Raw genomic sequence first — 68,246 nt, forward strand, 5'->3', positions numbered from 1 at the left:
GCCTGCACCCCTCACCCCTGCCATCCCCTCCCCCCAGCAGACCCCAGCCCCGTGCTTGTCCCAGACCACGGCTCCCTCAGCTGTGGCCATGGGCGAGTGCCCCGCTGCAGGGGTACCCCCCCATCCTCCCCCCATCCCGCCCTGGGAGGTGGAGCCCGTGCCCCCCCTGCCCTGGAGCGGGTACTCCCATGGGACTGCAGCCCCCACAGGGCCGGTGCCAGGTTGGTGGTGCCGGCGCGGCCACGACGCAGGCAGGGCAGAGGCGAGGGGCCGGGGCACAGGCTGGGGAACAGCTTCGTGTTGTTGACCTCGTGGGCGTACAGCACCCGCTCGCACCCCCGCGCCCACCACCTCCAGTAACACAGGGGGCGGGAGCGACGCATGCAACGGGTCCCGTGCCGCGCCGGTGGCACCCGCGGCAACTTGGGCTGCGGGCAGGGTGGCCGGGCAGCTCGGGGCTTGCCCCCATGCGCTCCCCGCCAGCGGCCATCCCTGTGCTCCAGAGCCACGCCGGGTGGAAGTGGTACGATGGTCCAGGGCAGCGCGGGTGGGAGCACTGGCTCGCGGCGCTCGTGGTGCAAACCACACTCTCCACTTTGCTCCAACAAAGCGTAAGCAAGCGAACGGGCGGCGAGGGCTGCGCGGCGGGCAGCGCACTTGGGTGCGCGTTTAGGATCTGTAGTCCTTCTTGCTGTAGGGTTTGTTGCCCAGGATGCTATCGATCTCGTGGATGATGGAAGACGACAGCTTCGGAAGGACCTGTGGGGGACGGGGGCCGCTGCTGGGAGTTGGGATCATGCTACTGGTGCATGTGGGAGGATGCAGCCGCCGGCGCCACGCAGCCATGCTGCGCTCACCGCCTCCACCCCGCCACCTTGATGCTATGAGCCCCAGCCTGCCGGCTGAGTAACCCAGTTACGGAAAACCTGGGTCAGGCTCATCCCCTGCCTTCTCAGCCCAGCGAAGCCTCATCTCTGCTGCTCGGTTTCAGATCAAGCAAAGCCCCTAATTTTTGTTTGGAGCCAGGTTTGGAACCTCCTTCTCCTACCTGGTGCATTGCAGCAGTGAGCACTGCAGCGCTGGGCATTGCAGGAGCACATGTTGCAGGAACATGCATTGCAGCACTGCTGCAGCAATGCATGCACGGGCACGTGCTGCCCCGTTAAAGCCCCACGAGCGGGGTCTGCTCCCTTCCCCGCAGTAAAGCCTCCCCTGGCACATGCTGCCGGCATGCCAGTGAGGCAGGGAGTACTGACCTGTATTGCTCCAATGTTCTCCATCAGCTGGTCGGCGTTGGAGGCACCCAGCAAGACGGAGCTGACGCCCTCGTTGCGCAGGCACCAGGCTGCGGCAGGAGGGAGAGCAGAGCCTGAGCATGGCCTGGCCACCCCTGGCGTCCCCCCGGCCCTCCCCGCATCCCCAGCCCCTTACCGATGGCGAGCTGGGGCAGGGTGCAGCCCAGGCGCTCGGCGATGGCCTGCAGCTCCTTCAGCTTTGCCTGCTGCCGCCGGCCCTCCTCACTCAGGATCTTGTCCTTCAGCCACTGGTATCCCTGGGGGGCAGGAGGGGCCGTCACGGTGGAACTGAGGTGTACCAGGACCTTGCACAGGCAAGGCATCCCCAAACCCCCTGGGCTGTGGCTGCTGGACCTCCTGCTCCCACAGGGACCTTTTGATACCCCTGGCCCTGTGCCCCCCACTCTGCCCATCCTGTTGTGCCCCCCGCCCCGGCTCCAGCCAGGCTCACCTTCAGTGAGGCGCGCGAGTAGGGGGGGATCCCCCCGTCGTACTTCCCTGAGACAATGCCGCAAGCCAGTGGGGACCAGGTCATGGCTCCAACACCTGGGGACGGAGCAGAGCAGGGGGTGACACTGCCAGCCCACAGCTCCCCCGGGGACAGCGGCACAGGGGCTGCGCCATGCCCTGCCAGGCTCTGGTGGGCACCATACTTTGGGGGGGCTGCAGCGGGACCCCTGCTGCCGTACCTATCTTGTGGAAGAGCTCAGGGAGCTGCACCTCTACCTTCTCCCGCTGGAACATGTGGTACTCGGCCTGCTCGCAGATCGGTGGGATGAGGTTGAACTGCCGGGCCACCGAGTATGCCTCCTGCCAAAGAGCCGGGACTCTCAGTGCCCCGCTGCCCATGCCGAACCCCCTGCTGACCCCCACCCTGATGCCCCCAGCTGAGCCCTGAGCAGCCACCCCAAAAAATAATGAAGGCTCAAGTGCATCTGCAAGCGCTTGGCTCCTGAGAGCTGCTGTCTAATTAAATTAGTGTCACCAGTGGCACTGGGGCTGCTCCACCACAGCCGCCCCTGGCCCCCTGGGCCCCCTACCATGATCTCCATGGAGCTCCAGCGCGAGGTCCCCCAGTACATGGCCATCCCCTGGTTGATGACGTGGGTCATGGCTCGCACCGTCTCTGCCGGAGGGAAGGGGAGAGCGGCAGGCGGGCGTTAGCAGGGTGCTGTGCTGGCAGAAGGGGGCTCACGCCGCACCGACAGCTGACGAGCATCCCGCTCCCCAACACCGAGGCGGGAGCTGGGTTGTGTCTGGAAGATGCTTTCAGAGGAGCAGGATGGGGACCGAGGGAGCAGCTGCTCAGGATTTGCCAGGGACCACGGCCGACCCTGACGTGCCGCTGGTGATGCCAGGACTCTCCCAGCATGGAGAGCTGCCCGGGGGTCCTGGCACCGGTCCCATGCCCCGCAGGGTACCAGCACCAGCACCACGCTTGGCACCGCTGCCAGGGGAGGGACCTGAAGCATCACCCACGCACCAAGACCCAGGAGAAGGAGAGAAGCCCGGATCCCGTGCAGGGGCGTGGGGGTCTCTGGGGGTAGCCGGCCCTGAGCCATGCAGGCTGGGGCCAAGCCAAGGCACGCTCCTGCAGCCAAAGGCGGGCAGCGGGGAGAGCGAGGGGCGCGAGGTTTGCCTGGCCGGCACCAGAGTACGCACCCCGGCATGCTCGCAGCCACCCCGGCGAGGAGGGACCCTGCCGCGGTCCCCGGCATGGCTGCAAAGGGTGCCCCGTGACAGGGACCCTGGGCAGGCTGGGGAGCCTCGTTGCTTTTTTCCCTTCTAACTGCAAGATGGGGCTGGTGGTGGTGAGCTGCTGCTGTCTGTGCATTTTATGGCAGGGTTTGCTTGGGGCGGGGGGGATGGGGATGGGAATCACAAAGGAGTGGGGGTTCTGCCCCAGGAAATGCCGCTGGGACACAGGCAGCGGCCGGCGGGCAGAGTGCGGGCAGGGAGTACCTTCTACGATGAAAGTCCTGGACTTGGAGGAACTAAATGGGACCCCTGGTGATAAAAGAGAGATTTAGAGAGAGTGGAGTCGGCCGCTGCCGGGACGGGGGCAGCGACCTGCTGCCGCGCCACCAACCCGCCCCCGCCGCAGCCCGAGGCGGGTCCTGGCGCCGGGCTGGGGTGGCAGAGCCTTAACCGTGGCACGGGCTGACCGAGGCGGCAGAGGAGCGGTTTCTGCTCGGGAAGGGAAGATGCCCTTGAAATAAAAGCCTGGTGCAAACCAACCGCGACAGCGATGAAAGGCAGCGGGGAGGAGCGTGGCACCGTGGATGGCACCCACCTTCCATCGGCGTGTTGGGGTCAGGCCGGTTGGCAAACACCACGTCCACATACTCCAGCTGCAGCCGCTCCAGCGATGCCTTCAGACCTGCCGCAGCCACGGGACCGTCAGGCACGCCGGGCCCTGTGCTGCCAGCTGGTGAGGCAGCCGGTGCGGGCACAGCCTGGCGCCGAGGCTGGCAGCGCCCAGCGAGCATCCCTACCTTCTATGATGTGTTTTCGGGACAAGCCCCTCTCTGTCTCAGCCCTGGAAAAGGAAAGGTGAGTGAGAGCCTGGCACGCTCCGGCTGCTCTGCCGCAGGGTGGGCACGCTACCTACTTTCCTCCCCAGAAGATTTTGGTGGTGATGACCAGGCTGGACCGTCTGTGGGGAGAAAGAGAGAGTCACTGGGGGCAGCACCCACAAAGCCCTGCCTGCTCCCTGCCCGCACGCATTGATGCCATGGGCTGCCCTGCCACCTTTCCCCAGCCCATCGCCACGGCAGTGACGGCTTTGCCGCACAGGAATGAAGTCCAGCTTACCTCCACCCTTTCTTCTTGATGATGTTCCCCAGCACCACCTCAGCCCTACAAGGGAAGGGGACATCAGCTGCTGCTGCCCTGGCTGCTGCGATGCCTCCGGGCCACCGTGGCCCGGGAGCAGCCACTGCTCACCATGCTGCGCCACCGACGGCCATGGGCAGCATGGGACTGCCCAAGCCATCACCTGCGCCGAGCAAGTGCTCGCAGACCCAGCCTGGCAGCCGCTTTCAGCCGGCAAAGCCAGGAGACCCCACGCCGCCGCAGCTGAGACGTGCTGGAGGCTGGGGCGCAGGGTGAGGCCCCCTGTGCCGTTGCCGAAGCAGGGTACCTACTTGCCGGCAGCGTAGACTTCTGCTGTGTCAAAGAGATTAATGCCGTTGTCGTAGGCTAAAGTCATCAGCTGCTCCGCCATCTGCGAGAGGAGAGCGGGGAGGGTTGGCAGAGGGTTGGCCAAGGGCTGGAGCGCAGAGCTGTGCGCTCAGGAGCGCTGGTGAGTGCCGGCACACCGCATGCACTGAGACCAGCGCCTGTGGCTCTGCTGGCCCAACCTGTTCCCTGTTTTGCTTGGGAACGGCTGGGGAGGGATGGGGCGAAGGGGCGCAGTCCTTACCTCATCTGTGATTTGCCCTCCAAAAGTCACCCACGTCCCTGCAGAGGAGAGAGGGTGCAGGCATGGTGAACGCGGTGAGCACAGTGAGCACGGCGAACATCGAACGCCACTGCCCCCAGTCCCTGGCCCCCCACCCCAGCTCCCCTGGCATGCAGTGCCCACAGTTGGCCCCACTGCATGCGGCACGGTGCTCCCAGCACAGCCTGGTCGCTTTCTATTCATGTCAGAGGAGAAAAAGAGAAAATAATTTGACAACTTCTGGGCCGCATCTCAAAACCGCCGCTGGGCCAGAGCACAACCCTTTCCTTCCCTTCACAAAGCATCACTGGAGCAGGCGAGCGCTGCTCTCGCCAGGGAGGGCCAGCAGCGACTGCGGGATAGGGGGATGCCAAGGGGCTGCGGCAAACCCTGGCACTTACCCAGGCCCAGGCAGGACACGCGCAGCCCAGACTTCCCGAGGTTCCTGGAAGACAGACACCTATTAGGAAAGCCACCAGAAAGCCCCAAAACGCCATCTCATGCACCCGCGTGCCACCAAGCGCACCGTCCGCATGGGCTGGGAGGCATGATGGCAGTCCCTGGTCCCCATCCCTGCCCGGGGTGGTCCTGCAGTGAGGGTCCCCCAACAACTGGTTAAAAAGCCAACCCAGGCCAGGCACGCCGCGGCTTGCCAGCACTGTCACAGTGACGCTGTTTTCCCGCACACAAAATAATTGCCGTGCCCGGCAGGGTAATCCAGAGCGGCAGTGGGCTGTGACCTCGTTAAAGCAGCTCCCCGTAACGAGGCTGGGGTATCCAGCATCCCCGGCAGTGCTGCTGGCACGGGGGAACGAGGCAGGAGCAGGGGCAGATGGCATGCTGGCAGTCAGGCCTGGAGCATCCCACACGTGGCATGAGCTGTGCCCATTCTCTGCGGCACGGCCCAGGGCTGGCATGGGGAGAGGGTGCTCGGGAGTGGAGCAGTGTCCCGGAGAAATGGAGCACCCCTGAAAATTTAGGCAGCATAAGGAGCTGGAGAACAGCTTTAGGGAAGGGGGCCGGGCTGGCAGACGCCTTCGCCACAGTGATGGAGAGCCAGTTTCTTGTTAAAAATGACAAAAGCTCAAGAAATGAGCGTTAAAATAAACAAAGTGTAGGTGAGCCGCGGCAGCTCGCCCGCGCGGGTGTCGCATAGCAACGGGAGGCATCGCCACCGCGGCATCGCCAACACGGGCACGGCGACACGGGCACGGCGAGCAGGCAGCGAGCAGCCACGGTCCGATAGCGGCGGCGGTGAATCGTGGCCTGAGCCGAGTCGGGGCATCTTCCTTCCGCGCCACCGCATTATTGCCCAACATCTGGAGTCGCAGGCGCTCCCCCCTCAACCCTGTGTTATTTTTAGAGCGTTTCGCAGCACAGAGAGGCCATGGCCGCGGCTCAAGCCCCTGTGATGGGGGGTCGTGGCGGTGGGGGGATGGCATCGGCCACATCCCAGCCATTCCAGGCCATGGAGGCATCACCAGGGTCCTCCTGGGTGGGTGGGCACTGGCAGCCCATCACCGCTCCTAGCTTTCCTCCCTGAAAGTGTGTTGACCAGCTGCCCAACGGCGATGCTGGCAGATACCGGCGAAGGCCAAGCATCGCCCCGCACTGCACCATGGCCGCCCTATCCCATCTGTTTGCACGGAGCATCCCCCCATGCCACTGTCCCCACCGCAGCTGCCGGCGGGGACCCCCCTGAGCTGGCCACCCACTGCCTGGGTGGGGGATGCCCCACATCCCCTGCTCTGAATGGGGACGTGACTGGCACTGAACCCGGAGGATGTCACCACACATGGCCCCAGCACTGCTGCCGCAAGGGTTTGGTGTTCAAGAGCTGGACGGAGCAGCCCCAGACCCCTCCCCAGAGCCTGGGAGAGGGGACTCGGCTGATTTGGACAATGATGGTGGGTGACAGCTGGTCTCACCCCAGTGCTCCACCAGCCTGCAGCGCTTTGTGCCTAACGCTGGTCACATCTGGGCTGTGACGGGGGCATGCAGTGGCTGTCAGCTGGACCGTGGTGTGCGTGCTTGCTCATCCGGGGGGAGCCCCCAGCCCCATGCCCGGCTGCACGCTCATCTCAGAGGGGGAAGCCCCCAGTGCTCTGCTCCAGTGCCAGGGATGGGGAGCGCATTAACCCAGTGGGTGCTGGCTGCGGGGGGGCACAATATGCACATGCCACCCTTCATTTCCAGACCCACCGCGGGCAGCTGAGGTCTGAATCCAGGCTTACAGCTCTGTGCACGCTTCGCAGGGCAGCAAGTCTCCGGCAGCGCTGTAGCGATGCCATGGCAGCCCGTGGATTAACGCGTGCCATGACTCTCAGACCCCCCGGGCTCGGCAGCCTGCCTGACTTGGCAGGGACTGGGGGTGCTCCTAGTCCTAGCCTAAATTTTAGTCTCTTCACCACCACCCCCCATCCCGCTGGTTTTACACGAGGCTGGATCAAAGCCACCCCAAGAGGGGACAGGAGCAAACAGTGAGGAAGGCGACGGAGGCACCTGGTCGGCACTTTTAGCACTGAGAAACCTAAGGGAGCAGGATGCAAACTGGGGGTTAGGGGAGCACAGCACACCTAGTCCCCCAGAACCTCCCCGCTCCCCCCTGCCCCCCCAATGTCGGTGAGGAACAGAGAAAGCAACTGGACAGGCAGCAAACCTGCCTGCCCGAGCAGCGCGCCCATCTCCTACCGGTATTTCATCCCCGGCTGCTTGACGCTGGACTCGCTGGAGGAGGGGGCGTTCTGCACCGAGAGCTGCCCCAGGCTGCGGGCCACCATGGCCACTGCTCGGAACTTGCCACGGGTGCCGAGACTGGGGCTGCCAGCATTCTGCCGGTTTAGCCGATCCTCCGCGCTCCGGCTCTTGATGCTGTGCTCGGAGCACACAAAGGAGACCTGCATGCTGCTCCGGCGGGCAGCCGCGCCAGCTGCCTAAATTTAGCCGGCGCCCCGAGCGAGGAGCGAGGCGGGGAGCTCCTCCCGTCGCTCCGCCAACGTGACGGCGGGGGGCTGCGGGCACCGAGCCGGCTCCCGGCAGCCCTCCTGCCCTCAATATTTGATGAGCTCAGGAAACGAGCGAGCGGCACCCGGGCAGGTGGGAGGGCAGGACGGGGAGCATCGCTGCGGGTGCCCCCCAAGAGGCCGCGGCACGGTAGGACCCTGGTGCCCCACCGGGCAGCCCCTGTGGGCAATGCTTCCAGCCCAGCCCTCGTGTGGGGTGCAGTGGGGGGCTGGGGTCCTGGGGGTGAAGGGGCCGCTCGTCTGCCTTTGGCTGCGCCACAGCGGCACAGCATCCCTCCTCCCAGGCGGATGCAAACCCCAAACAAAACCTGCCGGCAGGAACGTTTGCCTATCACCAACTAACACGATTCCGGGGCGAGAGCGCAGGCGGTGGCCATGCCACCGGGGCAGGGGCCAGTGGTTTGCTAAAGTTGGGCTGGTTGCCCCCTCAGGGCCATGGCCCCAGCAGCACACCCCCCAAATTTCACCCAGCGCAAGCTAAGCGGATTTAGGCAAAACCCAGCCCAGCATCTCCTGATGAAGGGGGGATGCAAGCTGGCTGTGCTACAGCAACGTTTTGTGGCTGGGGCCATGTCCCAGCTGCTGGCCCCTGGCATGCCCCCTGGGGCTTGTGGGGGAAATTATGGACATTTGGCCCCGACCTAATGAGAAATATTGTAATCTCCTCTGCTTCCCTGTGCCACAAAGCTCCTTAGCTGGGTAATCCCACCAGCGCCGGCGCAGGAGGGACCTGGCAGCAATCAGCAGCTCCCTGGAGGAGGAGAAACCCCAGAGATTTTGGGGGCAGCGGACACATGCTCAAAGGATCACCTTCAGGGGTGCCTGTGCCAGCCTCTCCCCATCAATAAATAACCACCCCATGAATATTAGATGGGCTCTTGCTGCTGTGTAAATGTTACCACTGTCATCGTGAGTGGAGGGGAACCTGACCTGCAGCGTGGCACGGCAGGAGCCGGCAGAGCTGCCGCTCCCGGCGGCTTCACCGCAGCAGAAGGGGGGCAAGGGACACCCCTGCATTTTCTCAGGGGGGAACAGCTGCCGTCCCCAGCCCAAGCCTGAACCAGGTTACTGGGGGTGTCCAGCCCCACACCCCACCTGCCACACTGGGGGAGAGCAGCAAGGGATGGGCTGGGCACAACAGCCATGTGCCCTCAGAGCAGTTGCATCCGACTCTCCAGCTGCCCGGCACATCCTCCTTGCACCAGCCCGTAACGAGAAGGACAAAAGTCGACTGAAACCCTGATACACCTTGCACCACGCCCAGGGCCCACATACAAAATTAATGGAGCACCAGCGCTGCCACGAATGCTCATCAAAGGGATAAAGCGTTTCCGCAGCCATTTGCTCTACCCGCCCGAGCTCTAGAAGCACAGAGTGTGTTTGCACTTGCAAACTTCTCAACAGCAAAAGGGAACACCAAGTGAGAAGCTCAAAGAATATCGAGCAAGCAAGAGATGACGGTGCTGACCTGCTGCAGCCTCGCCTGTGCACGCTGTGCCAGATCACCTATCGTGCCAATGACACCTGCTCCTCCCAACCTCGGCACAGCACAGGGAAATCAGTGAAAGCCGGATTTTTCCCCAGTGAAGTGTAAAACCAGCGCTAAGCAGCATCCCCTGCTCCATCCCCGCATCTTGAGCTGGGTGCGCTCAGCCCTCGCCACTTTCGCTGCCCTGGCAGGCACCGGCACCGCCTTACCTGTACTTCATGCCAGTGGTGCGGGCGGTGCTGTCGGCCAGGGAGAGCCCGTGCATCCGCAGGAACTCCTCCAGCGTCTTTGCCCGTGCTGCCACCCGCACATCCCGCAGCCGCCGCAGCTCCAGCCCATCCGCCGGCCGGGGGGCCGGTGGTAGCCCCCACTCGGGAGGGTGCCGGCTGGCCACGCTGCGCAGGCTCTCGCTGTACGTCATGGAGAGCATCCCGCCACCCCAGCGTGGGCTCTGCAGGCCGGCCCTGCCGCTGACCGCTCAGGGATGCTATGGAGAGAGCTGGGAAAGCATCCCGCTGCAACGCCAGGCTCCATCGCTGCTCAGGGCAGAGCCCTGCCCGTGCTGTGATGCTGGAGTGGTGGCACCCACCCTTGCAAGGACCTGCAGCACGGGGAGGGGAGAGCAGGGACCCTGGCAAAGCCAGTCACTTCAGCAGAGCAAAGCCTTGGCAGGGGAGCCAAAGCGCAAAGGAAGGGAGAAGGCGGCAGTGTGGCAGGGAAGGGCCGTGGCACTGCCTATGGCTGGTGGCAATGGGTGGCAGCGCAGCAGGGGTGCAGCCACGGCCACCCTGAGCCCTGTGAGCTGCTGTCCCAGTTCACACCAGCTGGGTTGCCACTGGTTTGCATCCTCCCGAGGGATGCGCTGGGGCCAGGAGCTGGCTGAGGTGGGGCGAGTGGTGGCACAAGTGCCACCGGTGAGAAGCCGGCACTGTGTGCCAGCAGGAGAGTCCAGGATGAGAAATGTGTCCTTGTGGGGCTCCCTGGGGAGGGTGGGCATCCGCAGAGGGGCTGTAGGCGCTGGGTGCTCGCTGGTGGCTGCCATGCCCATGGCAGGCTGCTGCAACCAGTGCCACCAGCCAACACCTTCCCCACAGCCCCCACAGGTGTGGCAGCGACCTCCCAGTCAGCGCGGGCTGCCGAAAACAGCCTGCCGCAGAGCGGGCTCCTCGCACCGGTGGTGCTCACCACCTCCACGGCTGGGATCTTGCCAGTGGTGGCACTGGCACCGATACCCCTGCCACTCTCTGCAGCGTCCCTCACACTAAGTGTCTGCAAGGAGTGAGGACCGGGGCCAAAACCGCGGCGCTGGCGCTGAAGCAGCCGCTGGGAGTCACCACACCGGCACCAGCCTCCAGCCCGGCTCCCACTGGTGGTTTCTTCTTTCCCTGCAAAGCTCAAATTTACAGCAGCAGGAGCCAAGAGCAAAGCGCGCTATCCCGCTGAGGTGTGACCTCAAGAAAAAAAGCAGAAAACCCAGAAAATACAGAGCACCAGCTGCTGCCGGAGACCCTCCCATGCTCCTCTGGCTGGGCAGCAAGGGCTTGGGGGCACGGGGAGATGTGGACAGGGGACTCCTCTCCTGCGGCAAAGCCAAACTGAACCCCGGCCACCAGCCTCCTCTCCCTGCCATGCCTCGAGTCCAGAGCCAGCTCCAGACCTTCTCCATGGCTGGTGGGTTTAATTAGGGCAGCACCAATGGCTCCTGACGGGCATGGGCACAGCACCTGGTCCCGGCAGGACCCCCATGTCCCTGGCAGGACCCCCTCGCGCTACAGCTGCCGGCAACAGCCTGAGCTGGCTGCACGGCTGCTCTACAGCTTCACCGCGCTGCAGTGAGATGGCTGCAGCAAGCGGGACTGCGGGGGGTTTGGGCTGGGCTGCTTCAAGGAACGGGGCAGGAGCCCACGGGCCACCTCACTTCGACACCTCCCTGATTTTCGGCTGCGCAATGTTACGGGGCGGCGGAGAGAGTGCGGAGGCAGCGGGTTCACCCGAGGGCCCTTCGTTAGCAGAAATCCGGACGCTGCCTGAGGGAGAAGAAGCAGTGGGGGCTGCAGGAGCTGCCGAAGCCCAAGCAGCGCCATGCCCAAGCAGGAGAGGCTGTTTTGTGGGGCAGGAGCAGCAATGGGGACACAGGCTCTGCGGGATAACGGGGCCGCTAGTGCACGGCAGGGCACAACAAATGGGTGACAGCTGGGTGCACAGGTTAGCTGCTTGGAAAGGCATCTGTCCAGCCTAGCTTGCCCAGCTGGGAACTTGTTGGCAACCAACAGCCTGCTTAAAACCAAAAAAGACCCCAAACAAAGCTCCCCAAGCCACCAAATCCTGAGCCACCCCCTGCAGAACGCCCTCCCTGCTGCCCGCAGCCAGCTATGCCCATCCCAGCTTGCGCCCGCGCCGTCGGCCCCGACTCACCCGCACGCTGGGGATGCTGCTCATCAACAGCAAAGCTCTGGGCAGCCGGGCTGCCCCGGGGCAGCTATAAAAGACGCACGGCCACTGATTTTTTGCATTAGGGGAGTGTCAGCGCTTGGCGTCCAAAGCAATTGGCGGCTGCGACGGGCCCCCCCAGAGCCCAGCTTTCTCACCACACTCCATTAGCCCTATTAGGGGATTTTCTTCCTTGCGAAAGGGAGCTAAATTATTCATGCCCGCTTTGCTAAAAGCCCAGGGATGTGCCGCTGCTTTATCAACGCTGGCATCGCTGCCTCTGCCCGCAGCACAGCCCACCCTCGCCCTGCTGTGACAGGTCCCACGCCACCGGCATGTGGGGTCAGCTGGGGGCAGTCAGGGAGCTGAGCTGGACCCCTGCGGCGCACGCAGCCCTCCTGCCACCCCCACAGCAGCTGGGCTGTAGCAGGACCGAAACACGGACTCCTCCAGGCAGGAGCCCTGGAACGGGGCTGGGTGACGAGACACCGGTGGCAGCTGCCTACAGGCAGCCTACAGGCAAGCTGGCTCCTGCCCATCAGCCTCGGGAGCCTTTTGCACCAGATGTGTCCAGCGGTTCAGGTGTGTGGCTGTGCCTGGCCAGTTTGGCAGCCAAAACCCACCAGTGGCTCAGGCTCGGCAGTGTCGGTCGTAGCACATTGCTGGGACAGGCGAGCTCGCAGTGCCGCCGAGCCAGCCTGGTGCCAGCCAGCCTCTCCTCCTCCCGCCATGCGTGGGGAGGCCACGGCTCCCTTGGGGGGCAGCCCCCCAGCCCCCAGCCCATTGCAGCCAGGCCAGACCTGGTCCAGCGCTGCTGGGCTGCTGTGGCCCCAAGAGCACTGAAGCAGCCACTGGCACAGAGTGCAGGAAAAAGTGCTGCCTTCACTTCAGACGGTAAAAGCTGGGGCACAGGGGGAAGTGTTGCCTTCTGTACCACTTAAAGACGCTTCTCTTAATGGAAGGAGCAGTGAAGCGGCTGGCCAGGTTCCTGGAGCTGCCCTTGGGAAAACCCAGAAGGCTCTTCCAGGCACAGCATCAGCACGGGATGCTCCCCCCGAGCCAAGCCAAGCCCTGCACCCCCACGGTGGCTGTCCCCCAGTAGCCCTCTGGCCACGTTCTGCTGCTTGGGGAGCCTGGCAAGGATGGCCCCCACCCACCCAGCCACACACCAGGGTCCCCACGCCGCTCTGCCAAACCCGTGAGCAGGTGAAGATGGGGTGCCGCGCCGGCAATGCCCGTCCCACACGGAGGGTCCCCTGCACCGTGGGCAGGGCTGTGCCAGCAGCATCAGCACCGGCAGCGCCACGGACACGGGCAGGGGTTGCCGGGGCTTCAGCCGCATCCGCTTGTCGGGGGAGGATTTTGGGGAGGGGGAAGAACTGGGTTACCTGTAGAACTGGAGCTGGCGCTTGGGGCTCCCATACCTCGCGCTTCCGACAGCAAAGGGAAGAAAGAAGAAAGATGCCACAAACCCCGTTAGAAAGGTGGAGCGGGACCGAGCAGCAGAGCCAGCAGCCGTGGCAAGGGTTGGTGGTGCCCACCCGTGTCACATGGCAGGGGGACACCACGCAGCGGGCACCGGCACAATCCCTGGCAATACCCACTCTTCCCATAACAGGCATCAGCACCTAAAACTGCTGCTGCTGCCATGTGGGGCTTTGCAGTCCTGCAAGTTTTTGCACAAAGTCTGCCGGGGTGGTTTTGGGGTGTCGTAGCCCCAGGTTTGAAGTCCTGGGTTTGAAGCCCCCCTCCCAGCACCGACCCGCATCCTTACCTGTAAATCATCCCTGGGGAGCCTGTCTGCCGCAGCGAGAGTCGCGCCGGGGAGTCAGTGGTGGATTCGGGATACATGGAGCCAGCCTGGGCTCCCCGGAGCCGCTCGCCGCCTCACCCCTGCCACAGGGGAAGAGAAAAAGAGGAAGAAATGGGGGTTTCTGGGGCGCATGCATGACGGTGCTTCCTGTTGCAGAAGCTGGTGAGCCGGATGGGTGTGTGGCACAGGCAGTGAAGGCAGGGCACCGCAGCCCTGCCAGCCCCAGCCCCCCAACACTGACCCACCGCCGATCCCAAATGCATCCCACCCTGGCCCTGTGCTGCCGACTCCCTAACTTGGTTGCTCTCCCCAAATTCCTGGGGCTTCTGGGGAGGGCAGAGCAGGGCTGCTTGCTGCTTGTCTCGCTGCCCACCTCACTGCCCACTTTCCCGCCCGCCTCGCTGCCCACGGGAGGCAAGCAGGGCATGCCACTGGGCAACCCAGCTGCGGCAGCGAGGCAGTGACCCGTGCCATGGAGGTCTTGCAACATATCAGGAAATGGTGAGGAAATGTGGGCCTGCGAAATGAAATGCTTTGCTGGTGCCCAGCACTAACACAACCCCCGGAGGGTCCCTCTGTGAGTGACAAGTCAAGGAAAGGAAAACAGCCTGGCCTTTCCCACAGCCTGCATGTGACTGCGTGAGCAAGAGCAGGAGTTGCGAGGGAAAGGGGGGCTCACCCCAGGCACCCCTGACCCTCCCCGTCCTCATCTCCATTCCAAGGAGCCATCTGGCATGACTCCCTAGGGAGCTGCTCCCGCTCCCCATCCCACAACACCATCAGCAGTTTCCAGTATCACAGAAAACCACAACACCTCCCCTACAAAATCGGGGCTAATTTTTAAATTTAACCCATCTTTCTTCAGGCCATCTGTGAAATGCCATCTTCATGCTGCAGGTCATGAGCTGCTTTTTTTTCCTGTATGGGAAATGAGAGATCTCCAGGCTCCTTCCCCAGATGTCCTGGGCACAGCAGGAGCTGGTCTTTGCAGAGCGAGCTCATGTCCTGGCACACATCCTGCCTACGTCCTGGCACAGCATGCCTGCATCCCACATCCCTCCAGCATCCCAGCCTGGTGTGCCTGCATATCGCATCCTGCATGCATCCCAGCAGCTCATGCCTGCATCTCTCCTGCATCCTGCATCCCTCCTGTATCCCAGCCCGGTGTGCCTGCATCCTGCAACACTCCTGCACCCTGCAAATCTCCAGCATCCTGCATTCCTCCAGCCTCCTGACACAGTGTGCCTGCACCCTGCATCCCCCCAGCATCCTGTATCCCTCCAGCATCCCAGCCTGGTGTGCCTGCATCCTTCCAGCATCCTGCATCCCTCCAGCATCCCAGCCCAGTGTGCTTGCACCCTACAATACTCCTGCACCCCACATTCCTTCAGCATCCTGCTTCCCTCCAGCATCCTGGCATGGTGTGCCTGCATCCTGCATCCCACATCCCTCCAGCATCCTGCAACCCTCCAGCATCCTGGCCCGGCATGCCTGCATCCCGGTGCAGCCCCTGCAGCCCACGCGGCCCAATGGCAGCGGCTGCGGCAGCCGAGCCCGTCCCCGCGGAGCCACCTGCCCGCCCACCGCAGCTCCTGGCCCCACTGCAGCCCCCAGTGCAAAGCCCCATCTCCCCCCTCCCCTGAGCGCCGCAGAAATGCGGCTCCCTTTGGCCGCAGCCACGCCAGCGCGGGAGGCCAGGCAGGGTCCGTAAAGCCGGGTTTGTCGTTCCAAGGGCAGGAGGGAGCTGCTGCCCTTGGCCCTGCACCATTGCACTGTGTGCCCCGAGCCGGACCCTGCTGAGCCCCCCAAACCATTGCGACCCCCTGGCTTCTTCTGGGGGCTGCCTGCATCGCCTTCACAGCTCCCCACAGCCTGGTGTTGGGCAGCTGCCTGCAATGACGGCAGCAGCAGCTGCCACCTGCCCAGGCACCGTCCTGCCCGCTCCCGCAAGGCGCTTTACACCCTCTCGGCATCACTTAATTAGCAGCAGTATAACAAAACCGAGGCGAGCTGGGGGGATGCCGGCAGGAGGGCCGGCCAGCCCCTGGCCCCCCAGCTGCAGTGGGGGCAGCCGTGCCACTTCCTCGCTTGCACTGCCACAAACCACGACTTAAAACTTCTTGCCCAGTTTAGGACCGGCTCCGTCTGCGGCTCCTGGGGGTCTGTGGGGTGATGAGCTCAGCTCTGAGAGGAGCTTGTCTCTCCGCAGTTTTCAGCAGGACCCGACAGCCCTCGTCCGTTACCTCGCGGTAATGCCGGGGGACCGAGTGCGGTGGCTGGTAAGTCTCCGGCAGCATCAGAGGAACTTTGCCGGGAAGCGCTGCTGGACCACCGGCACACGGGGCAGGGCTCCGTGCCCTGAGAAGCCAGAGCATCCCAGGCCCTGGGGCCCACTCGCCCCTCTGGGTCCTGCGAGCCAAAGACACTCCCAAAAGCCCGGTCCCCTCCACACTGGCAGTTTGGGTGCTTCCCTGATACCACTCCTGCACCTTCAGCTTCCTCATGGCAAAACTCAGCCACGAGTCCACAACTGCAGGAGTTTCCACAGGGTGATGCACGGAAAGGGAAGAAAAGTGTTTTCTTCTGCAGATGTGCCTGGGACCCAGATGCCAGGGTGCCCTGAAAGCTCCTGCTCCCACTGGGCTCCATCCCTGTCCCTGGCTGGCACGATGGGGCATGAGAGCATGGGCGCTGAGACCCTGGCAGGATTTATGGCCAAGAAGCCCCCAGGAGCCAAAGCTCTGGCAGATCACCCTGGGGGACGGTTTGCAGACCACAGCCTCCCAAACACACTGTCGTCAAAGCAAGAGGCGAAACTGCACATGGAATTAATCAGAATATTAGAGACAAAGCCTCTGCACCCACTGATGAGCCCGAGCCCCAGAGGGTGAGGTGCTGGGGTGGGGGAAGCAGCAGGACCCCTGCCCTGGGCACTCCAGCATTCTTCCCAGCTGCTCAGGTGAGAGATGCAGGGGAGACAGCATCAAGCATCTCCTTGCTCCAGGTGCCTGTCCCCGTATTCCTCCCCCTTTCTTTTACGCTGTTTGCAAACAGCACCCTCAGCAAATGCCCCCCCCCCCCCCCAACCTCAACACGCCACAAGAAAGATGACTTTAGCACAATTACTCACACTGCCCTGCTCTGCCTTGCAAATGGCTTTCTACCTGGCACCTCCTGCCGTCACCTTTTGGCTCATGCTTGGCACTGGGCCCTCGGCACCCCCTGGCTGCTCCCAGCCCCCTGCCTGCAGCACGGCCGCCGCAGGGAGCCGCAGAGCAGCAGCCCTGCCCCTTCTCTCTGCCCGGGAAGCCTCTGCTGCAGAGCAGTGTTCCCCCAGCCTGCCATCACGTTCCGGACTCCCTCTGACCATGGCTGGTGGGCTTGGGCATGTTTACGAGCCGGTTATTAAGACAACGAAGGTGGCGGGCGATGGGGATTTAGCTGCGACACATGAGGTCGCCTGCGATGCGCCGTGTGTGCCCAAGCGCAGGCACCCGGCACTGCTTGGTTCCCCGAGTCAATGACACAGCCCAAAACCACAGGCAACACATCAGATGGGGTTATGCCTGCTTGGCCATCACGTACACTGGAACAAGAGTAACTGGGTCCATCAGGCCACCAAGCACCCATGGGTCCCCGATGTGCAGCACTGGCAACACACACACCTTCCCCAGTGAGCCGGTGGACAGGCTCCCTGCTGTGCCCTGGCTGCTGGCACGGCTGAGCCACCACCACAGTACCATAGACCCACCGGCAGTGCTGACCACCCCGGCACCGGCACCTACCTGGCTCTGGTGCTCTAAAGGAGATGCGCAGTCAGGAGGAACAAAAACAAACAAAAAGAGATAAAACCCCAGCTGCCAGCAGAGCTGGAGGCTCTGCAGGTTTTGGGAAGCAGCGCCGGTGCCGGTGCAGAGCAGCTGCGACAGCCGGAGGCAAACGCAGCGGATGATGGTTCCTACCCCATTCCCACTCCGTCCCTGGGAAAAGGCATCCAGCGGAGGAGGGGAAGGTGAGCCCTCCGCACCTCGGGATGCGGCAGCACCCAGGGATGCTGTAGAGCTGTCCCTGCCGCTCTCACATCCTGACTCGGCAAGTTTGGCTCAGCTGGTGGCGTGCAGTCGTGGCGTGCAGCCCGGTTTCCCGATCCCACCGGTGCCTTAACTGTGTCGGCGCCACAGCCCAGCACTGGCACCTCGCTTGGGTGAGTGAGCGTCTGCCACCTGGCCACCCTGAGGCTCAGGCATGGGGAGGCTCAACCAGCGGTCATGGGGAGCCCAGAGCAGGACGTTTCCATCATCGGATGCCTTTAAATCATGCTGGGTGTTTCTCTTAAAAATAAAATGAGGGTGCTTGCAGATGATGCTGCGGGGCTACCTCCCAGCACCAGGGTTTGCTCAGCCGATGTGTCCCGCTGGCAAGCCAGCCATCCTCCTCCGCTCGCCCCAATCGTGCCTTCTTCAGCAGCTTTCGCTTTTTGGCCATCTTGGGGAAAAAAAACCCACCCTGGGGTGCGTGGTCCAGAGACACCCTGGTAACTGCAGCATGCTGGTCCCCGGCAGCAGCACGGCACTGTAAACCTGCAGCAATAACACCACCAATGTGGCCGGATTTAACAGGAAAACCAGAGGCCACGCCAGAAAAAAGGGGTCAGGGTTTCAGAAGGGTGCAGCAACACTTTGTCATTTATAAATTTGGAAAAAGCAGCCCCTGTCCATCATCCGAGTGGCGCTCAGCTTCACAGCAGCATCCTGCCGCTTCCTCTTGGCCTCCCGGTGCGCTCCTGACGGTGACGCTGCCTGCTCCGGTGATGCTGCCTGCTCCGACCCACTGGGGGACCTCTCGGCATCCCCGGGTGGGCCATCCCAGCACGCTGCCCACCTTCCGCCCCGGGAAGGTGTGCTTTGCCGGGAGGGCAAAGCCATAACGCATCCCACGACACCTGCCTTAACGGCAAGGGCACGGTGCTGGCCGAGCGGGCACGGGGTCCCCATCGCAGGGAAAACAGCCTGGAAAAGCGGAGTTTCCGCTCGGCCGAGCGCGGGGCAGCTCCGCCCGGGGCGGCGCTGGAGGTGCCCACCGGCGCGGCCCTCCTGCTGCCTGCGGGCCGGCCAGCACGCCGTGCCACCGGGCCCTAAGCGCCTGCCATCTGCCGGTGCAACGTCAACAAGCCCTCAGCCGGCAGCACCGGCGGCGGGACGGCCTCGCCGGGCTGGGGGCAGAACACAGGGGGATGTCACCGCCGCTCCCCGCGCGGCGCCCGCACAGCCGCCGCCGGGCGAGGGGCCCCGCTCTCCCACCGGGGCGGGGCGTGCGGTGGCACGGCCTTACCGTAGCTCTGCCCGCCGCCGTGCCCGCATCCATCACACCCCTCCCCCGGCCCCCAGCCCGGTGCCCATCGTCCCCCCCCGCCGCGCCCCACAGCCCCGGGGCCGCTCCCGCACCTGCCCGCCGTCCGCCGCTCCCCGCCGCTCCGCCACGGCGCCCTCGTGGGGGGCAAGCCCCACCCCTCACGCCGCCGATTGGCCGAGCCGTCCGCCTCTCCCGCCGCATACAAATACCTGGCGCCCCGCGCCGCTCCCATTGGCTGCAGGGGCCGTCGGGCCTAGCGGCGAGGCACCGCCCCCCGCGGTGCGGCACCATCGCCCTAGTAACCCGATGCTGAGCTGGGCGCGACCACCCGCGCGGGGGGGTGGAGGCGGCCTCCGCCGCTGCCGCGTCTTACTGCCGCCGCCGCGCTCCGCGCCGCTCCGGGAACGCCCCGCTGCCGCCCCTTCCTTGCCATCCGCCGGCGGGAGGGAGCGCGGAAGCGCGGGCGGCGGGGCGGTGAGCGGTGGCGGCGCGGCCGTGTATCCCCCCCGGGCTGGCGCGAGGGTGGTCGCGCCCGGGAAGATTGCGCCGGGGCGCGATGGGTGCGCGGGAGGGGTCCGGCGCCGTGGGTGCTGCGGGGCGCGCGTAGCTGGGGCGGGCTGGGGGCGCGGGTGGGCGCAGCGTAAGGTCCCCCGCGGCCTTGGCCACCCACGCGTGTATACATCCCCGGGTGGGTATAGGGGCGAGCAGGCCTGCCGAGGGCAACGGGCCCGACCCGGCCTGCCGTGGGCAACGGGTTTGCTGAGGGCAGCGGGCCTGACCCGGCCTATTGAGGGCAGTGGGCCTGCTGAGGGCAACGGGCCTGACCCGGCCTGCCGAGGGTAGTGGGCCTGCCGAGGTCAGCGGGCCTGACCCGGCCTCTTGAGGGCAGCGGGCCTGACTCGAGGTCAACAGGCCTGACCTGGCCTGCCGAGGGCAGGGGGCCTGCCGGGGGCAATGGGCCTGACCCAGCCTGCCATGGGCAATGGCCCAACCCCACCTGCTGTGTGCCCACACCTGCAGGGAGGCACGGGTGGGTGCCAAGGTGCGCTGACCCGGTGCTCCACAGCACCTGTGGTACATATGTAAATACCTGCATGTGCACATGTAGGTGTGTGGGCCTTAGCGGAGGCATGCATGTATGTATTTGGGTGTCGGTTTGCCTACCCATGTGTATGCAGGTCTGTGTATACATGCACCTACATATGTGGCAATCTATATGTGTGCGTCTGTGGATCTCTGTGCACGTGCACACTTCTATATGCATGGGCAGCTGTATGCACCTGTGTATGTCTTATGGTATGGGAGAAGTGGGACTGGTCCCCGCGGGTGACCCAGCTGTGCCCTGGGACTTGGTGAGACACCCAGTTGAGCTGCTCACTCCTATGGGTGCTGCAGGGCCCAGGAGCCATCCCAGACGTGTCCCGCTCAGTGTGCCATCCCGCTGTGTACCTTTCCTGCTGTTTTCCAGCCCAGCGCTCGCCCTAGCCAACGCCGGGAGGGAGAGGTGACCTTTGGGGGAACAGGATGAGCGAGTGGGAGCGGGTGTTTCTGCAGGATGTCATTGTTCTTCCCCACTCCCAGCGGAGACAGGCTCGCCCACAACGCTCCACGGCTTTCCAGTGTGTCCTGAAGCACCTAGAAGGGCCTGTCTTCACCCAGGTAGGGGGGACTTGGCTCTGCAGTGGGGAGGCCAGCAGTATCTTCTTGCCAAACCCATTCCATGGTGCTGCTGGGACTTGCTTTGTCTGTGGGCCAGAGCTCACAGCAGTGGAGGCTTTCAAAACACGGTTCCTTGTTTTGGGGGATCAAACTGTAACTCCCAGAAGCATGAATTGGAACCGTGTCTCAGTCCCATGTGTTTTTACCTGCAAATCTGAGTTAGTGTTTAATTCTTAATATAATTTTTGTTCATTATAAATTTGAGTAAGCATTTTTAATCTACATTCTGTAGGTAGCGCTTTACTACTACTATGGTAGTAACTTCAGAAGTCTGCCACCCCTTTGTGATATGCTTCACATTCAGTTCTTCCGCTTTCGCTTGGCTCATTCAAGCTCTGGCTTTCAGACAGGCTCTCCAGCAATGCACGAAGCTGTCTGGGGCTGCCTGCCTGACTCGGGCATCCATCAGGAAACGGGAATTATTTGTCCTCTTTTACTGAAGTGTGTGTTCTGCAGCTTTGAGGGTGCTGAGCTGGCATGTCCCTGAGTGGGTGTGAATGCCTGTGTCTCCTGTCCTGTTTTGCCTTGCAGGGAGCTGAGTACCAGCTGCGTCTCTCCCTTTTTGATACCACCTACCACCACTTCTTCGGGAGGACATGGAGGAGCAGCTGGCGAGCTGCCCGCACTGCCCCGCCGCGCTCAGCCAGGGTGGCTTTTAATGAGGTAGGGTGCTGGAGGGCTGTGGGTAGGCCAGGGAGTTGCTGTGCCAACTGGGTCTGGGAAAACGTGACAGCCCCCTGGGAAGGGGTGGCGAGAAGCAGAATGGGGGGCAGTGATCCCACAGGGAGGCCCCTGGAGTTGCAGGAGCCAAGTCTAGAGAGGGAGTTTTTTAATGCACAAAGGGAAAAGCTGTCTTTGTTAGAGTTCAGCCCCAAGCTGCTCTCCTTTGGTGCTGGTTTACTCTGTTAGTCTGGTGGAAGCATAGCTCAGATCGCTTTGGGAGCCTACGATCCGCACACTTAGCTGTGAGCCTTTTAAAGCAGCGAGTCCTAAGTGTGCACGGGCTCTGGCCCGTGGTCGGTCTGCCTGCTGCCGTGCCTCATCTGCGGAGGTTTATTCTCCTGCATGCAGGCAGACAGGAGCAGCAAACCCTTTTCTCTCCTGGTGCTTCCCGCACCCCAGAAACCAGCCAATTATTAAGCTTTTACAGACGATTTATTGGAATGGTGAAGTTGGCGTCTTGGATTATCTCCAGGGCTGGGCGACGGCGTGGGAGCCGCGGTGTGCTGCCTGCCGTGTTCAGAGCTGGCGGCAGAGAGCAGTGTTCCTTCACGAGTGGGAAGGAAGGGAAGGCGCAGCCCGCCTGCCCTCTGCCTTCCCTCTGGCACAGCACTTTTCTCTCCTTACCTGGGAACTAAACTTGCCCAAAGCCATGCTTCCATCCGCTGCTGATACCAGCCAGCTGGGTTGCGCCCTTACTGGGAAGATCCCACTGCCCCGTAGTGTGGATGACAGCTGAGATGTCACGTTTTCTAATTCATAACTCTTGTTTCCACCTCTTCCAGTGCTGCAGATGAAGTTAGCACAGATCTGCACTGTGCTCCTTTGTTTATTTAGATCAGTAGTGGTATCTGAGGGGCATTGATGTGTGCATTTCTTCCCCAAGTGTTTTAATTTCCAGCTTATCCCTGGTTTTTGGAAGAGGGATGAGAGAAAAACAAGGGCAGAGTGCTGTGGAGGGAGCAACATGGTGCTGCTCCCTGCCTTTTGGAAGAGGGATGAGAGAAAAACAAGAGCAGAGTGCTGTGGAGAGAGCAACATGGTGCTGCTCCCTGCTTTTTGGAAGAGGGATGAGAAAAAAACAAGGGCAGAGTGCTGTGGAGAGAGCAACATGGTGCTGCTCCCCACTTTGCCAGATGCTGGGTAGAGCTGCCTTTCCGAGCACTATCCCTATGTCTGCAGGCTTCCTGGGTGTTTGGCATGTGGCCAGGAGCAGCTGGCAGGAGCTTTGGGGTGTTAGGGGACTACATTTCTCAATGCCTCTGCAGTCGCTGAATTGCATTGCCCATCCCCTGCAGCCTGCCCTGCATGCTTACGGTGCATCTGCAGCACTCAGGGTCTTGCAAAGGCGCCGGGGCAGAGAAGAGGTGGATGACTGCTGCTGCAGCTGAGCACTGGGATCTTTTAGCTCTGCAATGTTCAGCAGTTTAGTGTTGCAAAGAGGTCAGGTGCAGATGCAGTCGATTTGTGAAGGGTGAGGGAAGGTCTAAAGGCACTGCTCCTTGTGCAGGAGAAGCTGCTGGCTGCTCGGGAGCGTGGAGCATTGCATCCTCTACTGGTGCAGGCCATGTGCTGCCTGCATGCTCACCAGCCTCACTGGAGGAGGAAAGTGCGTGGGCAGGGGACTGGATCTGCATGTGTGCTGGGTCAAGGTGACCCCTGTGCTGCATCGTCCTCATAGGGTTGAGGGGAGAAGAACACTGTTGCAAACAGCTGTTAGCATTCATGGAGGGAGCGGTGAGCTTGGTTTTACAAGAGATCCGCTTTAAGGGCTCTCTCTGTCTTTGCAAGGCGAGGCATCAGTCTGCAGCCAGCGGTCATTATTTCAACATTTTGCAATAAAAGATAATAGAATAACGATTTATTTCCCTGGGCTGATGTGGTAATGTCTCTCTCTGTTATCCCTTCCTGACAGCCTGTGATTACAGTAAACGTTTTCCCTGGGACACCGTGGTAATGAGTTTTTAATAGAAAGATTAACCTAGCCTTAAATCCTGTCCTAGGGAGGTGACCTGTATCCTGTCTGCTCCTGCCTTCAGGTCCAGGCCAGCCCCATCTCCCCTGGCTATGGCAGGTGGGCTTCTGCAGCCTGTGAGTGACTCTGGAAACAGGTGTTAGCAACAGAAGAAAAGGAAAAAAAAAACCCCACCCCCAAAAACATTAATGTTGTTTGAGATTTAAGGAGGCTGAGATTTCTGAGCAGTGCTGGGCTGGAGGTCATTTGCTGTGAGCCGCTGTCTGGAAGTTTTAATGGATGTTCTGGTTGCGCTGCTGGCTGTCCAAATGCAACAGGTATTGCTCTACCTGCAGCTGCTGCTACCAGCTCTGAAATACCCTTCCTCTCTCCTTTCCTGTCCCAGGATGTTTACTTCCACACCTCCTTGAACCACCATGGCATCACCATCGTCATGGAAGTGGTGGTGACAGCCAGGAAAGGGGATGGGGACTCTCAGAATCTCTCCTGTGGCTTTGGAGTGATCCCCCTCTTCAGCAGCGGGTCAGAGGCGACAGACCTGACTGCTGAGGACAGAGTGTAGGTCTCCCCTGCCACCGTGTGCTGGGGCGTGCTGGGAACTGGGGTGGCAACATGCATAGCTGCTCTGGGGGGAAAAAGGGTGGTCCTGGGGCTGCAGAAACAAAGCCAGTGTTTAGAAACCTGCAGTTCTTCACTGCTGAAGAAGCAGTGATGGGTTTGTAAGTGATGTCTGTCCTTTCCCTAAAGGATAGTTTTTTTTACTGCAGGTGCAGAGTAGGAAGGTGTTTCTGTACTGTTAGCATTGTGGAAGATGAAGATGAGCTTCCAGGTGGATTTACTGACTGCTGCATGTGTGCTCTTTGTTTTCAGACTGAAGCTGTACCATGGGACGCCACGTGCCCTACTGCACCCACACTTCCAGGACCCTGTGGAAAGTAAGCAGCAGCAAGATGTTGCGTCTTGCTCCTTTCTTGGTGGCCTCTCTTATCCCAATGAGTACTCTGTGTGTCCAGTTGATGTGCTATGTGGTCCATGTCCTGGTAGGGCTAAGCGGCTGTGCCTTACTGACAATCAGGAGCAGCCTGGCTGGGAAAACACAGGATTTTTTTCCTTTGCTTCCAACACGTGCATTTGTGTATAATGATTTCTTCAACAGTGGCACTGCAAAGCTGTCTTCCTGTTTTTGGTCATGTCAGGATGTTATGTTTTCTTCAGAGAACAAATACCTGACGGTGATGGAGAAAAGCCACCTGCAGTACACCCTGAGGCCCCACCATCCCCTGGAGATGATATTCCACCTCCTGCCTGAAAACCTGATATCTGGACTGCAGACTGTTCCCGGCTTGATGCCGGCGTGCGGAGACACAAGTAAGGGCTCCTTCCTTTTCCCTGCTGCCTGTGCTGCTCCTGTTGAAGGCAGCAGGTCCCTGGGGAGGCTGTGGGCAGGGTGCTGACATGGGGTTCCTGGGAACACTGACAGGTTCTCTGCAGTGCTGCCTCTTGGCATGAGCATCTCCTCTGTGTGGACTGGCAGGGCTGCAGCCCTTGCATTCATAGCTCAGCCTGAAGGATGTCAAAATGGCTTCAGTCTGTTCCCCGTTCGTTAATTGCCTTGCTCCTGGGAAGCTGCGAGGGATAAGCGATGGTTGGTTTAATTAAAGTCATTCTGCAGAGTCTTAGGAGAAGCCCTTGCAGCTTGTTTAAAGTCATCCTCCTCAGTGACGGGGCCCAGGATCACTGGGGGTCTGGCAGGTTCAGGGGACGAGCTCTTGCACGTTCAGTCCTCATTAATCTTTCCCCATGGGTAGCAGCCTTGCCGTTCGCACTGCTGCAATTAAAATTATGTGATCTGAAGATTCAGAGGGTAAAAAGTGCTCTCAGTTCTGCAGCTGAATTATTCTTCAGCTTGCTGCCTGGAAAACCCTACTGCTAACCATTTTGGGGGTTGTAACTGTTAATGTTAAAGCTGAGCGAGGTGTCCAAAGCAACTGAGTCCCTGGTGCTGGTAAGACCACTGCTCGGAAGCAGAAGAGGGGAGAGCCAGCATCTTGCACTGCAGGGCACCTCAGCACAATGGTGGCGGTAGCTGTAGTAAGTAAACAGATTACATCCACTGACACCAAAGGCATTGGGTATTTCTGGGTCTCTCCTGGGTGTAAAGACGTGGGTGTGCCAGGGAAGCTGGGTGAAGTGGGAACGTTTCTTTGTGCATCTGCAGAATCCCCATGGCCACATAACAATGGTGGCCCTTTGGCCAGGGGCCTGTGCGTGACCATGGCTCCCTGGCACTGATTTTGTCTCGGGTTTGGCTGTGGGTGCCACCGTGGTCCTGGCAATGTCCCCCCCAGCTGCAGTGTGACCTGGGGCTACTGCCTTGTCTTTTCAGGTGACTGCTTGCAGAAACCCCAGCCAATGAAGCCAGTCACCTACTATCTGGAGAGGCTGTCTGTCCAGCTGTACCCTTCCTTGGAGGAATTTGAGGAAGAACTGCTGGACTTACTGAATAGTGATCGCTTACTTCAGGTACTGCCAATGCATTTATGGCAGGGGAAAGCGCAGCACACGAGCAGTAATGACAGTGCTTTGTTTATGGGCAGAGTGGAAAAGTTCAGATAAATGGTGTTTGTGTATTCGTCTGACATAGGTTGTTTTTGGGTTTTTTTTCCCCCTCTGCACAAGCCTTTTGCTTGCTTTACGGCTGGATTTAGCACACAGGTGCTCTGCATAGGCTTTGTTTTGAATAAGCAGAATTTGGGTCAAAGATCAGGTGCAGTGCATATTTAGGAACAAGCAGTGCTCGGTGTGCAGTAAGGACAGCTGGCCAAGTCCTTCTTTATTGCCAGATTTGCACCAACTCTGTCACAAAGACAAAAGATTTTAATATCCATCAGCTACGGGGAGGGGTGGCTCCCATTTTTTGAGCTTCTGATGGATTGCTTGAATTGTCCTGACTGTGGGCAGTGCAGGGAGGGATGCTGTGCTGCCTTGCTGCCCAAGCTGGAAAACTTGCCTGTTGCAGGCTAACGCTGCACCAGACGGCAACAGGATGGCAGTTTGGGAGCGACGGCTGCACGTCGGTGTCCACAACGGCCTGCGCTTCGTCCAGGTGCCACATGTGGCTGTGCTGGTGCCAGAGGCAGAGGTGGCAGAGGGCGGCTGCCCAGAGGCACCCAGCTCTGGAGCCAGGTAAGGAGGACACCCTCCACTGCCAGTGCTGCTTCCCTCCTGCCTAAGGTGCTGCCCACAGCTGCTTCTGCATCCTGGTGCAGGGGCGTGGGTCGAGCCCTGGTGCTGAGGAGCTGCATCCACCTGAGCGAAATGGTCCCTCACCCAGCGTTCAAGGTCTGCTTCCAGCTGGAGTACATCTTCTGCAGCTCGGGGAGAGGTGGTGGGAAGGTAGGACTGAGTGTGCGTGCACCTCATCTCTGTCCTTTGTTAAGTGGAGATCTGCTGCTGGGGGAGCGAGCCCTCCGGAGTAACTCCATCCTCTGCTCCTGTTTTGCTGTCCTGCACCCCCCAGGATGTGGTGGCCCCCCCTTCATGCGGCCACGCTGCCTGCCATTTGTGTCCAGGTGCTTTTCACAGCGCTATGCAAAATATCCTGCAAATGAGCTTGTTGAATCATTTTAATTGCGTGTGGTTGTGTTTCTCCACCGAGTATATGTATATGGAGAAACGTAACCTGCAGTGGTCCCGTAGTGTTCTGGCAGACTAATCTGGAAAATTTCAGATGGTTTTCAATTTTAAAAAAGGTTTTATTTAGAATATAGTGTTTATGCCAAAAAGAAGTTAGCCCCTCCCACTCTTTTTTTTTTTTTTTTTTTTTTTTTTAAATTTTCTGAATGCTGAGGGGTTTTTTTTGAGCTTCAGCCTGATGTTTTCCAGACGTTAAAGCCTGGAGAAGTCTGTGTATTGATTGCAGAGACCATACTTGCTAATGCCTACTTATTGATCCCGTACATGTATTTCAGTTTAACTTTTCTGCAGGTCCAACTCAGGTTAGGCCACCCCTCAATCGTCTGCTCCAGAGACCCTTGGCTGTTGGAGCCATTAGCTTGTAGCGTGGCTGAATCAGTGGCTGTGGGTTTGTTAGGAGGCTCTAATCATCCCACTAAGATGCTCATTGAAAATGCAGCAAGTGTCCTCTTGTCCAGAGCAAAACTGGGAGGAAAATGGGTATTTATAGAGTGGGACATGTGTGCCAGGCCAGAGGGATTTGCATTATGGGGGTAGGAGAAGCTGAGCCTTGCTGTTGGAAATCATGTGTTGGGTTCAAGTCCTTGAAAAAGCTAAAACCCAAGGACTCGCAGAGATTTGGGGCTCCAGATACAGATCTGTCTGGCTGTGCTGGGTGCTCGGAGCACTGGCTGGGGTGGTGGTGGAGCCGGTTTTTGTGGTGCAGCCCTTAGGCGGAGTGGTTAATCCCAAGCGGCTTGCGGAGCCGATTGCCTTGTCTTCCGTGCCATAATTAGCAGGCTGTGAGGGTGATTGCAGGTACTGGTAGAGACCTTGGTTTGCTTCTGTGCCTCTCCTTTGGTTTTGGGGGTGGCTGTGGATGTGCCTGGGTAAGTGGAAGACTTTATGCTGCCTTTCCCATCTGCCAGGGATGGGGGGGGGGTGTCAAACTTATATCTCTTAACGGAGCTGCTCGAGGGAGCGGGTTACAGCCCTTTGGCTGGGTGCTGGTCTTTGTCCCAGCCTATGTGTGCTAAATACCTACAAGGGCTGAAAACCCTGTTATTTTTGAAAAGCGTTATGCTGCAGTTTTATATTGTGTCAGCATTATATTACACTGATCCATAAGCTAGAGGTGTTAATTCCTTGTGTAGCTTGGTGAAAGGATGAGGTACGATTACCTGGTGTGTGGGTGTCTGTTGTCCCGCAGCTGTAGCCTGCAGGAAATGGAATAATGTTGGTGACGGGCTGGGTAAACGGGGTAAGTGCAAGAAAAAAACAAAGAGCACCCGTGTGGGAAGTGCGGTACGGGGTTTACAGGGAGAACATGGTATTTGTACCTGTGTGCAGCTGAGTTTGCTGTCAGCCTTGAAGAGGTGAAATCAGGTAGGAAGGCACCGGTTCTGCCTGCGGTGCTGCTGGCAGAGGGAAGAGAAGCAAACCTAGAAACCTTGCAGGCCACCTTGGTCCTCTTCCATTGAGAAGTCTCATGATCCTGGTTCCCCTCCTTGGGACGAATGTCTCTCTCTCCATCAGGGCAGCAGTTCTGGTGCTCCTCAGAGCCTGCAAAGTGATGGGAGCAGAAAGGTGTGGTTGGTGGGGGAGAAAACAGGTACAAAAAGAGAAATAAGGTGCTGAAAAGTGGTGTGTCTCCAAAATGGGTTGAAGGGGAGCGGTTTCTGTGATGCTGGAGCTGGGCATGGCAAGGCATGGTGGTAGATAAGAGCCTGTGTTTCTCTGGCGGTACCTGCTCCCTCATCCCAGTGACGAGGCAAGGGTGCCTGGTGCTCACTGCGCTCCCCTTGCTCCCATCCAGGCCCTGCCCAGCAGCGCCTGTGGTGAGGTGACCGACCTACGCTGGGTGTGCTGGGCCACCTGGAGCCCCGTCCCGGGTGCTGGTGAGACGGAGGTGGTCCTGCCCCTGTGTGGGTGCCACCGCAGCCACTGCCAAACCTTGGTCTGCCGGACCCCACCGAGCGGCAGGAGCTCCAACAAGGTAAGGGCTTGCTTCTGCATGGCAAGTACACAGGGATGTTGCTGGTGCTTGGGCAGGCTTGCCATGAGGGAGGCTCTTTGCCAAAACCTTTGTAAGTGCCCAGGCAATGGAGAAGTTCTCTGCAAACCCGTGAGTGAATGCAGAGGCATGGGGAGAGGAGGGGACAGCCTCCCCGCCACTGCTAGCGAGCATCCATGCAGCCAGACAGTGTGCTCAGTGCCGAACGCTGCTTGACTTTAGTTACTGCAAACGTGCAGACTGAGCTGTCATGTAGCTGGTCGACACAATTATTTACTGTGATACTTCTTGGAGGCCACCGTGAGCTGAGCTGGCTTATTCTGAGTGATTGCATGCAAAAGATAAAGACCTTGCTCTAAAATATTTATCAGCAAAAGGAGGTTAGGGCTGGGGCAAGGAGTCATGGGGGGGCAGGTGTGTGGCCAAAATACGGCTGTGGTGCTAAGCTGCACAGGTTGCTCTCTGCCGTGGGGAGGAACAGAGGGCTGGATGAGCGTCTGCAGAACTTGCTCAGTAAAATCTTATACTGGGTGGCAGTGGGTGGAGTTGGCAGGTGTGTGTCTCCTCAAGGACAGAGGTATTTGATCAGCTTATTAAAGTACAACCCCTTGCTAGCTCTGCCTCTGGCTTGTGCCACCATTTCTGTGACTGCAGGACAAGGGAGTCATCTGTCAGAGGTACAAGGGAGGCTACGTGTAGCATGCTGTCTAAAAGTATTTTATTTCCAATTTCTAGGGGAAGGACGTGGAGTCTGGGACTATCCAGTTCCATTTTTCCACTGATTCAGAAGAACATCTTGTAACTACTGCGGAGATCCGATGTAAAGACAGGGACGAGTCGGAGAAGCCTCCTACGCTATCGCTGAGTGAGTGTTTTCCAGATCGCTGACATTTAAAATATAGTGTGGCACTGGTGTCTGCTCAGGAGAAAAAACATGACTTCAATGGCTTTCAGTGAGCTAGTTTATGAATTACAAGAATGAACTGAGTTTCCATCAAGTTGAATTCAGCTCACGCTTTTTAACTTGCATAATTCCCCTGTGATAGTAGTGCTGAGCCATGTGCAAAATCCCCAGAGATTTCTGGTGCGCCACCAGCCCGCTCCTGTTTTGGGTTGCTCTGATGGCACTGGGGCTCCCATGCTCAACACCCCAAACCGCTGGACAGGCACAGCGGCTGCACCAGCAGCCCCTTGCTCTCTGCCAGTGCCGCTGCTCGTCTCTCTGGACTGAATCCCTCTGGACATGAGAGAGATCAATTACAGGCTGAGGAAAAACCAGTTAATCTCATCGCACTGCCACTTGGGGAGCATGACAGCAGCAGGCATTCGAGCAGCGTGCATGGGCTGTGCCAGTGCCTAGCTGGGGAAAACTGGGCTGCGAATGCATGCATCCATCTATTCATCTGTAGTGCAGGGGTGCCAGGTGGTCGGGGTTTCAGTGGCTGTCTGCTGTGTGTGTTGGATGAGGAAAGAAAACTGCTGTTGGCTTGGGTTTGGGCACGGAGTTGAGTCCGTGCCCTGAGCTGCTGGAGCTCCTGCCTGGCTTGTTTCTGTCTAATCCCCCCTTTTGTGATCGGTAGGAAACAAACTTCCCTTTCCTCTGCAGCGTCGGTCCTGCTCCAGTTCCCATGCAGGTCTCAGCGCTGTGATCCAGGTTCCTGACAACGTTTAAATACAAGTCACGAGCTTACCCGGCTCCTCTGGTGAGCTGGTAGGTGCCAGCCCGTGGGTCAGGGTGATGGCCGCTGCAGGGGATGCACCTTCCAGGCCAGCTCTGGTGCTGCTGTGCCTTCCACGAGATGGCAGTGGCATCACAGCTTTGCCACAGCGAGTTCTGGCTTTCCGCCGGCGAGGAGCCAGGTTTGCTGGTGGAAGGGGCTTTAGAGCAGAAAGCTTCAGGGGTGAAGTGAAGGGGTCTGGTGAGGCTGGGAACGCGCTGGGGTTAGGCTCCCTTTGGCATGGCCGTGTTGCTGTGGGTACCTTCCTGGTACTGCTTGAAAGGTTTTCCTGGCAGCATTTCAGCTGGCAGCGGCCAGGACGCTGAGGGAGTTGCAGTGTGGTGAAGGGAGAAGCAGGTGTGCGCCAACAGCGAACTTCCAGCCCGGCACGAGACTGGCATGCTCTGGCTTGAGGGGAGTGTGGTGGAGTGGGGATAGGGTGCCCGGCATGGGGACATGCCCCAGCAGGGTGATTTTAGGGGGTGAGCTGCATGGTGTTCCCCTGGTGCTGGGGTCTGGCGGCACTGGGGAGAGCTTGGGAAATGCAGCGGTGGTCCCGGGGCAGTGCCGTGAGGTGAGTGGCTACATGCAAGAGCCAGCCTGCACCCCGAGCTGCTGAAAAGAGTGTTTGGTGAACTGTTTGTAGAGCTCCATTGGAAAACTTGCCACCGTCTGGCCCTTCTGGCTGGGGGAGGTGGAGTGCATCATTGGTCAGCTCAGCTGTCGGTGGTGCTGGTGGATCTGTCCATCATCTCCTTAACGCTGGCTGAAGCCATCCTAACTGAAAGAAAACAGTGTTTTAGCCACAAGGGAGGGGGTGGTTTCCTTTGCATAGCGGTCAGCATGAAAAAGCTGGCACATACATGGTGGCGCAAGCAAAACAAGGTCTCAGCATCACGTGGCTGCAGAGACAGAACATCTGTGCCCCTGCTCTGCTCTGAAGGACCCGCAGCTCAGCGGCACAGTGAGCTCAGCTGTGCTGCCACGCAAGCCAAGCAGCCAACTATAAATATGATAAAGCTCATACCGTTTTGGGGCATGAATGCAAGAACAGATGAAGGGAGTGACCAGAAATAACGGAGGAACAACAGAAACCTTAAGTATCCTAAAACTTTCACGTCTCATTAAACATCCCACTTAGGCAGCGCCGTGTGGCCGTAGGGAATGGCGGCACTGTCTGGGGATGGAGGAGCTGCCTTTTGCGGCAGTTAGCCTAATTCCCGGCAAAATAATGGATAGGTTTGGAGATGTGCTATGTTATCCCCCCAAGGCAGCAGTCTTATTGGAAAAATAAGTCAAATAAGTGGTTGAGCGATGGTAAGCTACATTGCTGAGCTGGTTTTGCTCCCAACATTTAAAAGGGCTGGTGGGAGATTGGAGGGAACTTGGTGGTGGTGGTGGGGCCTGGGGGTGATGGCTCTGCTAGAGCATCTCACCTGTCCCTCTGTGCAGGTGTGCCGGCCCCACAACGAATGGCAACCTCCCCGCGGGGACCAGGGGTAAGTATCCTGCGTGCCAGTGGACGCGGTTGGTGGGCAGTGGCGTTTGTGGGGGCTAGCCCATGTGCTGAGGATGTGCTCTTGGTCACGTCCTTTGCTGGTTTTCTTGGCTGCTGCAGCCAAGAGTGTCCTGCTCAAATCCACCTCCTCTGGGGCAGCAAAATGGATCCTGCCTGTAACAGGCTGGGCAAGATTCCCTGGGCTCTTTTCGCACCCCAGATGTATTTGCAAGGGCAGTTCTGGTTTTTGACAGCCCAGATTTGCTGGGTACTGTTGTCCCCGGTACATACTGACAGTGACGCATGATTTCTTCATGTAGAGATACCGGGATTTAAAGCTATGAATACCAAGATCCCTCTTTATACTTTTTTATATCTTGATGCAGGGATCAATGCACACAAATATTTTTGATGAAATGAAAGGCTTCATAAGACTGCATTAAGTGGTTTGATCTTTCTGCTGCATATTCTCATCCCTCCTTGCCAGGGAATGGTAGCAGGGATGTGAACCCTCGAGCAGCTGAGCTGTGCCGCTTCTCGGCAGAGCGGTGGTGCCAGAGCATGAGGTGGCTGAGCTGCTTTAGCAAGGAGGGCTGCTGGCCCACCTCGCCGCAGGGGTTTCTGCAGGGTGGGCTGCTGCAGAGGGCTGCTCCTCTGACCCGGCCCCGGCGTGGGGCTGCGAGCGCTCACACTCGCCGCTCTCTCGCAAGCTGTCAGTGTCCCAGCTGTCGGCCCCACCGCGGGGCAGGGTCCAGCCCCCGGCACTGCCGCTCAGCCCTGGCTTTTGGCATGAGGCGGGGATCGTTCACCTGGAGGCTGACCTCAGCTCGCCGGACCCAGAGCCTGGTGCCAGCGACCAGCTGCGGGCATTGCCCTTCACCCCGCTGCAGGTGCCCATCACTGCTGTGGGGCTGCAGGCAAGCAGGTGATGCTCGGCTGCCCTTCCCCAGGCTCCCGCCTCCCCATCGCCCGGCCTGCCGGGGTCACCTGTGGCCATGCACCTCACCCCCATTTCTCCATCAGTTCCTGCACGCCCCTCTCCCGTGCCTTCCTGGCGTGCCTGCATGCTGCCGGCTTCCCGGAGATCCTGGACTGCAACCAGGAGCCAGTGGAAATCTCAGAGCCGGTAGACCTGGCGGGTTTCAGCCCGGAGTTGGAGGAAGCTGACCCTCTGCAAGGCAATGAAATAATTCTACAGTTCTTGGCTTTTGGCAGGTGGGTTGGCAGCTCTTCATGGTACCTTTGGTGGACAGACCCTAGGGGCCTCCTCCTTTCCCAAAATCCCTCCAAGCTGCTTCTCTGCTTGAGTGGGATAAGTCCTTAGTCCTTACAAAGGTGCTGCTTCCTCCATCACCTGCCATACAGGCAAAACCCTGGAGGGTTTTATGATGATGCTCTTGTCCTTTCTGGGCACTCTTAAATCATGTTCCATTTTTTTTTGCTTGTATCCATTAGCCACAATGTGATGTAAAAAACGGTTAATGCAGGGTTTCTCCATAAATGCATATGGAGTTGCGAAAGTTGGCACCCGTGGGGGTGGCTTTGGCTAGATGAGGCCCCGCTTGTGTTTTTTCCGTGGATGGTAGCGTGCTGTGTGAAGGTAAAATGCTGCCTTTGCTGGGCTTCTCCATCACAGCATATGGCAGGAGACAGCTGGAATTATGAAGCTTTTTGGAAAGCCAAGGCAAACCGTATGCCTGCTGTCTTCAGAGAAGTCTAAATACTTGTGATGCTGCTGATCTTCTCCTGTTCTTCTGCCTCTTGGTGTGTGCCAAACACATGAGGAGTTCGTGATGGGGAGGCAGCACTGTGCCACAAGCTAACCCAAACCCTTCTCCCTCAAGGGATGCCCGGGATGGCATGGAGGGGACGTGGCCGAGGACCATCTTCCTCACCTTCCAGTTCTACCGCTTCCCACCGGTCACCACTCCTCGGCTGCAGCTGGTCAGCATGGACGGGGGGTTGGCGACCAGGCTGGCTGTGCCAGTGCAGCTTCTTGTCCAGGTGAACAAGGATGGGGCCCACAGCAGCGGTAAGCTCTGGTTTTAGCATCCTCTTCCATAGGTCAGATTTGGGTTTTCCTCTGCGATGAGGAACAGGCTGGTGTCTGCTTTAATAGTAAACCTCGACTAGTTTGTGTGGCACATCATGAAAAGCATTGAAAATGTCCAGCGTTTGAAGTAAAACACTAAGTGTTGGTGCTATTTGCATGTCGAGGCTGCTGGCTCCCGTTGCAGCTAAGTGCCTTTGAAAAGAAAGGCAGCACGTGAGAGCAGAGCGCCCGGTGTGAGCAGCTCTGATCCTCCTCGCTGAATGCTTTTCTTTGTCTTTCTGTGGCTTATTAGATTCTGGTCCCAAGGGTCACCAAACACTTGTGAGTGATGAAGCTCCTTCTCTGTGTGGAGCTGTTAATGACAATGAGAGGGGGGTCTGTACAGACCGAGCGTTTCTGTGGGATGTGCCAATCCTGGGGGAATTTAGACCCTGCTAATTGACTGACAGGTTTGTCAGGTGAAAGAGGGTGGGTGTGTGAGCAGGCAGCCTTCTCTGAACCAGAAGAGTGTCCCTGTCCTGGCTGATGTGCTGGTGCTGGCAGCAGCTCCATTTCCATGCTGATGTTGCAATGTCGCGTGTCTCACAGGACTGCCAGGCTTGCAGCTGAAGTACATGGTGGATCCCACGTTCCTGCGACCTGGGGAGCAGCGCTGGTTTGTGCGGTACCTGGCCGAGCACAGCCTCCAGATTGACGTCTGGGATGGAGACTCCCTGCTCCTTGTTGGGTCTGCTGCTGTCAGACTGCAGGTATTGGTTAACTTGAAGGTGTTTCCTCTTAAGCCTTCAGGACTGCTAATGGTGTGGGAGACCTCTGTTTAGTGTGCAGGAGTGTTTAGGAAGAGCCTGACTTTTCCTTTGGTCCCTTGTTGAGATGCTGTTGCCTTACCCTTGTGTCGTTAGTAATCGAGTTGCTGTCAGCCCCTCTGTGTAACTGAGACCAATGTCAGCCTGACAAGCCCCTAATCATGGGATTTTTCATCTCTTCCTCCAAAGCAATGGCAAACCATTAACTTTCTTCTATGTCCCTGGAGCTCCTGCAGTATTTAGGGCTAAAGGCCCCTGACCTTGGCCATCCAGAAGCATCCTTACCCAGACCTTGTTACCCCCCAGAGCAGACAACTTCCTCAGTAACTTGTTACCCCTTACCTGCCCTTGCCTTGTCCCCAGTCCCTGCTGCGCCAGGGCCGGGCAGCCATCAGGACCCACCATGAGCTGGAGGTGGCCATGACCGAGTATGAGCCAGATGGGACAGTGATGGGCTGGGAAGCACTGCGGCATGGTGCCCTGCGACCCCTCGGCATCCGCGTGGCCGTGAGGGGCCACCTCCACCTCTTCCTGGCCAATGTTGGTAAGAGCCCAGCACTCACGCGGCCATAAGTCTTGGGTGCCAGCACCAGCGCCGCATGGCACACGCCCCTTGCCAAGTACCTCCAATGCCAGTTGGAGCCCCCATCCTGGCACCAGCTGCTCGGCTCCAGGTGCATGGCTCCTGGCTGTGCTTGCGGTCCCTGCTTGGCTGCAAATGTCAGTGCGTGGTGGCAGAGAAGCTGGCGGTGTGGGGACAGCACCATGCAGTTAAGTGCTAGCAAACAGCACGGGGCTGCAGGAGAAGTGCATGACATGCACAGGGCTGTACCTGAACGCAAACCATGCTTGTAAGAATGTTATTCTTCCCAGAACCTGCTGGCTGCTCTTATTTTATATATTTAATTCCCCATCCTGTAAATGTGCAGTGACTCCAGGTTTCAAAATCTTATCTTCAGAAGAAAGATTAACTCCATTATAAGATATCTTAAATCGTCATTTCCATGCTCTGCCTGCAAAGGGATGATAAGCTCTTGGGAAGGAGAGTCTGAGATCCACAACCCAGGGAGAGGTTTAACTCACACCCTGCAAAAGGAGAGAGAGGAAGCAGAGATACTGCACCAGGATAGCAGCCACCCTTTGATTTCTTTTTTTCCCTGTCCTCTTTTTCTAAATTCCAAAATACTGTTGTTAAAAACACTATTGAAAAGCTCGGTGCCCCTGCCCTAAGGATGGGGATGGGATTTGGACACTGAGTAAATACCCAGAGGGTTTAGAGCCTTGTCCAGCTCTGCTTGGTATGACCTGCATGGGAGTGTGGATGGTGGCAGGAGCGGAGAGATGCGGTGGCACGTGCCTGGCCTGGTGGCAGCGCTGCTGGCAGTGCTGCAGCCTGGGGATGGAGAGCACAGAAGTGAAAACCAGAGCTGGTGAGGGGCTCAGGGGTGACTCGCTTGGGATGGTGCCATGCTTTTGATGCTTCTCCCTATCTGTGTGGATGGATGTATGGTGGTAACAGTGACAGGCTTTGGACGGAGCGCCGTAGGGCTCACAGAGCATCGTTAGCAATCGGGTATTTACTTGTGCTATTTAAAATTGTCTGTAAAGACCTGCAATGAGGATAAAAATTTGCAGTAGACTTTATAACAATGAAAAATGGATGATTTCTGCTCACCCCTGTCTCCTCTCATGGCAGGCCACCCGTGCGAGGAGACCCCAGGGCAGCCGCTGTCCCTGCTGCCATCCTGCTCCCACACTGTGCCCACACCGGACAGTGCTGGCAGCATCCCAGCCAGCAGCTTTTTCTCTCTGAACGCCGCTGGTGGTGAGTCCTGCTGGGCTGGGGCTCAGCCTGTCCCCCCACGTGGATTCGGTTTGACAGGGTCTCTGCGAGTTCTGCTGCTGCAGTGCTGGCGCTTTGCCCCCAGCCGTGGGTTGACTGCCCCATCTGGTTGCTCCCTTTCCCAGCCCCACAACATTGTGGGTGGCTCTTGGGGCTGCACTAACTGGGGGTCCTTCATGAGTGCCACGGTGCTCTTTCCCTGCAGGCAGGCGGGTGTCGCGGGCACGGAGGCTGGTGGAGGTGGACAGCGAACTGGCAGCTGTGCTGCATAGCCACCAGACAGAGGGGAGGCTGACCCCCCCGGATGCCCCTGGTGAGGCTGAGGCTGCCAACTGGTGCAAGCTGCGGCGCATGGCACTAGTGCGGCAGCAGGAGGAAGCCAGTGGTGGGAGGATGCCCCAGCTGTCGGTGAGGAGAGGGGTGCCAGGGGCCAGGGGCCTGCTGTGGTGGTTCTGGGCTTATGGTCCTCTCCCTCCTGGCAGGGCTGGCAGGAGCGGTGTGCCAGGCACGCACGGGACCTGCAGATCACCAACACCTACCGGGAGCACATCAAGGGCGAGAACATCTGCCAGATGCTCAGCCAGGCCATCACCTCCACCCACACTGTGCATGCTGTGCTGGGGATGGCTGAGTTCTTTGAGTTCACTCTGAAGAACCCCTACAGCATCCAGCAGACTGTGACCATTGAAGTGGACCACTCCGAGCTCAGGTGGGGGCCAAGGTGGGGTCTCTCCCACGTGTGTGGGCTGATGCGTGGGCAGCACCAGCTCCCAACCAGTCCTTACCAGCATCTCTGCCGCTTGCTCCCCAGTGTCATACTGGACCCGAGGGAGTGGCGCCACTTCAAGGAGCTGACCAAGAGCGTGACACCGGTGGAAGAGGCGATGTTCCACCTCCGTGACAACCTCAGGCCTCAGGTCTACCTGCGCCCCAACGAGACTGTCCGCATCCCCTTCAAATACCAGACCTTCTCTGCGGACCCTGCTGTTGTCGCAGTGCAGGTAGGTGCAAGCCCCTGTTTTGAGCTGTTCCCAGCGGAAAGCATTTCCCTCAGCTGTGTTTGCCTCGGCAGGGTGTGGCGGGTACTGCCACGGGCAGCACTGTGCAGCCATAGCAGTGCTGCATCCCAAGGCAACCCACCCTTGCACCCTGCAGGGGCCGGCAGGGCTTGGCACCGGTGCAGACGTGACCGCCGGCTCCCTGGGGATGAGCAGGGCCGGGCGGACGAAGTACATCCAGGTGAGGGAGGCAGACACAACGCCACTCGAGGGGCTGCGTGGGAGGAGAAGCATCCCTCCTGGCAAAACTCCATTCCTCTCCTGCTGCCCTCCGGGACAGGTCTCCTTCCAGGTGAGCGCGGGGAAGCCCATCGCACTGCTGCGGGTGAAGGTGGAGCCGCAGCCCCATGTGGTGGACCAGACCTTTCGCTTCTACCACCCGGAGCTCACTTTCCTGAAGAAGACCATTCGGCTGCCCCCCTGGCACACCCTCCCTGGTAAGCCTGCGGTGTGCCCGGTGGGGGCTTGGGCTCTTCCTCTTTAGTTGGCACCCATGGTTCATAGGGGCCTTCCTGGAGGTGTGGCAGCACCCAGCGAGCGTTTCGCTGCTTCCAAGGCTCCAAAAGGGTGAGGGCTCCTCGCTTGCTCTTCATCTGCCTGCCTGCATTGATTTGATACTTAATTCCCTGCACCATTATGGCTGTGGAGTTTGCTGGTAGCCCAGCATAAGGGATTCTGGTCTGTGGCTGCGTGGGGTAGCAAACAGACAAAATGCTGAATATAGTTTAATCTCTGTCTCTCTCCTCTGCAGGCGCACCGGTGGGCATGCTGGGGGGGCAGCCTGAGATGTTTGTTCGCTGCAGCGACCCTGACATCATTTGCGAAACCAAAAATATGGTACTGGTTACGCTTCAGCTTTGCTCTATCCTTTGTGCCCTTGTAGTGTGGGTTGTTGGCAGAGAACTGCCTCGCACCCACAGAGCATCCCCGTTTGTCAGCCCATAGTAGTGAAACACTGACGGTGATGAAGCCAGAATTGCCTTTTATTCCCAATTAAAAGAAGCCGCATTGTTTTTGCGGTTGAAGCGGAATGTTGCGCCTTATCGCATTGTGCAGCAACCTGTACTTGCTTGTTCTTTTGAGCAAATACCAGATGATTAAGATGCTGGAGAAAAGCAGCCTTTTTGTCAGGCGTGGGACAGACCTTCCCTGCTGTTTAGGGTGGCCACAGCTGCTGGTGACAGGAGGCAGGAGCACGGCGCGTCCCCTGGATGCGTGGCAGAGCATCTCCCTGCGGGGTGGTGCTGGGGCGGTGGGGAGGGCAGTGCCAGGCTGAGCGGCTCTTTGGGCCAAGCCTAGCTGTCGCTCTGCCTCCCTCCCCAAGCATGGATATGCCCAGTGCAAGTTTCCAGGGCTGGCTTTGTGGCTGGGGGAGGTGGAAAGGAAAACTAAATTTGGGCACATACATGCAGATGGTGATGAAGGGTAGTTGCTAATTGCTGTTGCAGAAATGCGTTAGCGTGGTAATTGGATTATAGCTTGTTAGAGAACTTGGGGAAAGTTTGCCAAAATTTGATTACAGATGCAGACCTGGAATGCGATAGTCGTTTGTATCCTCTTTTGTAATTAAAAATACTGGAAGAGCTCAGCCAAGCTGTATAATAACTTAATAACACAGTTTAACTAGATGCTGAAAGCATCTGCTTTCATAAGTGGGTTGGTGGCGGGTTTTTCTGTTAATGGGAAGGAAACCCTGGAGTCCTCGTTAGCTGGTTTGATCTTGAGGTTAACTGTTGGGATGATGCTCTGATTTCTGCACACAGGGGCCTGGGGAGCCGCAGGACATGTTCCTAAAAGTAGCTGGAGGACCAAGCCCGCAGATTAAGAAGTTCTTTGTTGCTATTTACATGTAAGTAGCAGGACCCCCAAAAAGCATGAAAAGCTGGCCCCGAGCGCCTGGCAGGGCAGGAGGGGAGCTCGCGCCGCCCTTTCCTTGCTCGTGGCTTCCCAAGCCCAGCCAGCTTTGCTGAGCAGCACAAGGCTGGGCAGGAGGCTTCCCAAAATGCTTACAGCTTAGGGTTTTACATCATTCTCTTTCCCTCTGAATAATCCCTGGCAAGAGCATCCCTGGAGTGCTGGCTAAAGCCTTCTGAGCCAGCCGGGCTATCTCTGCATCAGATAATGCTTTAGGAATGGGTGGGATTGAAATGGGTTCCTTGGGAGATGCTCACCTGGAGTTCAGGCTCCCGCTTTGGGCTCACCCCTTGGTATTTGGCTGCTTGCTCTGAGCCTGCGGTGCCATCGGCAAGCCCTGTCCGTCTGTCTGTCCTGCAGGGACACGTGGCTGGCAGCGCCCATCCAGATCTGGCAGTTCTACCTGCACTCACTGCAGCGCCTGGACGTCAGCTGCACCGTCGGGCAGCTCACCCGCCTCTCCCTGCTGCTGCGGGGCACCCTGGCCACGCGGAGGGTGCAGGCCTTCACCTCCCACCCCCAGGAGCTGGAGGTACCCCCCGTAGGTGGGCTCAGGGCCTCTGAGGTCCTTGGTGGCGGTGGGGAGCAGGGGGCGGGCCTGGACCGGCCTGGTGAAATCCCTCACAGAAAGGGAAAGGCAGCCCGCTTGGAATTATGAACGACTTATTGCCGTAAAGTGTTTGTGATAATTATCTTTTGATTAGAGCTGTCATGTGTAGGATCGTTGGCACAAAACCCCAGAGGGCAAATTATCTGCGTTAATGAGACCGTCTGAAGACTAACAATTTCTTTAGAATTTGTTCGGCCGTAATTGCAAATGTGAATAATAAAAGGCACAAAAACTCCATCGCTGTCACGTAAACAAAAGCGAAAGTCTCCCCGAATGAAGCCTGCAAGGGGAGGGGAGGGCTGGGGAGTAGCTGGCTCTCCCTGAGCAAGAGGCTGTTACCCTTCCTGATAGGAAGCCAATCCCGGTGTATTTGTGTAGGTGGGATTCAGCAGCGGTGGCATAGGTGCACGGGTTTTTAAGAGCAGCTGGGTATAGTTTATGCTCCAAGCTGGACATCGCAGGGGTGGCTGCAGCTCCTGGTGTTGGTTTTTGCAGCTGGATCCAGATGGTGCCTTCGCTCTCCTTGCCAACGGCATCCAGGACCTGTACATCGGCGTGAGGCCTCGGCGGGCTGGCAACAGGTTCATCTACCTCAATCTGGTGGATGTGGAGTCCCACCAGCTGCTGTCATCCTGGCTGCTCTGCCTGTCCTGCAGGCAGCCCCTCATCTCCAAGGTACGGTGGCTGTCGTGCGGGGAATAGGCCGTGATGGTGCTGGACCAGTGGTCACGGTCCAGCCAGTAACTCAGGGCCGTACCCTGCTGCTGCTTCTTTTTCCATCCATGGGTGTTTTGGTCTTTGCTGCCCTGAGCACACACTTAGCCCTCGGGTGCTTGAATAGTCTTGCAGAAGACCGTGGTAAAACACCTTTTGCTCTTTTGAAGGCAGTCCCATGCTGAGAAGTGCCACTCCAAAGTATCCCTTGTTGTGAAATTAAAGCTACAGCATGCTGCTTTCTGGTAGCACTGTGCTGGCAGAGGCCTTGCCTCCAAGATGGAAAATTACATTTCCCAGCTGATGCATTCCTTTTAAAAACATTTTCCTGAAACCCTCGGTACAGGGGGAAGTTTGGATTGGCATTTAAACTGATGCCTTAGTGTTCTGCCAAGTGCCAGCCTGCCTCCGGTGCTGCAGGGTGTTACCTGAGCAAGTGCCATGGCTCTCCCTGTGGATGTCCATTAATTAGCTGGAGAATGAGCTGGCCAGTCCCAGCTGCTCCCCTGGCCCTTTGTTGCTTGGGCTCGTAATTACTTCTGTGAGCGCATTGGTGCCAGCAGCAGTGTGAGAAGGTGGCTTTTGCTCAAAGGTGCTTTCTTTGTACCTGCTGGCAGAGTTCGAATGTAAGGTGGAGAAAGGGGAGAGGAGGAGACATAAGGCAGTGTGTCCCCAAAACTCCCCTCGCGGTGTGTCGGTGTGAGAGGCAATTCTCCGTAGTTGATGTGGGGAAGCGCCTGTTGTTCCCTCCGTCTGTGCCGCTTCTGCTATGGCTGGTGCTTGACCTGCAGGCGTTCGAGATCTCGCTCCCCGTGGGAGGCGGGAGAGGCTGCAACAAGTGCATCACCTACACCAACCCCTACCCCTCGCCCCGACTCTACTTCTTGTACACCAACAGACCTGACCTCCTGCAGTTCAAGGAGGACTCCTTTGAGGTACGTCCTGCCGCCTCTGCCCCCTTGCCAGACCCCTGCCTTCATGCGGCCGCAACACGCGATGTGTGGCGTGGTGCTCAGTGGATGCCGGGTGTGCTGCCTTGGGAAGCTGGGGAGGGAGGGCAGGCTGAGGGGTCCTTGCTGGTCCCGCTGCCTCTCCTCCCGCCTGTTGTCCTGCAGGTTGCCGGCGGGGAGGTGTACACCATCGGCTTGCGCTTCGCCCCTAGCCAGAGCACAGGTGAGGAGGAGATCCTGATTCACATCAATGATCGTGAGGACAAGAATGAGGAGACCTTCTGTGTGAAGGTCCTCTACCGGTGAGGCTACCCGCCTACTGCAGCAAAGCAGCTGGCCTCTGTGCCGGCCACCGCTACGCCCCAGGTAGTGCTGCCTCGGAGATGCCCATGTCTCTCTGACAGGGCATTGTGACCCTGGTCCCCTCGTAGTCACCAAGCCGGGAGGTCTCACTGTCTGCTGGGGTCCTGGGCCATTGCCATGTGCGCGGGCGCTGCCACACGGCTCCGTCAGCACAAACTGGGGAGAGCAGACGTATTTGTTACCACACGTTGTGGCTGCAGGTTGTCCTTATTTTTGTTAAGCATTACTGTATTTTAGGCTTGTTGGCATCTTCAAAAGTCTGCAGATCTGATTCTGCAGAATATTGTTGAAGTATTTTATGTTATACATTGAGTTTTGTACACACCGCAGCAGTTTTCTGGCTTTTTTGATACTTTTTGCTCATCCTTATAAAGTTAAACTTGCTGCGCAGAACTGGCAGAGTGAGGCAGCGGTTTTGTCTGTGGGAGGTGGAAACACTCTGCGTCCCCATCCTGTGCAGACGAGTGCTGGGCTCACCCTTCCCACCGTTGTGCTGCTGTCAGTCCTGTGGTGGGGAGCACTGGGGGTCCCCTGTGTCCTCTCCCAGTTCCATGGAGCATCTGGGTGTCCAGGCAGGGAAGGCGGAGGGGAATGATGGGAAAATAAGGTGCGGGCTGATGCCCCGGGGGGTGAGGGTTGACAGCCCCATCCCCATGTGTTGTGATCTTGCGTGTTGGGTGCTAAAAGGCTCCCCCCATTCCTCACCAGTTCACAGCACATCTATAGCTGTTCGCTCACGCTGTGATGTATTAAGATCACTGTGTGGAGGGGAAAAACCCAGAGAGGTGAGAAAGAAGGGAGCTGAGGCAGGCAAAGGGGGGTGTCAGCCGTGGGGGTGGCTGGGGGATCCCTGCCCCTCGCTGTGCCCCTCTGCTGCTGTGGCTGAGCGGTGAGCAGAGCCCCGGTGGGCAGCCCACTGCTCCCAGGGGACTTGTGCCCCCTCTTTGTGGGTCTGAAGCTGGAGAATTAGTAGCCCCACTGAAGTAGCGTGCCGAGTTCCTCTGCCTCCCAAGGCCTGATTGGAAATGACAGCTAATATTTTAAAAATGATTATGCTGTCTGCAGCACAGAGAGGCCCCTAAGTTGGGTTATTAAAGTAGATTAGCTGAATAATTTTCATTATGTTTTCACACAACGATATTTCTTGAGGCTTATGAATGAGCTGGTGCTGTACCCTCCGCCGCGACAGATGAGACGGCTTGAGTGCCAGGCGTTCACAGCCGCCAGTGAGCGATGTGCCGGCGGGCAGGGAATGCTGTCAGGGGGACTCGAGCTGAGCCGGCAGCTCGGCAGCCACGCTGCCATGAAACGTGACCGGCCGCTGCAGCCCGTGGCTCTTGCTCACCAAAATATGTACGGTGCGGTGGGCAGCAGCCGTGCAGGCAGCATGCTGCCTGCTCCCCCAAAGCTGTGCCATGGCTTTGACCCAAAATCTGCAGAACTGATGAGACTGTTAAGGAAAGCTGAAAAAGATTTTCTCATTAGGAAACAGAGATGTCTTGTGTCCCGGTGCCTTCGAGAGGGACCCGGACACCTGTGGCTGCTCCTCCTTTGTGGTGCTGCAAGCCCCTGACAGCACTGGTTTAGGAAACGTGTGTGAGAATTTGTCACTTCTGAGTGGTGTAAGGGTATGTGGGAAAAGCTCCTGCAGAGCTGTGATGAAGCGGGTCTGAACTGTCTGCCGGCCAGCCTAGATAAGTGCTAGTGGCTTTGTTGCAGATGATGGAGGTGTAATGAGGTGGCTGGATTATTTACACAGGCGCCTATATTTAGCTGCAGACTGTAAGTGGAGTGCAAGAAAGCAGGAGCCAGTTGGGGCGAGGCAGCGGCACAGCCTGGGCTTTTCCCTTCTCCCCTGTATGTCCAGGGAGGGAGCGCAGGTGAGAGCCATGCTACCTCCTCCAGCCCGGAATACCTTTCCTACAGCACGGACAGTCCCGTAAATCTTTGTAGGGCATTCATATGCCCTGCTGGTGCCTATTAAATTGTTTTCACTATATTAGCTTTAATTAAACTGTTTCCTTTCTTTGAACGTAAGCAAACCGCAGTGGTTGATCTGAGCAGGTCTGTCGGCACGGCGTGGCGGGGTCTGCAGAGGGGCAGCCCCATGAGCAGGGGGCCTTGGGGGGCAAGACCCTGTCCTGCCAGAGTGCAAAGAGCCTCCGCAGAGGTGTGTGGCATGCAGCGAGCACTGTGTGCGGGGCTGCTTGGCATTGAAGCCACGGCCCTTGGAAATGCTGGAGCTGCTGCTGCTAGAGCATGGTGCAGGCACAGGAGCAGTGCCTGCTGCCTGGCCCTGCCAGGGACAAGAAGCTGGGGCAGAGCCACTTCTTGGGTTCACGCTTGTCAACGAAGTTGTCCCCGTTAATGACACTATGCTCGTAGCATGGTGTGCCTAGCATGCAACTTGTTCTCTTCCCATTTCATTCAGGTCAGGAAGAAAATTCGATTCCGGTAACAATATAATTAATTCACCCTAAAAATCTTGGCTCACATCTCGTCACCGAAGCACACAGGGAAGAAAAGACTGGGAAGCGCTTTCTGTGGTTTTGGTAACTCTTGGGAGTGCTCTGCCCTCTCAGAGCAGGCGGGAGTGTTCGGGGACCGGAGCATCGCTGCCTTTGTCTCGCCGATGCTCTCAGGCAGGCAACCCCATGTCTCTTAAATCTGCCTGAGCTCTGGGGCAGCTGGTGAGCACTGGTGCTGGTGGGGCCAGCTGGGTTCCCAAGGCAGCACAGCCCACGGGGGACAGGTCCTGGGAGAGACCTGGTGAGGGGCTGCCTTTCCCTGCTGCCCGCAGCATCGTGACTGCGGTGTTTTCCTGGGGAAAGGAGATCAAACACTTGCGGCTCTTTAATTGATCGAACAGCAGCTCTTTAATGGAATTCGTTTGGCAGGGGTCAGGGGTGGGTTGCTGAATTGGCTGGAGGCAAAGGCAGGATCGCTGCCAGGCGCTTTGAAGGCTTTCCACGGCTCGGTTTGATTCCACTTGTGCTTTGCCTCTCCAGGCACCGGTATCCTGGTGGGGTCGTAGCTGTCGCTTGGCCTGGCTGCCCAGCGCCGCAGGACGTGGGCTTCCCTTGCCTTGGAGCGATGCTGGGAGCCTTGAGGGATGCCGGCATGTGCGCCACTGCACTGCTGCCCCGGGGCCTTCCTCTGCCCTCCCCAGCTGTGGATGTGCTGCGGGGAGGTGACTGGGGCAGCTGCACTGGGATGGCTCCTGCTCCTGCTGCCTCCGTGTGCTGCTGGCTCTCCGTGAGCTTTGCCCAGCCAGTGCTGGCATTTCCCATCCTGAGCAGGGTGGATGGAAAACCCATCAAAATTTATTTGCCTACCCAGACAGGAGTCATCATCGGTGCGCTGCTGCGGTGGCTGAACTTTACTGATCCTCAGAACAAACAGCCTCTCCAGGGCTGCGTTTGGAACCTAGGGGAGGCAGGAGCAGGCAGAAAGCCCTGCCTGACGCTTGCACGTGGCTGCCTGCGCTGCCTTCCCCCCGGAGCTGCACCGGCTCACCAGCGCTGGCACCACCACATCCCCAGCCCTTGGCACTGGAGGTTATGCCCAGTTTTCAGAGACAGGAGGCATTGCCAGAACAGCGGCAGAGGAATTTGAAGAGCAGGTATATCTGCCCAGGGCAGGGAGGGGCCACTAAAAATAGCAGCTAGAAATGAGAAAATAAATTAACCAAAAAAAAAAAGAAAAAGAAAAAAGGGACTTGGATGCAAAAACTCCTGCACCAGCAACGTGCCCTTTCGGCAGCCAGCTCCCGAGGTGCCCAAGCCTCAGCAGGGTGCGCCTCGAGCCCAAACTTTGAAACCCAGCTTATTTTTCCATTATGAGGACAAACTTGCGTCTGCCTGAGAAACCTCTAATTAAACAAAGGCTCACCATAATATTTACTGGGAGCTCGCCAGCCTTGCAATACGACATTACCGGGTATCTTTATTAGCTAAAATGAGTATTTAGAGTCTCTGCCAAGTTGAAAGTCAATAGACGTGTTTGAAAGCGACACTGCAGCATCAAGCAAACACTTTTGCAACCTGCTGGTGAGGCTTGGCCAGGGCCGAGGGTGGCCGTGTCACCCTGAGCAGTGGAAGGGGGTGGGAAGGCACCCCGTGCTGTCCCCCCGACATGGTATGGCATCTTACAGTAGACACAGCATCCCACTGGCAGAGCAGTGCATCACTTTTTGGCTGGCATTGGCCCGCTCCTGAGTGAGTCCCTTTGCAGAGTGCTTGAACCCTGGGGCTGTGCAGGCACGACCAGCCCATCACCCAGCCTCGAGGCTGGCAAAAACCCTGTGCCAACCACACTGGCCTGCTGCAGGGCCCAGGGCTCCTCCAAGCAATTATATCCCGGAACATAATTTCATTATCAATTAACCACTGGCACATGGAGGGATGGTTATACTATGAATTTATTGGTGTGCGGTCTCTGCGCCGGGTACTGAGCATGGCTGGCAGTGCTGCCGGAGCCCAGGGTGACCAGCAGGCTGATGCTGTGCAACAACAGCACCGGGGAAAGCCACCGCTCCATCGGCTCCTTAAAAATTCCCTAAGGATCCTGGTGGGACTGGAGGAGGAGGGCAGAAAAACCCCAGCAGTCCATGGCTGCTGGCACTGAGGTTTACAGGAGCAGTGTGCTGACTTTAACACCCAGGGAAATCTGTGAAAGCGAGCCTCAAAAAAAAAAAAAATCTTTTGATAAATTGTTTTTAATTTTTTTTTCCCCTTGTTGCATTGCTGTGATTGCACAGCCGCGGCCTTTTGGGATGGGGGTGCCCTCCAAGCCACGTCCCTGCCAAGAGCTGCAGACAGCTCTGCAACACTGAGTCTGCTCTTTAGGGAAAGGGGCTGCTCCCAGCGCTCTTTCCACCTGAGGAATCAGAAAGCTTTGGTCTTATAATGTGTCACCCTGGCATTTCCAGCTGGAAATGTTTTGATTCTCAAGTCCAAAATGAGTTTTTATTTTGAAATCCATTATTCATTTACTTTTGAAAGGTCAAAATCTAAATGAAACACTTTGATTCACCTGAGATGAATTTATTAGTTTTTGTTTTCGGCACACACAGGGTAACTCAGCCTGCTGGCTGTGTGCTGGGCGGTGGGACACAGCACGCCGTGGCCACTGCTGGGCTAGTGGCGGCTGCCGGCGGCTGTGCAGGAGCCATGGGCTGGGTTGTCAGTGCCAGGTACTTTTTCTACCTTTCAGAGTGCCGCTCTGCTCACTTTGATGTGTGCAACACAAAGCATCGTGTATCTGTTATGTGCAGATGCGACAAGTTTGTTGTTTCTCCAGCCACCTTTGACGCGGTTGCACAGACTGTCTCTGGCTGCGGGCTTGGCACTTGCTCTCAGGTTCCAAGCACCACACATCTCTTCCTTTCTTAATTTAACAGCACATTTCACCCAAGGGAAGCCAAATGCCTTCCCTGGGCCCCGTGGCCCTGGCTGCCCTCAGAGGAGAAGCTGCAGCAGCAGCAGAACCGGCTGAGAAGCCCCCAGCCCCGCTGGCTCTGCAGCTCAGATGAAGGCAGAGCATTCCCTGGGCTGCCAGCTCTCCCATTGCCCTCCTCAGGGACGGTGTCTCTGACTGCAAGGGCAGAGGGAAAATGTGCCAGAAAGTGAGGAGAAAGTGTGGGAGCCGCTGGGCAGCATTGCCAAAGCTCACCTTGATGTTCTCAGGCCATCAGTGGGACAAGCGACACTTTCCAGCCCCACCTGCTCCTGCTCCTGGCCCCGTGTCAAGCGGCTGCACGCCAGCAGTGTGCCTTGCCTCCAGCACACCTTGACTCACTTCACTCCTTACTAGAGAAAGTGTTTTGGAAAACCTGTAGTAGTTTACTCCAGGGACTGGGCTTCATGGAGAAGAAATAGTTGCCAGTAGTAATGATATATTAACTTTAAGACAAGCAAATTACTTCGGAGGTGCCAGTGCCTCATGCAGCTGGGCAGTGGGCTCTCCTGGGCTGGGGTGGGCTCCTCTGGGCTTACTGGCAAGTCAGCCAAACTGAGCATGGACTCTGCCCTCTCCTTCCTTGGGATGGTTTTCCAGAGGAAAACGTGAAAAACAAAGATCCACTGGCTGTGGCACAGGGACAGCATCCCGGCTTTCCCGCACAGCTCGGGCTGTGCCCAGTGCCCAGCTCCACCTCGCCCCAGGGAAGGTCCCAGTGCCTTGTCTTTTAGAAAAAGCTTTCTTTTAAAAGTTTTCAAGGATCATTGATTTTCCTCTCTGGGAAGGAAGAAAAGGTGTTTCCAACAGGATGTGAACTTGGAGTCCCTGTGGCTGCTGGTACTGGGACCAGTGGATGTGCAGTGTCCGAAGCCAGACATGATTCCCAGTGCTTGCCTTCCAGAGGGAATGTGCTAAGGACTATTCATTAGGCCAGTTTCACTTCTTGTCCCCTGGAAGTTCCAGCCCTGTATTTCACCTGTGACGTGTCAGATGTTCTTCTGCAGAGAAAACCCTCCTTTTGGTTATTAATGTGTAGCCCAATACAGCTCAGCAGTCCCAGCACTGGAGTTTGGGAGGTTTATTCCCCATTTCTCCCACGCACCTTCCTGAAAGCGTACCACCGACTTGATAAAAAACCGATTTAATGGTTACAGAACCCAGAGATAAAGCTGGCCTTAATGGATTTCTTTGAGATCAAGGCTGTCAAATACCAGGCGCAAAATCCTTTCTACAACAGGAGCAACTATATTAAGTGCACTCAATCAAAACCAGGCTGAAGGTTCCATAAGTGAAACAATGGCTGTAGGAAATGCATGTTATTAGCATCTCCCGCGGAAAGGAGGGCTGGCAGAAGAGATGAAAAGCCTCCGAGCTGCGGCTGCCGCACTCCCGTTCAGCTGGGATGGATGAGATGTGAAGGGCACTTTCAAAACCCATCTTCACTATCTAATCAGGTCCTGTTGGGAAGAGGGTGATGGGAGCCATCCCTTTGGGCTCTGAGGTCAAGTAGCACAGTGGTGGCCTTTGCCTGGGCTGCAGCAGCCAGACCTGTGGCGAGGGGATGCTTGGCTGGGGACCCTGCTCACAAATACACATCAAAATTCAGCGTGAGAAGTGTCGGCCGCTTCCCTGCCTGGCGTGTCCTGCCTGGGTTTATAAAGTTGAGCCAGGGCAACTTTGCAGTGCTCAAAGGTTTTCTCAGGTCTTTGATGGGACTTTCTGCAGCCATCAGGTGAAGGAGCTGGGGCCTCTCCACCCCAGCCTGCTCTGGGCAGTAGACCGATGCTTAAATGCAGATTAGTTTTTAATAAAATCCACAGCCATATAGTGAGAAAGTTGTAGCATTTGTGAACTGCCGGTTGCTTTTAAATCATTTCCCTTCTTTCTGTCCCAGGCTTGACATTTGTTGAAGAGCAGAGGCTTTTTGTTCATTCACCAATTAATTTATTCTGCAAAGGTGGGAAGCAGCGTCCACCTTAGCGAAGGTCAACAGCACGGAGTGTTTCCTTGTTATTTCCAAACACTGTTAAAGGCTTTAAATCAGCTGGGGGGGGTGCTGTAGGCAATGGAAGGCACCTCTGGCGAGGTTGCTCCCGCTCCTGCAGCAGCTCCCGCGGGATGGAGATGGACTGGTCATGGGATTGAGGCTGGATCATTGAGCAGGTTGGTGGGAGTCCAGCATGGAGGTCCCCAGAACAGGTCCAGCAGAGCGCAGACCCACATTCACACCTGGAGAGTAATTGCTTTTAGGGACACAACGAGCCGAGTGCTGACAACCATTTCCCGCTTTCCGGCCCAGATTAGCATTTAGTTCACGTCCTGCTTTCCTCTGGCTTGCCACCCCCTTGCTCATCCATGAGATGTTCGATGGAGCTTTCCCAAGACTCCTCCCAGGGATGTTGGTTTTGCCTCCTGCAATCAGACCCGTTTATTCGTTTCTGCAAATCTATTCAGCTGGTAGCTGGTGCGTGAGGAGTGGACTATGCCAGGAGGTACGGCTTATCAAATGTCACACAGATCTTATCTCAGGGGAAACATGCTTCCATAATTAAATTAAATGAAAAGTCCTGGAATAAAAGCCTCGGAGGCTATGGCCTTCTGTTTATCTCCAAAATATGTGTGGTGTGGGAGATGGGAACAGGGGATGCCAGAGGGCTAGGCCAGATCTCTGCTAGTTTTGCTGTGCAGCTCCGTGTATGATGGAACACTTTATACTTCCAGGCTTTGTATTTTCTCCCTAAAGAAAGTTGTGTTCTTTCTCGAGAAAGGCCAGACCCACAAATCTGCTGACAACCAGCCCTCTGCAAATCACCTGGGGGATGCATCTCCGACAATACCAGCCCAGGAGAAAACCTGCTGCAGGGCTGTGGGGGCAGCTGGAGGAGCAGGGACTGCCCTTCCTACCCGGACTTACAGCACAGTTATTCACTATGTGCCAGATGGCCCGGGCTTTGCTTTTACAGCTGGGAAGTTCTTAAAATTTCTGGTGAGTCACCTCTTAGCATCTGACATGGCGTCACCCAGGGTTTTGGGAATACTTTGTATTGCTGGAGAAAGGCTGGAAAAGAGAATTGGTCATAAAAGTCCATGCTCTGCCTTCAGCACAGGTTTAGACTCCTCTTGGGAAGGAGGCTAACATTTACATCTGCCACTGAGGGATAATTCCAGTGCTGCTAGGTACGAGCCTGAGTGACGGGTGCTTGAACATTCACTTTTCAGCCCTGGGCTCTGGGTCTGTGCGGCTCCTCATGCCATGCCATGCCATGCCATGCCATGCCATGCCATCCCAGTTAACTGTTGATGATTAACAACTCCAACACCAGCAAATAGGAAATAATGAATCTGGTGCCTCATCTCCCCCTGGGCGAGCCCCACAAGCTATTGATGGTGCAAGAGCATGGTGCAACCAGTGCTGGCATTTTGGCCCTGGAATACCTGCCCCCCAACTAGAGCCCTACATATTTCTGGAGAACATGTTTTGCAAACCTGGAGTGTTTCACCCAGCTAATGAGCTGGTGGCTGAGGTCCCTGCAGCACAGGGATGGTGGTGGGGTCTGCCTTTACCCAGGACGCCTGCTGGAGGATGCGCTGAGCTCTGCCTGCACAAACCATCTGCCCCCTCACTTCAAATTAATGAACAAATTCAGGGAAAAAAAAAATCAAAGTCTTTTCATGGATAATTTGAGCAGAGAGAAAAGGGGCCAAATGAATTAAATAAATCCTTTGCTGTGATGGGCTCACCCAGCTCGGCTCCCTGCCTTTCGGAAGCAGGTTTTCAAGCCTAATGGTATCAGATACCCTTTTGGCACCCATTTTCGGAGAAACTTCCCACCCCTGCTGCTTCTTAATGCAGCTCATCTCCTGCCGATTTCTCCCAGGGCCTCAGCCAAATCAGCACTTCAAATGAAAGCCTTCCCTGCTGCTCGTGCAGGTTTCCATGGAGATCTGAGTGGATGCTCCTGCCTCCTCTGGAGTCGATGGAGAGGCATCCTCCCAGGGTTGGCCCGTGGAGGGGTGCAGGGGTCTGTGAGCATCCAGCGGCTCTGCAGCCATGTTTGCTGTGTGCTGCCATGGGTGGACCCGGTGCCTTTGGTCCTGACGTGCTGGATCCACTGCAGCTCCTCTGCGTTGCCTGCAAGGAGCTGGGCTTGGCACCCACCCCCACCAGGAGCCGTATGTGAGTGGGAGGGGGCTTAGGAATAGCTTGGTGAACACGGGTTTCTCCCTGGGCAGTCCGAAAAGAAGCTCCCAGGACCTCTCCTTGCGACCTGTGCCTGCTCCTTGTGAAAAACATCATCTTCTGCCCTGGCTGTGTGCTTCCTTGTCACTGCCCGTCTCCCCTTTCTGGGCACCTCGCTCCACACTGGTGCATCCTGCGCGAGGCAGCTCCTTCGTGCACATGTGCTGCACCTTTATTTAAACCATTAATACTCCTCGTAATCTGAAAATAAGTTTCCTGAGCATTGTACAGAGCTGTTTGGCCAAGGCTGGGCCATCGCAGGCAGCAGCATGGTTTGGCAGTGGAAATACCCTTCCATGTGTGGCTGAATTAGCAAATAGCTGTGAGATGTAAGAAATGATGGTAATTACAGGAACAAAATTGTTATTAATGTACTAATTTACTTGGGAGCCAGGCTTTATGTAATTACACTGTGGGATCAAGATAAGGTTAATGCATTTACCTTCCTGGGTATTTATAGGCACTTCGAATAGTTCTTCCTCCACCGTAAGAAACAAGCGTGCATGCTCCTGGAGATGGGAGCGTGCAGCCGCGCAGGTCCGCGGGCAGAAGAGGAGGTGAGAGCATGGGGAGTTCTGTTGCTCTTTGCTAATATTGTTAACGAGGGGATTCAGAGCAGTGGCTCCCCTGTGCAGCATGCAACCCTGTGGAGATCTTCACAGGCATCGTGGCCTCCAGCACTTGCCATACTGGAGTGACATGTGCTGGAGGCCACGATGCCTGTGAAGCTCTCTACACAACCCTGTCTGCGCATCCCGGGGGGAATCCCAGGCTCAGCTGCTTCCTGGAGCCTCTTGGAGCACGGTCAAACAAGCTTCCCATGGTGAGTACATCCGAGGGTGAGCTGCCCCAGGGATCACCAGCAGCTGGCATTTGGCTGCCTGGAAATAACCCCCCAACCTCCAGGCTCAGCAGCGATGCTGCAGCCGCCCAGGGGTGGCATAGAGGCTGGCAAACCGGACCTGCTCGTGCTTAAGAAATTAAAACTTTGCAAACGCCTCTGAAACTTTCAGATGTTGGTGAAAGGCTGCTGCCTGTGAGGATGCTTTTCCCCACGCTGGGGCCCACGGGAGGGCTCGGCTGCAGCGTCAGTCTGTGAGACGGCGAGTCTGTTGGCAGCTGCTGCTCAAGCTGCTGTGGATGTGGGTGCCCTAAAAATGCCAGGCTGGAGCAAGGCTGCTCGCCTGCACACTGCTGGGTGGTGGTGAGCCCGGGGACTGCTGCTGCAGTTTTAAGCACTGCTCCGTGGTGGGTAAGAAAAGAAAAAAACAGGGCAGGATCCGCCAGACCTCAGAGTCCCCCTCCTCAGGGATGTTCCAGCTTCTTCCCCGGCGCCTCTGGAGCTGCTTTCATCGCTCAAGCCCACCTTTGTTAATGTCACGCTGGGAAATGTCAGCTGGGTTTGCCAAGCATCCTACAGTGCTAAACCCTCGTGGCTGCACCGTCTGCCCGACAGGCAGCGAGCCCGCGTGGCACAGTGCGGCACGGCTTGCTCGCAGGCCCCTCGCAAGCGGCCACCGCGTGTCACCGGGGATATTTCTCCTGGTGTCACATGAGGAGGACAGCAGCAAGCTGCAGAAGGTCAGAGCCTAAAAATATGTATCTGTATGCGCACGTATGTATTTTTGGCTGCTTCATTATGCGACACACATGCTGCTAGTTAAAAGGCTGGAGAGACCTGAACACAGGTAACCTTTGAGAGCAAGGGAAAGGTTTAATAAGATTACATTAAGCCTTCAGGACCCCTCACCTTGGCCTTTTGCTAATTTACAGGGAAATAAATGTGTGACTGGTTGTGGGGAGCCCACTGGCTCCCCCTCCGCTGCAGAGCTGCACAGCAGAGTGATCAGAAAGGCAAATCTGTCAAAGAGGAGATGATGGAGCCAAGCAAAAATCTAAAATAATTTCCCCAGAAATCAATGCAGAGATTTATCCCTCTTTTTAAAGGGGAAGGAAGGATGGTTCCGGGCTGTATGTCAGACCCGCTTAACCGCATCGTGTAAAACCATTTTTACAACAAACATAAGTTTGAGTTATGTGTGTTATTTTTGCTAACTGTTTGCACATGGCTGAATTTCATGATGACAGAAGTGACTAACTGCACAAGGTTAAGCAAATGAAGTACTTAATTAAGTAGGAGTCATACAAAATAAATTCCAGCTTCACCAAATGCCCTCTGGTTTTCCTCTGGGTTGCTTCCGAGTAATCGGCTTCTGACTGAGAAACCCTCTTCCCAGGGCACAATGCTGCTTTCCCACTCTAGCTCAGGAAGAAGCATCCCCATCCATCCCTGGAGCTCTCTCTGGGCTCTCTCAGCCCTTCCCTGAAGTCCCCAGCCCGTCTCCACCAGCACAACACTCTGCTGAACCACCCACAGCTCTTCTTCCTCTGGACCCCATTAATCACCCTTGAAGGCTCCTTATATCTTATCAGGCCCAGATGTTTCCCACTGTATGCTACAAATGTTAATTATCTCCTAATTACTTATTAGCAGAGGCTGGGCTGGCACAGATTGAGGTGAAAGCCAGCCAAGGGCATTTACAGCCCTGGGTGGTGGTAGAGAAACCAACAGCTGCTTCTGGCAGGGAATTCAGTGGAGTTCCTCATCATTCCCACCCTTATTCCCAGTATTTACTGATGAATGGCCCCAGCAGTCCCCCTGGATGGGGATGCTGTGCAGGGATGTGGGATGCAACGGTGCAGAGCCCTCTGCCAGCCGAGCACCCCTGGCACCGGTGCTTTCTTGAGCCTGGCACGTGGGTGCTGGTGGTGACGGTAGGCTGCGTTATGGGGGGCTGCGTTATGGGGGGCTGCACAGTCAGCTGCAAGGATGGAAACCCGGTGGGCTCACGCATGTGGCAAGCGGGAACACATCTCTTCTTGTTTTATTGATCCTCTGCAATGCACGGGGCTTCTTGGTTTTAATTCTATATATCTAAGTGCGGAAGATGGATCGGCATGTGGTCATCTCCAGGCCAGGGACACATTGTCCTCCATCCAAATAAGTGTCAGCCAGCCTTGTGCCTTGCCTCCATGGTTGCTGACTGCGAGGACCTGGAAAGCCATCCAGAGAAAGCATAAATATTTGTTTCTGAGCAGCTATAATTCTCCTTGTCGTGATTAGATGTAAAAAGAGCGCGCCACGCTAGCTTTCATTTGCAGTGCATCATTAATGAGTGCAGGCAAGGGAAGGAGGGGAAGGCACCTTCCACATGCAGCTGCCTGCAGCAGTAGTGCTGGGCGTGGGTGCGGGGCTGGGAGGGGTGCTTTGGTGGAGGTGAGATGCAAAGCGTGCAGCGTTCCTGGGAAGTGTGGGGAATCCTCCCGTTTGCACGCACATTGCCAAAGATCCACTGGGAATGTATGTGCCTTGACAGACAGCGACTAGCTCTGACCTCAGAAGTCAGGATGAGCTCTCTGTGAAGAGATGCATGCTGTGATAAAAATCACTGTGAGGCAGGGAAAAGCCACTTGGGCCCACGCATCTGCTGGTGGCAGCTGCCGTGTGATGGAGTGTGGGATGCAGCAACGCCAGGAGCGGGTCTGGATCCTGCAAGTGCTTCAGCATCTCTGGGCTGTTCACTGTGAATGTGTGCAAAACCATTGTGGGTTTGCAACGCTTTTCCAGAGATTTGCAACACTGTGTCCAGAGGTTTTCTGCTGGTTTGTCTGATGCTTTCGCAAATACCCATTTCCCGTGAAATATCAGCTCTCCTTCCACATGGAAAGGCTGTCTTATTCCAATCTGCAGCAAAGAATGATGAAATGCATTACCACCGATGCTCTGCAAACATCTACAGCACAGCTCCTGTGAGCTCCTGTTTCCTCCTAGAGACTGATAACCTGGGGGCTGCTGGCTTCTGGGGAATCTTTAATCTCCTGAAGCACCATGTAATTTAAAGAAAAGAGGTTTGGCAATTTTTTGGCTCTTTTTCTGGTGCTCAGCAATTCCCCTGAACTGTCCCTGAGAGCGGAGGGTGAGGTACGCAGTGTGGCTCACCCCCCCTTGGCTCCCCTGCATCCATCACCTTCCCCCTGGCCTGCCTGGGGTCGCCATTAATTGCAGTGGGACTCATTTCACTGCTTGTGCTCGCTTTTGACCCCCCCTGGCAGGGGAAGACCCCAATTCTGGTTGCTCGTAGTGACTGCGCTGATGACTGTCCCGGTGGCACTGACCTTGTTTCCAGCCAGGCCAGGATGCAGAGAGGGTGGTTTTCTTTTCTGAAGATGCAAAAAAGGGTGTTTTTCTTTTCGAAAGCGCTAACGGGGCGGTGAGGCTGCCTGCCTCCCCCCCAGCCCTGCGTGCCGCCACGCCAGGCAGCTGCAGAGGCACCCAGAGCCCCCGGCTCGGTGTGCAGAACCAGCCAAGCAGACCCAAAAGCCCAAGCAGAAGGGAGGGAGCCGGGGGCTTGGGAGGGGAGCTGGGGGGGTCGGCGGGGTGGGGGCTGCTCCGGCAGAGCTGATAATTTGAAAGCAGCATTGCACAGATGGGAGTGGAGGAGCCAAGCTGCCACCAAGTGCCATTTGAAGCTCCCCAAGCATTTTGCACACTAAGAAAAAAAAAATTACAAAATCCTGCTGGCAGTTAATGGAGTCTTTGTTAAAAATATCCCACTCTCTCGATGTGCAGAACTGAACATTCTTCTTTTTTTTTTTTTTTTGCCCCCCCCTTCTCCTTCCTGACAAGGTTCCCTTGTTTGTTACCCCCTGGAGGTCCTTGTTTCCCCACTGAAGGGGCACCACGGCCAGGAGGGATGCGAGGCAGCGGGTGCCTTGCTGGCACTGATCCCACTGCCTTGCCTGGGGGTATGTCCCGGCACCGGCACCGGCAGCTTGTGCCAGCATTGACAGGTGGGAAGAAACCACCGCTGAGCGACACTGTTTTAAAAACCTTGGTCTAGAAGTCGGAGTGGGCAAAATCACGTCGGCTGTTGAGCTAACGCTCCCGTGTTAGATACCAGCACCTCCCAAGGCCTGCCCGGCGTGGGCTGCGGAGGGTGTGCTGGCAAAGCAAGCCCCGGCCGGGGAGCCGAGCCAGCAGCTCTTTCAATTGACTTCGCTTGCTCTGCCGCAGGATTCCCAGGGGTGGGATTGGAAAAGCTTGAAGGGGGGAAATGGCTTGTTCAGGGAAGTTACAGCCCAAATTGAAGCCATCTGCGATGCCGTGCAGTTCCTGCCATCCAGCACATCCTCAAGCTGTCCCTCACGCTAAATCATCTCGCCGTGGCAGCCGTGCTCATGTCACTGCCCTCCGCAGCTTTAAACGGGGACTGGGCACAGCATCGCCCGGGACAGCACCTAAGTGGGGCTGGGAAAACGCCAGCCCCTCTGGCCAAAAGCTGGACAGCTTTGTCAATGCAATGCAAATATTCTTTACAAAAAGCAAAACAAAATGCAAGCAAGTGAGCAAAAAGAACCTTTTGTGGAAGCTTTATTTTTAGCTCTCTCTAGTGCAAAGAACAAATTAAAGAAAGTGTAAAACTCCACTGCCAAAATGCAAAGAGTTGGAAGCCAAATGTCACCGCAGCTTTGATCCCCTCCGGAGGAAGCGCTGGTGCTATCAGTTTAGAAGCATTAGATTTGCATATTCATGTCCCCTAATTTGCTCTTCGGGGGCTGAAATCTAATAACTGATGAAGGAAGTCTTCCTGTGTGTGCGGAGGAAACCCTGATTATGTCACAGATACATTAAGAAAGATAATCAGACATGAATAAGTGGCTGTCCCAAAGAAAAGGCCACCCGAAATTAAAAACTTAGACAAAAATCCCTTCGGTGCAGATACAGGGGATGGGGTGATGGAGCTGCGGCCGCAGGGTGGGCTGGAGGTGGCTGTCACTGGTTGTGGGTGACACCGAGTCCCATGTGCTGGGATGTCCCAATGTAGGGGGCAAGGAGGGATGCTGGGGAGGGGGTGTATGCTGCAGCGGATGGAGACCTGCTTGGCTGTGCAGCAACGAGAGGCACTGAGCCGCGTGACGGGAACAGGCTGGTTTTTGGGAGCGGGGACTGACACAGCAAGTGTCCAGGGACCTGCTGTTACCGGCACGAGCTGTGAGCTGCGGCAGGAGCTGAAAGGCTATTGATGGGAGTTGGATGACTGTAGTGGAATGAAGCTGGGTTAATTAGCATTGATAATATACAACTGTGGGTTGGCTTCAGGGGCGGTGGGTTGGCCGATGTAGATAAGGTGCAGGTGTGGCTGGTTAAGTTAAGTGGTTGAGAGCCAATGAAGGGGGAGCAGCCGAGGAAGATGCAAGAAGAAGAAGAGAGAACGGGCCCTGGATGAGGTGAGGAGAAGGCAGCAGAGGGACTCTCTATGAAGAGTGTGCTGTTATGTGGTGGTAAAAGACCTTGCTGCAGCTTGATAGTTTGGAGAGTGCTGCGACAGATGACCAGTCGACTTTTAACAGCTACACTGCCAAGCGATGAATCCCTTCTGTTCACCCTTAATTAAATTTCTTTTAGCAACACAATAGCTCAGTTTTATGCCTGCCATTTATCAAGAATTAAAGCTATTGGCATCGTTGTTGGCAGGGGAATCGATTACGAGATGGCAATAAGGCTCGCAGGAGGCAGTGGTTGCTCAGTATCCTCTTGCATGCCTGGTCCTTGTCCCCAAAAACCAAAGTGCACAAACACCCCGGGAGTGACTCTATCTGATGGAACTAACGGGAGGCACGGGGATCCAGTGCAATTGCAGGACTTAATGCCAATTTTCAGGTGTTGCAGAAGCGGGCTGGGGACTGCCTGCAGCACATGGGGGCAGGAGCATTGCTCTCACTCTGCTGCTGCTGGCAGAGCAGGGTTGCAGCTGCCTTAAGATGAGGTGAAGACATGCCGGGTTTGAACCATGCATTACCGCTTACTCCTTGCCATGTCTGGAGTGCTCTTTCTATCTGATCTGTCAAGGGCTGCAATTACGTATATTGTTGTCAGTAGCAAATAAAGATGAAGTTGTCAAAAAGATCGAGAGGCTGGGTTTAAGGCTGCTGCCCGAAGCACGAGCCATGTGGTGCCGAGAACTGCCAGAGCAGTGGGTGCTGACCGCACTGGCACCTGGCTTAATGGAGAGGGTGAGCTCCTGGAGGAAAAACGTGCCCCCAGTTTGGCTGGAGCCGGAGTATAAAAGCAATCCCATCAGCTCTGCGCTACGTGGCAGCAACGTGATTGGAAAAAAGGAAAGCCAAGCATTGCTTCCTGGTGAGACCCATGGTGAGGGCCGGTGCCGAGCCGGGATGGGGATTTGGTCCACAGGAGCCAGCTGGGAGGGAATGACGGCTGCATTCCTGCTATCAGTCCGTGGCAGGTGGGATTCAGCTCTGCTGGGGAGTGGAAGCGCTCGGTCTTTTTCTTTCCTCTTGTATTGATTTTCAGTCTAGTGAACTAAAGCATCCCTTACGCCTGCCGGTGCAACAGCAGCCCAGGGCCTCTGCTCCGAGTGTTCTGTGAATATTTCCTGTGCTGAGCACCCTGCCTACCCACCGCCCTCTTGGGTTTGCTATCCCAGGTAAATATTGTACGGCTTTTAACTAGGAAAATGCTTCTCGGTACTTCAGTGTGTGGGACTCCTCTTTAGCCTCCACCTCTCGATGGTTTATCATTACTAACTCCTCTGGTAATTATGGTAATAACAGTAATCATGGAAAGCTCATTGGGCTGTAATGTGCATATATACTGTGCCGTTCCATGTGAATTCCCCTTGGGATGTGATGTGGTTAATGAGACCCATCCATACGGCTGGGCAAGTCCTGCGGGCTGGTGAGCGCTGGGCCAGCAGGTTTGCAGGGCAAGGGCAGCGCGGTGGGAGCGGGGCTGGGCAGTGGTTAGCTGTGTAACCTTCGTTTCGTGCTCTGCAAGCAGTTGCCCTATTTAAATTGCAAATACCAGTTACACTGTCAGACTTCAAGGGTGATTGTGGCTTATTCATCCCAGCATGAGTTGAGTTAAAATGCAGAACCAGATTGCAAGAAGACAAGTCACATTTTATTGAAAAGCAAAAAAGACAATTATGTCTGTATCAATGAAATTGCTTTAGATTGATTATTTCTCTTTTTGAGCGGTTCATCAGGGAAACGACTTTAATTCCTTAATTGACAGAGATGGGGGAGCTGCCGATTTGGTTTTGCCTTGCCAGGCGCAGCGCTGCCATCAGGTCTGTCCCACAGGGCTTTGGCGCTCAGGGATGACGTTACCTTGACACTGATCGAGGATGAGGAGCCGTGCAAATCCAGATCAGAGAGCCACTGGCTCTGCTCCTGCTGCCCGCTCCACCACAGGGAATGCTGCCAGACTTTGCCAGGGAAATTCTTGCCCTGGCTGAGTCCCAGATTTCCCTGAAAGTCAGCAATTTCAGCCCGAGTTGTGGGACTCGGTTTGAATAGCAATGTCAGAGGCGAGGTCACTGGACTACATTATCTAACATCAACTCCTCTTAAGAAAATAACAAAGCAAAAAAATCTGTGTTCTTTTCTTTCAGCTAATACATTTTTAATAAATTATATGATTTAAAAAGTTAAAAGTTTAATTGGCTACCCTATTGTCCTGAAGTTCAAAAGAAACATTTATCAGTCATGAGTTTGGACCCCAATTTGTATGTGCCGCTGAAAGATTTTTTAATTCACTCAACGGGAAACGACAAGCAGAGTTGATTAAATGGGAGCTGGTAATTTATTCCCAGCCATCAGCAGTCAGAAATCAGAAAGTTTGCAGCCGTGGGGCCAACCATGGCAGTCCAGTCCCCTCCTCTGGCATCAGTTTTGCCCCTTGTCAGCAGGTGTCCCCCCCCAGCCGCCCCAGCTCAGCTCTGGCCTCAGCAGCAAGGATGCAGAAAGGGAGCTGAAAAGAAGCCCCTGGGTGCTTTTTTTCTTGTGTGCAAACACAAACCCATGCAGACAGATAAATCTTTCCCTTCCATGTCTATCCAGGTCGCAGCAAGAAGCGCCCCCCAGCTTGCACAGCTCAGACAGGCTGTTTGGCACGGGTTCGCTCCAGGCTGGCCCTCCCCCAGGACCGCTTTAATCGCTCACACTAACAGATCTTGCACCATATTTTTAAATGAAAGGAAGACTGGTCTGACACAGCATGCCCACCCCACGCTTCACCCAGTGGATGCTTTTGCAGGCAAGGCTGTGGCAGCCATGGGGGGACCAGACAGCCTTGCCTGCACCCCGGGTTTCAGGGCACCAGGGTCTGTTTTTGGGGAGGCCGCTCTGTGCCTTCATTAGACCAAAATAATTTCTTTGTGGTCACAGCTAATGGTATGGTTCCTCCTACTCCATGCTTCCCTCGCTGTTCTAAAAGCACCGCTTACAAAATGTGCAAATATATGAACACAACAGGAGAAATTGCAGCAGATTTTGTAATAAAACTCGAGAATGTAATTTTGGATCATTCACCCCCCTCTTGCCTCTGAAGACCCCTTTATCCTGCATCATGAGGCACTCAGGTTGGCCAGATGCATTACCTTTGCCTTCTCCACACAATCTTTCTTTCACCTGTGCTTTCATTTTTATTGTCCAATAAAGGAAAGGTCAAACCCAATATAATGAAGTTGCTGGTGCTGCTGCGTTAACATTGCTGGTTCACAACCGGTAATTAGGGGGCTGGTGCTGAGCACACTGAGCAAATTCTCTTCTAATTTAGCTGCACGTCACTGTGTTTCAATGTGCAAGGCTGTTAACGCTCGTGCCCTTTCATATTGCAATGCATAACCACGCAACAACCCGATTCACACACCCGAGGCACTGAAGCCGTTGCTGGCGTTGCCGAACCTGCCCTGTGTGCCCGGTTTGGTGGCGGAGATGCGAGCTGGCAGGCTGGGCAGCAGCCAGCAGGGACGTCCTGGTGGGGGGTGATGAAGCCCAAAAGCTGGGTGCCGAAGACTGTTGCATCAGACAGCTGCTTCTCAGAGCCACGCTGGGGAGAGACAGCAATGCCATCCGAAAGCATCCCGGGGAACGGCAGCTCTGGGCAGGGACTGGGGCTTTCCTTCCTTGATTTCTCAGCTGTCTCCCAGCAGATGCAGCTGCTTCCACCGCTGGCCTGTGCTGGAGGTGTAGCTCTCCAGGTCCCCAGGACCTCAGATGAAGGATGCTGCACATGAAGCTAAATCCACTTTATTAGCGTTGTTGAGAAAGTTAAATCCTTTTCCGTAAGTGGTCCTGTATTGTTAACAGCAAAATAAGCAATTGCTGACATCCAGAGTAGTCTGGAGAGCACGCTGGCATCCATTTTAAACACTGAAAACACGCCAGCGTGGTAATGTCCTCTTTCATCTGTCTCCTGTGCTCCTTTACCCCCTTTTGCTTGCCTGTCAGAGACCCTGGGAACAGCAGCAGCAGCAGCTGGCTGTCGAAGAGTTAAGGGTCTGGTTTTTTCCACCACCACTCTTCCTTCTACAGGCAAGACAAATGATTCATTATATTCCCCATCATTTTCTCTGATGCCTGGCTGCCTCCCATCGAGATGTTGGGGCTGCACCATGGCAAGTCATTAATGTGATCTCCAAGAAGAGCTGGGGAGAGCACTATTTCCTATTTGTATGTGGTGATTCATGCCAGGGGCAAACCGGTGTGATCAATTCTATTTTCTTTCAGATCTTTACAGAAGTGCGTACATACAGAGACATGGTGTGAGAATGTAAACAACAGTGTCCAGCCCTTCCTAAGCAAAGGGAGAGAAAACTCTGCGGCTGCGAAAGGTTTTGCAAACTGGTGGCATGGGTGAGCTGTCTGCAGGCACCGCGGGGGAAGGTGCACAGCAACACACTACGTGCGCTGACAGTTTGTTGTGGGGACTATCAGCTTCCAACCTGCCCTGAGGTAAATACTGAACTCATCTCCTGGGCAGTATTTACCTCTCAGATTCGTGAATTACAGTATTGAACACAGCAGAAATCAGTGGGCTACAGGCAGGGCAGCGCAAAACGCAACAAGCAAAATGCAACTATTGCCATCGGGGCAGTTGTGCTCTCGGTGGCAAGCGCGGGGCAGAGCCACCTGTCAGGAAAAACAGGGTCTGTGGGCTGCCTGTGGGGCTTTTCCCTAAAAATGCTCCATTTTCACTTACAAGAGGGACTTGCCGCTGAACTGTATGTGTGAATGCATGCAGTTAAAATAATACTTGGTAATGAAGTGAAGCCTGGCTGTGCGAGCAAAATGCCCCAGGTTTTGTTATCCAGACCTGGGGCTTTTAGCTGGCACAAGTGAGCTGGATTTCGGAGTCTGAGTCAGACAAGATCTTCCCAATCCAGGGGAAGCTGGGGGAGCCTCCAGCACTGCAGGGATCCATGAGAAACCACTTTGCTAAGTGAGATGCGGGCATGTACAATGGGATGGTGCCCACGGCGAGCTGATCGGAGGGCTGGTGGCCACAAACTTGCGAGACCCCAACACAGAGCCTGAGCCCAGGCACAGCAAGTGCCCTGCCTGGCTGGAACGCTTTGCCAGCTGGGAGAGAAACAGCAATAAAAGTGATTAAGAGCAGGACCTATTGGTATATAAAGAGTGATGTGTGGTTTAGCTTCTCTCTGGAGGGTTGTGTTATTCCTGTTATTATTTTTAATTGTCTCCTCCTGGGATGCTTGGGGGCACCAGGAAGAGCACGTCTGGAATGAAAGGGACTTTGCAAGTTTTAAGGAGCTGGGCAGGGAGGTGGAGGAGGCTGCGACTGCTGGGCCAGTGAAGGGAGAAATTCCTCACGGAAATTAGGGCTGCTGTTGCCTTGGGCAGCAGTGATCCCCCCCAAGCACCAGTTGGGACGGCAGCCCCCTGGGAGCATCGCCCGCGAGCTGGGCGGGCAAGCACCAAGGAGGAGCTGGGACCCTGCCAGCACAGAACTTACTGGTTTATTTTGACAGGCAGGAGCCATTCTTGTCCACAGACGTTTAATGCAACGTGGGAATTAGTAATTTGTGGTAGTGGCTGAAATCACTTTCGAATACATAAAACATAAATACAGCAAAAGTGGAGAAATGAGCCATAACTCTCCCTAATGGAAACCCCGGCCTCCCCGCTTTTTATGGTGCAGGAAAAAAATGGCCCCACTATTTTTGATCATTAATTTTATATTGGCCCGAACGGTGGTGCTGCTGGTTTCCAAAGCACTTTTTGCAAAATAATGAGGCTATTTATTAGCAGCAACCAGGCTGCACAGAAAGAAGAGTTGAGATAGTTTCTATAGTAACTCCCTGCAAAAACATTTGACACTCACCTCGGCTAAAGCTGTTCTGCCGCCCTGGTTGCCAGCTGAGTGAGCAGCCCCCGGCTGGGGGTTCGTGAAGAGCCCCCGCACTCATTTTTCTCCATCCATTACAGGACCCGCTTTAAGCTGTTACAAGCACCGTACGTGCGGTTGTGGGAGCAGATTGGTCACAGGGACAGCATCTCCATTTGGGGGTTTATTTGGCAGCATTTCCCCAAGAAATGCCAGCGGGCAAGTGGGAAAGCAGGCACAGCCCCTGCCCGGTGGGCTGCTCAGCAAGGGGATGCAGGGCAGCACTGCGCGGCAGCTCCCACTGGGGCAAGGTGCAACAGCTCTTTTCTCCCTGCGCAGCATCTTTCAGACTTCTTCCTCATCAGCAGGTCATGTTTTCATTGGGCATAAACTTATATTCTCAGCTGTCTCCTCAGAGGAGAAGGGGAACAGGAGGGGAGCCAGGCGGCTGGGTGCAGGCTGGCTCTTGGGCATCCCAAGGCTCACCAGGAACACTGGCCACTGGCTGCCTTGGTTCAGAGAAAACCAATTTGGGGCTTATGCTGGTCTCTGAATTTCCAGAAGTAATTGGATTTGGCCATTCAGGTACTTCCACAAATAAGGGAAAACACAATTATTCACATTCGCCAGTCGGATACCGTGGGAACTGAGAACAAATTCCATTTTTCTTACACGCAGCTCTACAAATGGGTTGTATTGAGTTACAAAACAATAAAAATCCCTGGCACCGCAACAGTCATACATTCAAGCAAACAAAGCAGCTGAGCAGCCCTTTCGAGGAGCTGCAGTGCAATGCATTCTCCTTGCAGACACCAGCAGAACGGGGAGCAGGTATCGCCATGTCACGCAGCAGAGCGTCCGGCCATTGGCATGAGACCCTGGGCAGCCACTGTCCCTTGGTGCTGCTCAGCCATACTGGGGCTGGTGGCATGGGGCAGGGCGCAGGAGCCTGCCCAGTGGTGACCGGCTCTTCTGCCCATCTTGTGGGTACAGTAGTGAGGTGGGCATTATTGAAAAGGAAGGGTCTGGAGACCTAGGTCTCACACCATCCAGCTCCATTTGGGTAACAAATAAATTCCAGAAAAGCATAGATGCCTGAAGATTAAGAAGAGGCTAAATTTACTGAGGAAACAGTTATTCACTTGGCCCTACACGACAGCTGGACAAACAGGGCTTGAGGAAGGAGGATAAATCAATCCTGACCCATTGGTGTTGGCAGGGGGAGTGGAGCATCCTCCAGCCCACGCTCCGGCTTGCTGCCTTCTCCCATCCCCTGTGAAACGGTTATTAAAGTTGGCAAGCCATCATGAGAAATAAAGATTTATCATGGCGTAATTTCCCAGGAGGGACAGAGATTAATGCCGAGGAGAGGGGAACCAGCATTCATTTTCTGTTTGGGGAGTGGAGGATCTTTTCAGCCCCCCGGGCCCTGGGCTCCTGCTGGGAGCTGGCAGCAGTCCAGCCAGTGGTCATGGCCTTGGGGCTCCATCCTGACCCACTGGGAGCCAGCCCACCCCTGAGGTGCTTAGGAAGCTCAGCTCTATCCCTGCTAAGCTGGCAGAGCGGTGCTAAATCCGGCAGCAGCACAACCTGCCAGCAGCGCAAGGTGCAGAGCCGAGGGGTCCCCGTTACAGCCCCGCACAGACCCTCTGCTCCTGCTGCGCCGGTGCTGACCCCACAGCACAGCCTTCTGCTACTCCTCCGATAATAAAACAGAATCTCCATCGAGATGAGCTTCTGTTCTTCTGCTTTGCTCTTAAAAGACACATGTTCCCGTAACGGCCTCCCGTCGAATGCCGCTTTGTTCTTTCCCAGCTTTGTAGTGCAACAACAAACGCCTGGTGCCAGATAATGAGAATCACATGTGGGCTCATCTGGCCATCGCTCTGGGCACGGTCACAGGTTGCATGGGAATGTGCCACAAATGTAACCTTTTGGAACAGATTGGGGTTTTGGGGATTATTTTTGACGGTCTTTGCTCAGGGAAGGTTCTGTTATGTTACTCAGAGATCTGCAGTGCTGCGCATTGGGATGTGGGCAGTGGGAAGGCAGCTGTCCCCATGGGGAAGGCAGGAGAGGCATCCGCTGGATGCAGACCTGAAAGTTACAGCACTGTGCAAGTGCAGGTCAGTCTGGCAGCTCCCGGACTGTTTCCCAGCCGGACTCCCTGAGTGCCAGCAGTGGGACAGCCTGCGTGAACCCCTTCCTCCACCCCAACAGCATCCCCTACCTGGCCTGCCACAGGACCAGCACCTGCCAGTGTGCGCTCCCCACACTGGCTCCTCCAGCCAGCTTGGTTTTCATTAGAAACAAAGTCATAACTCCCCAGGTGCCAGCCTGATGAAAAGCAAGCACTGCTGGTTTTGACAGTTATTCCTCAAAATAAGACTAGAGCTGTTCCACTTGGGACCGTTTCCCTGTGCTCAGACTTGCCTACTGCTGCCCCTCCTCGGTGCCCTGCTCCTCTCCCGGGGGGAAGATGAAGGCTCTTTTTCCACCTCCTCATCCCTGCCCTTTTTTTGGGCTTTGATAGGAAAAGCAAAGCAATGCCAGAAACCTTGGAGGTGTTTCTGCAGCCCCAGGACCCTCTTTGGGGCAGGTGGCTGCTGCACGGTTCTGCTCCGGAGAGATTGGTGCTCTGCAGCAGGGACCCACCGAGGCCCCGGCTCAGGCTCCTCTGCCTTCTCCTTTCTAAAAACTCTTAAATATTGCCCTTTCAAGGCCATCGATGGCAGCAGGGCATTTAGTGAGGGACTCCCAGTGCATGAGCGGGACGGCAGCGCTTTGCATGGTGCCCCGCGGGAGGCTGTTGTGCTGGTGATACATGACACAGCTCCAGCTCCAAGTGCTGCCGCCCGTGATGGATTTCAGAGCAGAAACAGTGTTGTGGTAAAACATGACAGCAGGAGTTTGCCCTGCATGCTGCTGGCATGGCAGGTGGAGTGGCCATGGCATGGGCAGAGGCAAGTGTTGCAGTGATGCTCAGCCAGCCTGGATACCTGGAGCAAGGGGAGAAGAACAACATGAGAAAAGCTGCAAAAAGGTTGAATAGCACAGTTAATTTTTGATTTTTACAGAGAAAAAGCTAATCCATGGACTGAGGAATCCACAACCACTCATAGGCAGAGACCAAAGGGCTCTCACAAAAGACCCCTATTTTTGTTATTGCTCTTTGTGGATGCGCTTCGTGGGAGAAAGGAATACTTGTAATGCACATTTCAGTATTGGCTGCAAAACTTTCATCATTATCATTTCAATTAAAATTGCTCTTTGAAGCAGTTTTGTCTTCAGGCTCAGCCACACCAATCTTTGCTTTCATGAACATGGAAAACTTGAAAAATATAAATGACCTTATTTTATCCAGCCCTGGTTTCTTCCTTTTGGCACCCTGTAAGGTTTCAACCACAGGGCTCTCATTCGGGCATGCGAGGACGGCTGCCTTCACCCAGCATGGCTGCATAGGGCCGCTGCTGCTCCCAGGGAGGCTGGCCATGCTGTGGTGTGAACCTCAATCTGTGCGGTGCATGGCGAGCTGGACGAGTCAGCTGGGTGCCAGCTGCCCTCTTGGCAAGGCAGGCAGCAGCACCAGGGATTTATGCTTTAAAAGACAGCAATGGCTTAGCTGGAGCAAGGGAAGGTGCTCTTGACAGTGCACGGTGGCAGGATGGGGTCAGATGCAAGGTGTGGCATCCATGGTCCAAGGACATCCCTGGTTTGTTCTGGCACAGGGAAGCATTCCTGGATCAAGGGCAGCACTTATCCCAGTGAGGTGCCAAGGGAGGTGATGCAGCCCCGTTACCTCCCACCTTACAGAGAGCTAAAATTGGGTGAGAGCTCTGTCCAGACCCTTCTGGCTTT

General features: G+C 56.6%; 2 protein-coding genes across 11 annotated transcripts; one reads left to right on the forward strand and one right to left on the reverse strand.

Annotated features, from left to right (window-relative positions):
* Window positions 1–283: 283 nt before the first annotated feature.
* On the reverse strand, window positions 284–19,041 carry KCNAB2 (potassium voltage-gated channel subfamily A regulatory beta subunit 2). 6 transcript variants are annotated; one of them, XM_056331222.1, is made up of 16 exons: window positions 18,937–19,019; window positions 13,454–13,572; window positions 13,068–13,109; window positions 5,139–5,182; window positions 4,720–4,757; window positions 4,442–4,521; window positions 4,110–4,154; window positions 3,907–3,951; window positions 3,791–3,834; window positions 3,589–3,675; window positions 2,336–2,421; window positions 1,985–2,105; window positions 1,747–1,841; window positions 1,432–1,552; window positions 1,257–1,345; window positions 284–759 (listed from the first exon to the last, which is right to left on the reverse strand). In XM_056331222.1, the coding sequence occupies exons 2-16, from the start codon at window positions 13,528–13,530 to the stop codon at window positions 670–672; spliced, it is 1,104 nt and encodes a 367-aa protein (XP_056187197.1). In that variant the 5' UTR covers window positions 13,531–13,572; window positions 18,937–19,019; the 3' UTR covers window positions 284–669. The 6 variants fall into 6 exon arrangements, with proteins under 6 accessions (XP_056187197.1, XP_056187199.1, XP_056187203.1 ...); XM_056331224.1 differs by lacking the exon at window positions 13,068–13,109 and having other exon boundaries at window positions 18,937–19,016; XM_056331228.1 differs by lacking the exons at window positions 13,068–13,109; window positions 13,454–13,572; window positions 18,937–19,019 and adding exons at window positions 3,258–3,302; window positions 9,459–9,694.
* Window positions 19,042–19,219: 178 nt separating this feature from the next.
* NPHP4 (nephrocystin 4) lies at window positions 19,220–44,488 on the forward strand. 5 transcript variants are annotated; one of them, XM_056331219.1, is made up of 29 exons: window positions 19,220–19,318; window positions 20,313–20,503; window positions 21,095–21,226; window positions 23,644–23,816; window positions 24,129–24,193; window positions 24,474–24,626; window positions 25,645–25,781; window positions 26,278–26,444; window positions 26,528–26,654; window positions 28,750–28,929; window positions 29,683–29,812; window positions 32,118–32,164; window positions 32,874–33,088; window positions 33,187–33,378; window positions 34,008–34,195; window positions 34,805–34,965; window positions 35,386–35,566; window positions 36,719–36,847; window positions 37,071–37,273; window positions 37,348–37,574; window positions 37,677–37,866; window positions 38,021–38,104; window positions 38,204–38,360; window positions 38,675–38,760; window positions 39,687–39,772; window positions 40,198–40,378; window positions 40,943–41,122; window positions 41,953–42,096; window positions 42,277–44,488. In XM_056331219.1, exons 2-29 carry the CDS (start codon window positions 20,369–20,371, stop codon window positions 42,415–42,417), a joined length of 4,191 nt encoding a protein of 1,396 aa, XP_056187194.1. In that variant the 5' UTR covers window positions 19,220–19,318; window positions 20,313–20,368; the 3' UTR covers window positions 42,418–44,488. The 5 variants fall into 5 exon arrangements, with proteins under 5 accessions (XP_056187194.1, XP_056187193.1, XP_056187192.1 ...); XM_056331218.1 differs by having other exon boundaries at window positions 19,259–19,404; XM_056331217.1 differs by lacking the exon at window positions 19,220–19,318 and having other exon boundaries at window positions 19,451–20,503.
* Window positions 44,489–68,246: the final 23,758 nt, after the last annotated feature.

This window comes from Falco biarmicus, chromosome 3 (genome assembly GCF_023638135.1).
Source record: "Falco biarmicus isolate bFalBia1 chromosome 3, bFalBia1.pri, whole genome shotgun sequence".
Classification (NCBI taxonomy): Eukaryota; Metazoa; Chordata; class Aves; order Falconiformes; family Falconidae; genus Falco; species Falco biarmicus.

Coding starts and splice junctions, on each gene's coding strand:
- KCNAB2 (XM_056331228.1), bottom strand. CDS start 9,679: ATGCTCTCCATGACGTACAGCGAGAGCCTGCGCAGCGTGGCCAGCCGG. Junction 2,422..3,257: donor CAGGACTTTCATCGTAGAAG/GTACTCCCTGCC, acceptor TCCCTCCGGCAG/AGACGGTGCGAGCCATGACC. Junction 1,553..1,746: donor ACTCGCGCGCCTCACTGAAG/GTGAGCCTGGCT, acceptor CCTGCCCCCCAG/GGATACCAGTGGCTGAAGGA.
- NPHP4 (XM_056331219.1), top strand. CDS start 20,369: ATGAGCGAGTGGGAGCGGGTGTTTCTGCAGGATGTCATTGTTCTTCCC. Junction 25,782..26,277: donor ATAGTGATCGCTTACTTCAG/GTACTGCCAATG, acceptor TGCCTGTTGCAG/GCTAACGCTGCACCAGACGG. Junction 35,567..36,718: donor CCTCTTCCTGGCCAATGTTG/GTAAGAGCCCAG, acceptor CTCTCATGGCAG/GCCACCCGTGCGAGGAGACC.